At 41.6% G+C, this 72089-nt stretch overlaps 1 long non-coding RNA gene across 1 annotated transcript; it reads right to left on the bottom strand.

Annotated features, from left to right (window-relative positions):
* Positions 1-30455: 30455 nt before the first annotated feature.
* LOC125460682 (uncharacterized) lies at positions 30456-49544 on the bottom strand. The gene is made up of 4 exons (XR_007249315.2): positions 49411-49544; positions 43198-43301; positions 42348-42535; positions 30456-33167 (listed from the first exon to the last, which is right to left on the bottom strand). It is a non-coding gene; the product is annotated as an uncharacterized LOC125460682 (long non-coding RNA).
* Between the last annotated feature and the right edge of the window lie 22545 nt (positions 49545-72089).

Genomic DNA, 72089 nt, shown 5'->3' with positions numbered 1-72089 from the left:
AAATTGTTAAATTTAGTGTTGACTTTTGAAGGCTATAAGATGCTTGGGTCAAACAAATGTTGTTGCACTGAGTTTCGCTATAGTACTGCAGCAGGCCTGAGACAGAAATATTGGCATGGGAACACAGTGGTGTATTAAAGTGGCAGGCAACTGAAAGCTCAGAGTCATCTTATGAATGGAACACTGGGTTCTGTAGGTGGTCAGCCAGTTTGCGTTTTTTGTCCCAGTGTAGAGGGGACCACATTGTGAGCAGTGAATACAGTAGATTAGATTGAATGAAGTGCAGATAAACCACTGATTTGCCTGCAGCCTTTGATAGTGAGGAGGAAGGGTAACTAATTCAGAGCATCTTTGAATAAGATGTTTGCAAAAGCAGTCCATTCATGGTTATTGAACATTCTGCAGGATACACTTTTCCATATTTGAATCACTTACAGCAATCTCAGTGTAAACAAAACTCCCTGCTCTGTGTAAAAATGTGGTACTGCTTCAATTCAGAAGAGCACTCCATTGTATTATTGCAATATTTCTTTTTGCAATATTAGCTTTACATAGGTTCAACTTCAACTCACATCAGATCATAAGTTTAGTTCTGTGGCCTCATTTTTGTTAGAAATTAAAATGACAGTCCTTCAAACTCTTTTATAAACCAGTGTTATATTTTCAAAGGAATCTTTCAGAATTGATTTTGGAGTAAATGATCATTGTCATAACAGACCTATCCAGAAGTTTGTGCAGTTCACACCAAGTTCTTTATGGCTTAAAATAAAGTCCATAATTTACCAGTAATTTTGATTAAATTTAAAGTTCACAAAGAAGTTCTGCAAAACTACCATTTGTACAAAAGTAAAACGTCTAATTGATCAGATTACCACCTTAGATGGAAGCTAAAGCAGTGTAGTTTAATATTTCTTTAAAACACAATGTTTTAAAATGTCTGTAAGCTTCTCTTAAATAGAGAATTTACAGCATAAAATTGATTGGGTTTGGGGGTACTGAATGTATCTTTGTGATCATAGTAATATTGTAGGCAATGAACATTGATATTTCAGAGAATTTATTTGTCTATTGTGTGTCTAGTAAAAAATACAAAAATATTTAACATGTAATAAAGATATTCCCTGTTGGAGTTTTTATCAGGATTTGCTTCCATGTTATCCAAGACCTAAGGAATATGTGTTTTACATCCTTATATTAATGTGCAGTAATAGTCCTGAGTAGAGAAATTCATCAAAATATAATGCAGTGAATGCTAGTCATTTAAAATGCTCAGTCAAAAGTGGTTTTAGTTACAAATTTTCTCAAAAAATCTTGTATTTAACATTATTTTAACTATTTGTAGTTTTGTGAAGTTGCCTGTACCATGACGATTAAAACAAAAACTTTATCATGATTGATGTTGAATAAAAGACATCCCTTACTGGAAGGTGAGTAATAGCATTCATTTTACAATTTTTAAAGGCCTGTAAATGCTGAATACTGTTATGAACCTGATTTATAAATCTTGATTTCTACAAGGAAGCAGGCCTCTGTCAGAAAATTGCATGCCTGACCTCTTGGATCCAATTCTCCAACAGAACTCTGAAGCACATAATGAGATCACAACATTGGCATGCACAACATAATTTAAATACATAATTAGAGGGAATAAGAGCCCATGTGGAATGTTCTGAGTTTGAACAAGGCACTGGTTCTTGTATTACATTTTTATGTACCTCTTTCAGCATTTTTTCTCTATGCAAGTTTTGCTGGATCATCATTCATTTTTGTGTTTTCTTTGGGTTTCTCTGCCCTATTATATGATTTACTAGAGTTTAGAAGAATGAGGGGGGCATCTCATTGAAGCCTCTAAAATTCTAACAGGACTAGACAGGTTAAACCCATGAAGGATGTTCCTGATGACAGTGAAGTCCAGAGCAAGGGCCATTATCTAAGGAAATGCAATAGGCTATGTAGGACTGAACAGGAGAAATTCTTCACCAAAAACATTTCTTGATAACTGCTGTTTACTGCAGATCCTCTGCACGCGTTAATGAATGTCAGGTTGCAACTTTTGTTTTGGAGATTATTTGGACTTTTGAGTTCGTCCAAGCTTAGGTAAAGAAAAAGAGTTTCCCAGCCCAACTGTTCTTTTTCTACAAAAACCTCTTGTTGGTCCAGCCTGAACATCGATTGTCCTCCTAAAAGTACGTCCAGAAGATTCCTCAATACTGTGTTTCCTGACAAACTGTATTGTCAAAGATCCAGGTACACATGCTGAGATAATGGGAACTGCAGATGCTGGAGAATTCCAAGATAATAAAATGTGAGGCTGGATGAACACAGCAGGCCAAGCAGCATCTCAGGAGCACAAAAGCTGACGTTTCGGGCCTGGACCCTTCATCAGAGAGGGGGATGGGGAGAGGGAACTGGAATAAATAGGGAGAGAGGGGGAGGCGGACCGAAGATGGAGAGTAAAGAAGATAGGTGGAGAGAGTATAGGTGGGGAGGTAGGGAGGGGATAGGTCAGTCCAGGGAAGACGGACAGGTCAAGGAGGTGGGATGAGGTTAGTAGGTAGATGGGGGTGCGGCTTGGGGTGGGAGGAAGGGATGGGTGAGAGGAAGAACCGGTTAGGGAGGCAGAGACAGGTTGGACTGGTTTTGGGATGCAGTGGGTGGGGGGGAAGAGCTGGGCTGGTTGTGTGGTGCAGTGGGGGGAGGGGACGAACTGGGCTGGTTTAGGGATGCAGTAGGGGAAGGGGAGATTTTGAAACTGGTGAAGTCCACATTGATACCATATGGCTGCAGGGTTCCCAGGTGGAATATGAGTTGCTGTTCCTGCAACCTTCGGGTGGCATCATTGTGGCAGTGCAGGAGGCCCATGATGGACATGTCATCTAGAGAATGGGAGGGGGAGTGGAAATGGTTTGCGACTGGGAGGTGCAGTTGTTTGTTGCGAACTGAGCGGAGGTGTTCTGCAAAGCGGTCTCCAAGCCTCCGCTTGGTTTCCCCAATGTAGAGGAAGCCACACCGGGTACAGTGGATGCAGTATACCACATTGGCAGATGTGCAGGTGAACCTCTGCTTAATGTGGAATGTCATCTTGGGGCCTGGGATAGGGGTGAGGGAGGAGGTGTGGGGGCAAGTGTAGCATTTCCTGCGGTTGCAGGGGAAGGTGCCGGGTGTGGTGGGGTTGGAGGGCAGTGTGGAGCGAACAAGGGAGTCACGGAGAGAGTGGTCTCTCCGGAAAGCAGACGGGGGTGGGGATGGAAAAATGTCTTGGGTGGTGGGGTCGGATTGTAAATGGCGAAAGTGTCGGAGGATGATGCGTTGTATACGGAGGTTGGTAGGGTGGTGTGTGAGAACGAGGGGGATCCTCTTAGGGCGGTTGTGGCGGGGGCGGGGTGTGAGGGATGTGTTGCGGGAAATACGGGAGACGCGGTCAAGGGCGTTCTCGATCACTGCGGGGGGTAAGTTGCGGTCCTTGAAGAACTTGGACATCTGGGATGTGCGGGAGTGGAATGTCTTATCGTGGGAGCAGATGCGGCAGAGGCGGAGGAATTGGGAATAGGGAATGGAATTTTTGCAGGAGGGTGGGTGGGAGGAGGTGTATTCTAGGTAGCTGTGGGAGTCGGTGGGCTTGAAATGGACATCAGTTACAAGCTGGTTGCCTGAGATGGAGACTGAGAGGTCCAGGAAGGTGAGGGATGTGCTGGAGATGGCCCAGGTAAACTGAAGGTTGGGGTGGAAGGTGTTGGTGAAGTGGATGAACTGTTCGTGCTCCTCTGGGGAGCAAGAGGCGGCGCTGATACAGTCATCAATGTACCGGAGGAAGAGGTGGGGTTTGGGGCCTGTGTAGGTGCGGAAGAGGGACTGTTCCACGTAACCTACAAAGAGGCAGGCATAGCTGGGGCCCATGCAGGTGCCCATGGCCACCCCCTTAGTCTGTAGGAAGTGGGACTGCAACTTTCCCCCCACAGTGATCGAGAATGCCCTTGACCGCGTCTCCCGTATTTCCCGCAACACATCCCTCACACCCCGCCCCCGCCACAACCGCCCTAAGAGGATCCCCCTCGTTCTCACACACCACCCTACCAACCTCCAGATACAACGCATCATCCTCCGACACTTTCGCCATTTACAATCCGACCCCACCACCCAAGACATTTTTCCATCCCCACCCCCGTCTGCTTTCCGGAGAGACCACTCTCTCCGTGACTCCCTTGTTCGCTCCACACTGCCCTCCAACCCCACCACACCCGGCACCTTCCCCTGCAACCGCAGGAAATGCTACACTTGCCCCCACACCTCCTCCCTCACCCCTATCCCAGGCCCCAAGATGACATTCCACATTAAGCAGAGGTTCACCTGCACATCTGCCAATGTGGTATACTGCATCCACTGTACCCGGTGTGGCTTCCTCTACATTGGGGAAACCAAGCGGAGGCTTGGAGACCGCTTTGCAGAACACCTCCGCTCAGTTCGCAACAAACAACTGCACCTCCCAGTCGCAAACCATTTCCACTCCCCCTCCCATTCTCTAGATGACATGTCCATCATGGGCCTCCTGCACTGCCACAATGATGCCACCCGAAGGTTGCAGGAACAGCAACTCATATTCCACCTGGGAACCCTGCAGCCATATGGTATCAATGTGGACTTCACCAGTTTCAAAATCTCCCCTTCCCCTACTGCAACCCTAAACCAGCCCAGTTCGTCCCCTCCCCCCACTGCACCACACAACCAGCCCAGCTCTTCCCCCCCACCCACTGCATCCCAAAACCAGTCCAACCTGTCTCTGCCTCCCTAACCGGTTCTTCCTCTCACCCATCCCTTCCTCCCACCCCAAGCCGCACCCCCATCTACCTGCTAACCTCATCCCACCTCCTTGACCTGTCCGTCTTCCCTGGACTGACCTATCCCCTCCCTACCTCCCCACCTATACTCTCTCCACCTATCTTCTTTACTCTCCATCTTCGGTCCGCCTCCCCCTCTCTCCCTATTTATTCCAGTTCCCTCTCCCCATCCCCCTCTCTGATGAAGGGTCCAGGCCCGAAACGTCAGCTTTTGTGCTCCTGAGATGCTGCTTGGCCTGCTGTGTTCATCCAGCCTCACATTTTATTATCCAGATACACATGCTTTTGTTTGCAGACATCCATCTTTATGTGTCAGAGTGCTAAACCGATGGCCACTTGAGCATTTCACACTTTAAGTTTGCTTTCAAGAACTAAGTCTTGTTGGCCAAAACTGTTTTTTATCCACAAATTGAGTCTCTGCAGAGAGCAATCAATTTTTTTCCCTTTACGCAGTGTGTGAGAGAGATTAAAGCTTGATAGTAAGAAACTGAAATCTAATTTTTCAGAGGAATTAAAAGTTACACTATCAGAGTTTCAATCATTTAGCGGTGCTGTCTGAATCCGCAACATGTGTTGTTCAAAATACTCATCATCCTATGTTGTTATGGTCGGCCAGTTTGAGTATAGACTAAATTTTTTCAATTATTTTTGGTAGCTTTATGCTTTATTAGTATGTATTAGTAGTTTATTCTCATGATTGTAATTGAAGAAAAATCTGAATTGATGGCTTCCTCCTCACTCCTGTATTTTAGTGGCAAAGGCTCTTCCTATTGTATAAAACAGATTAACAGTTAATGCACTCTACTTTATGGTTAATTGTGGCATTTACTTCAAGCACATCGCTTGTTAAATTGATGATGAAGATGAAGGACATGATGTCTCAGGCAGAATGCACAGATATTAATCTAAGGTCACTGTAACGAGAAATAAAAATGCAACATCACAATTGTTTCACACATAAACTTACTAAAATTAGTAATACAGCGGGCCAAGCAGCATCAGAGGAGTAGGAAGGCTGACATTTCGGGCCTAGACCCTTCTTCAGAAGGATACTTTCTGAAGGACCCCTTCTGAAGAAGGGTCTAGGCCCAAAACGTCAGCCTTCCTGCTCCTCTGATGCTGCTTGACCTGCTGCGTTCATCCAGCTCTACACCTTGTTATCACAGATTCTCCAGCATCTGCAGTTCCTACTATCTCTAAAATTAGTAATACTTTAGATTTTGTCCTTCATAACTCTAGTCATTATAACTGTCTTAGACTAATATTACAGAGAGTTCAGAATTATCTATGGTTGTCCAGGAATTTCTGTTAGGATCCCACACGTAGTTATTCTCAAACTCCCTGTTCAAGGCTGTTGTTCATAGATGTTATTGTGCTTCTTATCCAGTCTGTTATTTACAGAAGCATACTGCTTGTTCAGTGTCCCCACTTAATCTCAATAGGTATATATCTTCAAAATAAATGGCATTTTCCTTAACTAAATCATTTTTAGTAAACCTCTAATTAGAACACATGAGCTGAATTTTGTTGTGAATACCTTCCTGTTGTTACTGCAGTTGTATGCTATTATCTAATATAAGATGTCAGAGCACCTTCTGCTTTTAAGCTCAAAGCACATCCTGCAGAAACACAGCTCAGGTTGTGGCTCCTGCTCAGGTCTGCAGCCATTAAAGTTTGCTGTCAGATTTTATACCAAGCTTCATGTTGCACAGTTGGAAAGGATTAGAATAAATGAAGTAAGAGCCACGTTTTCAATAATGGACTGGAACCAGCTATCCAAGGTAAATTCAACTTTGTTGAGCAGAAGAGCTGAATAGTGTTTTGTAGACCATGTGTTTGTAAATGCAGAGAATCAGCCTAAAATGAGAATTGTGTGGGGAACAAAATTTGCACAGGATCATTGCTTGGGTTTTACGTGATGCAGACCAGAGGATCTGTCAACACTAGGCAATATTAGAAAATCAACTTCAAATTAAACTCAAATATCAGAGCACATTGCCTAAAACTTTGTTAACTAACACTTAGAATCCACCTTCAGTGGTACTGAACTCTCAGAACAAATTGTGGGGTTGGACATCACCTCCACTTCCATTGAAACATTCCAAAAAGACCACTCATAAAAGCTAATGGAAATTGAGAGCATACTACTGAATGGAAATAGACAATGCAGCCGTTGTGGATGGGAGACCACAGTTGCAGGCTTTAGGTTTTGGAACATCCGTTAGTGTAATATCCAAGCAAAATAAAGTGTGTAGTAACAGTCAACTCTTCCACAAACTGCATAGATACCCTGCATGTAACAGAAGCAAAATCAGCAGCTGGACTTCTGGGAGAAGTGAAAATGAACAGATTCAAAAACCAGTGAAGGGAGGTAAGGGATAACAGAGTGTGGAGCTGGAGGAACAGAGCAGGCAAGGCAGCATCGGAAGAGCAGGAAAGTTGATGTTTTGGTTTGGGACCCTTCTTCAGAAAAAAAAAGGGACTTCCATGGGCCCATCCACAAAACAGGAGAATGCCTGACTAAAATGGATAGCCTGATGACACTACACATGAACAGCTATTTCATCTCATAGCTTTGGTGAAATAGGTCCATTCTATTTACAAAATGGAAGCAAAACTGTAAATAGCTTGCCTCATGAAGGCTGTACGGCATTGACTTGAGTGAAGGTTGACACAGAGAAATTGCCAACAGGAAGTGCTTTCTGAGTTCTCAAAAGCATATATCACAAAGCATAGAGGTCTGTGGTCTAACACATAAGACTAAAGCTAATGACATACAATAGCATGGCAATACAGTACTTAGGTTTTCTAGTCCTGCAGTACAAACATAAGGAATCAACATGGTCAACTCTGATGTTTTACACTGGGGAAACTCAAGTTAAGCTGTCATAACATTCCTGGTGTACAATAGAATTAACATGGCCACCATCTGTCGTTTGACCCAGGCAGAATGCCGCAGCACTCAAAACAGGTGCACATCCATTTGATTGGCACAAGATGTCTAGAAGCTGAACCTAGAGGGGTTTGGTATGGTTGGGAATTTTTCCATAGGAATGTTGTCCAATATCACCAGCAAGTTGCAATGCTGTCAATCAATCCCCTCTAATAGTATGGTGTGCACTTGCACGAAAAGGTGTGGATGGAGATGGATGGAATGGAAGATTGAGGAATCATTTGACAAGTGTAACATCACAAGGAATGGTGCAGTTCCATTACTGTCATAATGAATCAGGATGGTTCAATTTGACTATGTTTGGATCCAAGGAGGCTAAACAAAGCCTTAAAAGAGTCCTCTTAATGTTAAGAGGATGTTAAAACGAGCTAACTTATTTCAGTGTTGTCTGGTGCAAAGCACTTTTTGAAATTATGCACAAGAAACAGATGTTGTTTCATACATTGATAAACAGAATTGTAAAAGTGAGCAACATTCATAACCTCCTTTGGAAGGTCTCTCTGTCAGCCAGGGTATGTTTCAATGGGCTAAGGTTTTGGTGGCTTGATGAGTGAGAACGACACTACTGATCTATGATCTCAGTAGGTTATTTTTGGTTGTAGACCAGTTACTTAAGAAAGGTGATAAGTGAAAGATGAATATAATGTGTACATTGATGAGGAATTGCTGCCACTAAATGTTGGCCAGAAAAGAAATGAGAATCTTACATCTGCAAAATCAACCATGGGCCTTCATTGATGTATCCAAGGATACTACAAAATACTACATTCATATACATGACAATACTAAATGAAGGAATCAGTCACGCCTCAGGGCTGACTCTGTTAGCCCTGCACAAGGTGACAACATTTTTGAAAAGTGTTAACAAGCAACACACGGATGACTATGGACAATCTTCCCCAACCCAATTTTCAGGAGGACAGGTTGGGTGTGAGAACATACCATGTGTCATCGCCACGAGCCAATGAACAATTAAGTGGCATAGACAACACCTTGAAGACGAATGGTCCAGATATTTTTGTTATCATTGAATGTTAAGTGTAACTAGTGTTATAGTTGCCACATACACGTTAATTTTATTCTGTAAAGTGTTGCTATGGTGTATTTTCTGTATGTTAAATATAGCAATTTAAATGTTTAGCTCATACAAATGTCATTGCAGGAAGTGTTGCAATCTCACTTGTATGGCCAGTTAACATCTGTAAAATGAAGTAATAAATCTTCATTAATACTCAACAAAATAACAAGGAAAGGCAGATGCTGTAAGTCAATGAAGCCCATATCCCACGAGTGAATAAAAAAAGTTTCCTGGTGTTACTTTGATGATGGCATCATCGTAAGGATACCACTCCAGAAAAGATTTGACATTTTTGGTTTCAGAATCATTCTTCCACAGAGAATCATCCTCCTACCATCCATTGAAATCGATTTTACACATTTTTTGAAGAATTAATAGCATCCCAAGATTTGATGACAAATCCACATAAAACATTGACTAGGGTAGCAAGAATATTTGTGAATTTTTTCATCAACTACTAATTCTGTGTAAGTCCACATCCCAAAGATTGGAATTATGGACAATTGATTTTCTATTATTGCTCCACATTGGGTGGTTATCTCTTTTTAGGTATCTTTTAATCTCACTGGTTATGTAAGATATGAGTATAAGCACACTAAGTCCTCATTCTTTGTTTTGACCACCGAATGTCTATTCCAAAATAGTATTGATCTGCGACGTCACTTCATCTTCATCCATCCAACCAATTTCATGAACATGCACAAAAAAAACATGAAGGGTACTTGATTTTGTGCATTGTTTCACTTTTGAGAACTTTTAAAGGCTTTAATTAATATATTTAGTCATGCACACTAGTACATCCATGAATCTTGTCTTCTCATGTCCTGTAATTTTCTCTAGAGCTGCTTTCAAATCTTTCCACTTCACAGTTTGGCTACTGAGCATATCGATATTCATCGGCATATCGTCTACATTGTTGATGTGACATAATGGGCACTCCTATATTTGCTGTCTGATGATGAACATTTCCAATAATAGATGTGTTCAACTCCATTGCACACTAGGTGGAATGGCCTCTAACAGATGCAGGGTCTTGAAATGATGGGTTAATTCAGTTCCATTTCTGTAGATCAACTAAATAACTGTTTTTTGTTGTTTCCTGTCATTGATACATACAATGTAAACAAAATACATGATAAAATTGAATCTAATCAAAAATGGCTTTAAATGAGCTAATCATACTTCTTTGTGCATTTTCATCTTTAAAAATCGTTCCAGTTCCTGAAAAGCTGTACTGAAAATATTGTTGCTTGTTAGCACTGTGTGAAACAAGTGACTTTTGACCTTTGGATCCCAAAGTTTTTGCTAACAATTAATTATTTAACCTTCTTTTCCTGCATGAGTTACAGGCTAATTGATGAAGATTGATTGCCATAATCGGTCAACAATTTACTCGTTGTTGTAACATGCCAGACATGGGTTAGTGTTGTGTGGATTTATAGTCTGTCAGAACATTCAGCAGCAAGATAAAGAAGTCCCGTTCTTTTTCATACAGAGATATTAGAAACTGCTGATGCTGCAGTCTGAGATAACAAGCTGTAGAGCAGGATGAACACTGCAGGCCAGGCAGCATCAGAGGAGCAGGAAAGTTGATGTTACGGGTCTGGAGCCTTCTTCAGAAAAGGCCTTTTCTGAGGAGTCATTTCTGAAGGGTCCAGAACAGAAACATCAGCTTTCCTGCTCCTATGATGCTGCCTGGCCTGATGTGTTCATCCAGCTCTACACCTTGTTATGTCTTTTTGTTTTCATACATTGTGTTGTAGAAATCTAGAAATCACTTTGCCCACAGGTTCTAAATGCTGAGACAATTGGACTTCTTTGATTGAGAATATTTTGTTGAGTAAGGCTTTTGACATGTAGCAGAAAGGCAAGAAAGTGTGGTTAAAGAGCATATCAACAATCAAATATGAATGTATTAAACATATACTTCTGGTTTCGGGTTCACAAGGGAGAACACAAATAACATACCAGAAAGGTTGGGGAATATAGAGTTTTTAGTGAGCGGGAAATACTGAAGGAAATCAGTATTAGTGGGGAAGTGCATTAGGGATTTTGATGGGATTGAAGGCCATACATTCCCAAGGCCTGGATAATCCACATTACAGAGTAATCAAGGAAGTGGCCCTAGATATAGTGGATTCATTGGTGGTCGTCTTCCAAGATTCTGTAGACTCTGGAACAGTTCCTACAGATTAGAGTGTATTTAACCCCTTTGCTTAAGAAGGGAGGCAGACAAGAAAGCCAGAATTAAACACCAGCCAGCTTGATGTCAGTAGTGGGGAAGTGCTAGAAATACATTATAAAAGAATTAATAGCTGACCATTTCAAAAACAGTGGCAGGACACAGTCCATGTAAATGTACAAAAGGGAAATACCGCTTAATAGACCGACTGGAATTCTTCAAGGACATATCTAGAGTTGATGAAAGGAACCAATAGATGTGGTTTCTTTGGACTTCCAGAAGTCTTTCAACAAACAGTCTTACAAGAATGTGTAAAGCTAAAGTGTATTCAGTTGGGTATAGTGTATTGAGATGAATCAAAAACTCTTTGGCAGACAGGAAATAGAGAGCAAGAATAAATGGGTCTTTGTTTGGAAAGGTTGATGGCTAGGATCCCAGCTGTTCACAATATATATTAATGATTTGGATGAGGGAGCTCAAAATAATTTGCAAAATTTGGAGATAATGCAAAGCTGGGTGGTACAGTGTGAGTGGTGGGCAAATGCATTGCACATACAGTATGATGTAGATATATGTGAAGTCATCCACTTTGATAGCAAAAACAGGAAGGCAGATTATTTTTTGGCTACAAATCATGAGAGGGAAATGTGCAACAATACCTGAGTGACTTCATACACCAGTTGCTGAAAGTAAGCATGCAGGTGCAGCAGGCAGTGAAGATGGCACACGGTGTGATGGACTTCGTTGAGGGTCAATTTAAGTACAGGAGCAGGGGTATCTTGCTGCAATTATACAGAGCCTTAGTGAGACCAAGCTAGAATATTGTGTACAGTGTTGTTCTCCTTTAACAAGGAAGAACATTCTTGCTTTAGAGGGAATGTGGTGAAGGTTTACCAGACTGATTTCTGGGAGGGCAGGACTAACATATGAGGAGATTCCAAGATAATAAAATGTGAGGCTGGATGAACACAGCAGGCCAAGCAGCATCTCAGGAGCACAAAAGCTGACGTTTCGGGCCTGGACCCTTCATCAGAGAGGGGGATGGGGGGAGGGAACTGGAATAAATAGGGAGAGAGGGGGAGGCGGACCGAAGATGGAGAGTAAAGAAGATAGGTGGAGAGGGTGTAGGTGGGGAGGTAGGGAGGGGATAGGTCAGTCCAGGGAAGACGGACAGGTCAAGGAGGTGGGATGAGGTTAGTAGGTAGCTGGGGGTGCGGCTTGGGGTGGGAGGAAGGGATGGGTGAGAGGAAGAACCGGTTAGGGAGGCAGAACCAGGGCACAATCCAAGAAAATTAAGTAAACCATTTAGGATTGAAATGAGGTGAAATTTCTTCAGCCAGAGAGAGCGTGAGCCTGTGGAGCAGGCTCAAGGAGCTAAATAGCTTACTCCTGTTTCTGTTACTCCAGAACACAAAGTAAGTCTTCAAAAGAGAAAGTCACGTGCAAATACTATTATAAAAACATCAAATCACTTCAATATTGAGGCAGACAACCAGAACCATGTGTACATAATAGAAAACAATATTAAAGACAGAGGCCTGTGCCAGAAATGGAAACTGCACCATTTAACAGAGGACAGTTGCTAAGGATCTATACTTTGAAATTTAAAAAATGCTGAAGAAATTCAGCAGTTCTGATAGCATCTCATAGATCATAGAAACCCTACAGTGTGGAAACAAGCCAATTGGCCCAACACATCCACAATGCCAACCCCCACCCCCCGCAAGAGCACCCCACTCTGACTCATTTGCCTATTCCTGCATTTCTCTTGTCAAACCCACCTAACCTAAACATCGATAGACGCTATGGGCAATTTAGCATAGCCAATCCACCTACCCTGCACATCTTTGGACTGTGGAAGGAAACCTGAGCACCACGCAGACATGGGAGAATGTGCAAACTCCACACAGACAGTCGCCCAAGGCTAGAATCGAGCCTGGGTCCCTGGGCTGTGAACAAACCGAGTGAAGATTTCAAATTTAATGTGACTCTTCTTCACAACAGGCACTCTTTGGAAGAAAATTCACATCAGATTTGAAGCACGCATTCTGTTTCTTTCTCTATAGATATTTTCAAATTTTCAGAGTTTCTCCAGCAGTTTTGGATTTTGTTTCACATTTCCAGCATTTGCATTATTTTGTTTTTGACTGATCCAGACTTTGAATCCTCCTCTTCCACGTTCATTAATGCTATGGCCAGCTTTCATTTCGTTCCATCAAGTTGATATTTACAGTTTACTGTCATTTTATCAATATCTTACTGCCATTTAAAATAGTCTATTTCATATTGAAAATTTCAAGCTGCCTAACTTACATCCTGCCAGGTAACACATTCTCCATTCTCACCCACACATTCTCCATTCTCCACCCACACATCAAGAATACCAGTCACATTTGGACATCGAGCAGTTTTTCCGCCACCTTTGCCTCCACGCTTACTTCTTTAACCGGGAACCTAACCGTCCTTCCACTGACCCCTTCACCCACCTCCAACACAAGTCCTCTTCCTGGACACCACCCCCAGGCCTCCTACCCTCCCTCGACCTCTTCATCTCCAACTGCCGTCGAGACATTAACCGCCTCCACCCCTCTCACCCACTCCAACCTCTCCCCCGCAGAACGGGCAGCCCTGTGCTCCCTCCGCTCCAACCCCAACCTCACCATCAAACCCGCAGACAAGGGTGGCGCAGTGGTAGTATGGCGCACTGACCTCCACATCGCCGAGGCCAAACGCCAACTCTCCGACACCTCCTCCTACCGCCCCCTTGATCATGACCCCACCCCCGAGCACCAAACCATCATCTCCAACACCATCCATGACCCCATCACCTCAGGGGACCTCCCACCCACAGCCTCCAATCTCATTGTTCCCCAACCCTACACGGCCCATTTCTATCTCCTTCCCAAAATCCACAAACCTGCCTGCCCTGGTCGACCCATTGTCTCAGCCTGTTCCTGCCCCACCAAACTCATCTCCACCTATCTGGACTCCATTTTCTCCCCTTTGGTCCAGAAACTCCCTACCTACGTCTGTGACACCACCCACGCACTCCACCTCCTCCAGGACTTCCAATTCCCTGGTCCCCAACACGTCATTTTCACCATGGACGTCCAGTCCCTATACACCTGTATTCCTCATGCAGATGGCCTCAAGGCCCTCTGCTTCGTCCTGTCCCACAGGCCCGACCAATCCCTCTCCACCGACACTCTCATCCGCCTAGCTGAACTCGTCCTCACCCTTAACAACTCCTCTTTCGATTTCTCCCACTTCCTACAGACAGAGGGGGTAGCCAGGGGTACCCGCATGGGCCCCAGCTATGCCTGCTTCTTTGTAGGTTAGGTGGAACCGTCCCTCTTCCGCACCTACACAGGCCTCAAACCCCTCCTCTTCCTCTGTTACATTGATGACTGTATCGGTGCCACCTCTTGCTCCCCAGAGGAGCTCGAACAGTTCATCCACTTCACCAACACCTTCCACCCCAACCTCAAGTTCACCTGGGCCATCTCCAACACATCCCTCACCTTCCTGGACCTCTCAGTCTCCATCTCAGGTAACCAGCTAGAAACTGATGTCCATTTCAAGCCCACTGACTCCCACAGCTACTTAGAATACACCTCTTCCCACCCACCCACCTGCAAAAATTCCATCCCCTATTCCCAATTCCTCCGCCTCCGCTGCATCTGCTCCCAGGATGAGACATTCCACTCCCACACATTCCAGATGTGCACGTTCTTCCAGGACCGCAACTTACCTCCCGCAGTGGTCGAGAATGCCCTTGACCATGTCTCCCGCATTTCCCGCAACACATCACTCACACCAACCTCCGGATACAACGCATCATCCTCCGACACTTCCGCCATCTACAATCCGACCACACCACCCAAAACATTTTTCCATCCCCACCCCTGTCTGCCTTCCGGAGAGACCACTCTCTCTGCGACTCCCTTGTCCGCTCCACACTCCCCTCCAACCCCACCACACCCGGCACCTTCCCCTGCAACCGCAGGAAGTGCTACACTTGCCCCCACACCTCCTCCCTCACCCTTATCCCAGGCCCCAAGTTGATTTTCCATATCAAGCAGATGTTCACCTGCACATCTGCCAATGTGGTATATAGTATCCATTGTACCCGGTGTGGTTTCCTCTACATTGGGGAAACCAAGCGGTGGCTTGGGGATCGCTTTGCAGAACACCTCCGCTCGGTTTGCAACAAACAACTGCACCTCCCAGTCGCAAACCATTTTAACTCCCCCTCCCATTCCTCAGACAACATGTCCATCATGGGCCTCCTGCAGTGCCACAATGATGCCACCTGAAGGTTGCAGGAACAGCAACTCATATTCCGCTTGGGAACCCTGCAGCCCAAAGGTATCAATGTGGACCTCACAAGCTTCAAAATCTCCCCTTCCCCCACCACATCCCAAAACCAGCCCAGTTCTTCCCCTCCCTCCACTGCATCCCAAAACCAGCCCAGCCTGTCTCCGCTTCCCTGACCTGTTCTTCCTCTCACCCATCCCTTTCTCCCACCCCAAGTCGCACCTCTGTTTCCTACCTACCACCTCATCCCGCCTCCTTGACTTGTCCGTCTTTCCTAGACTGACCTATCCCCTCCCTACCTCCTCACCTATACTCTCCTCTCTACCTATCTTCTTTTCTCTCCATCTTCGGTCTACCTCCCCGCTCTCCCTATTTATTCCAGTTCCCTCTCCCCATCCCCCTCTCTAATGAAGGGTCTAGGCCCGAAACGTCAGCTTTTGTGCTCCTGAGATGCTGCTTGGCCTGCTCCAGCTCCTCATCCAGCTCCACACTTTGTTATCTCCATTCTCAAATAGCTTGTTTGACATTCAGGTAATGAGAAAGTCACCTCTTTAAAATCATATTCCAATTTTAGAATAGAATAGGAAGGAGTGTTTAGATTGGACCATGAAGTCAATTAATTGACAGGCCAATCATATAACACTCCAGATTGCATCAATATAAAGTTATATTGCTGAACAAACAACGCCATCCGAAATAGAGAGGAAAAATTTAGTAAAAGGTTAGGAGCTAACGCTTGCATGATCAATGCACTACTGTGTTAGCGTTCATTGTGATACAAATCTGCATTGATTACAAGCAACAAAAGGCTTGAGGCGTTGATACTGATTGAGTTAGAAGCTGCTAATTCTCTCTCCTGGCTTTGCAAATCAGAAAATAGGTTTTATTTTGTAATCAATTCTATGATTGTTGCCCAAATCCAAATTGCTTTTATTAAATAAAGAGATTAACTGATGGTCAGATAAATAATTTCTGCAAGGACAAGTGTGTGTAAATTTTCCATGAAATATATTTAGTCCCACTGCGGAAATCACACTGTCATTTATTAAACCGTTTCACAATCCTTAATTTTGCTGATTGCTTGTTTGTGATTCTTTGGATGTTTTCTGCTATTACCATAAATTATTTTGGTTCTTTGTATCTTTGAGTCACTTTCTTAGTAATTAATTTTAGTATTGTATACATTTGTGGAGATCAGTCCTTGATGTTAAATCTGGGTGAACTTTTGGTAACGTGCCTGGAAAAAAAACAATGTTTGCCTGAAGTTACTTCAAACTATCTGTTATATTCTACTCCTCCATGTAATCTTTAAACCAAAGTTAGATGCAGGTAGTTTAAGTTTAAACTTTTATTGAAGAAAAGTTGTTTATGTTCCTTGATTTTCTTACCATCATGAGAACCAAATTAAGGAGCTATCTTCTTTAAAAATTGAAACCGATTTTCAGGAGTTTCAAGTAGCTTCCTTTTATTGTCAGAACAGATTACTCCTTTTTATGTTCATAAGTAATTACTTGGAATTCCTGGTTTAATATTATACTGTTCAGGTTTAAAAATAAACAGTCAGTAATACAGCAATTGAACTAATCACAACGTTATTTAAAATTGAACTACATCTTTTTTCAAACTGTAACTAACAATACTTGCAGCAATTGATGTAAGCCTAGTATGGACATGCAAACTGTAGTTGAATTTTAAACTTTTTCCAGATTCTGAATGAATTTCAATGGATAACTACTAAAACAAGAGCTGGAGAAATATCTCGCTGTTAACATATTTATTATTTCTACCAGAAGCTTGTTCTGGAATAGTAAATGATTTCTGTGAGGAGAGTAATGACTGTTCACATGCCAATGTCAGATTCCATATCTTGTCTGAAAGTAGACAGACCAGCCTGTATTCAAGATATTAAAAGGACACAGTGTCATGACAAGACCCTAGGCTAATTTCCCTAATTTGTTATAATTCTGAACAAAATTGTTAAGCTTCCCAAAGAGGAATGAACTGGTTCTCCTTCTTTATTCACCCAACCCCTCAGTTGGTTGCAACAAGATTAGTTTAAAAAGGAATCCCTTCCCTGTGGATGCCTTTCTCAGATCAGACAAACTTGTACTTTAAAAAGGAACTAATTTAACCAGATTTTCTTAAATTAACAAAAAATGATCTTGTAGTTATATACCGCAGGGCAAAAGTTATAGCTGGGGGAAAGGCAATTATGAGGCGATAAGGCAAGATTTAAGATGCATAGGATGGAGAAGGAAACTGCAGGCTTTGGGCACAATTGAAAAGTGGAGCTTGTTCAAAGAAGAGGTAATGCGTGTCCTTGATAAGCATGTACCTTTCAGGCAGGGATGAAGTGGAGAAGCAAGGGAACCATGGTTTACTGAAGAAGTTGAATCTCTTGTCAAGAGGAAGAAGAAGGCAAATGTAAAGCTGAGGCATGAAGGCTCAGTTAGGGTGCTTGAGAATTACAAGTTAGCCAGGAAGGACCTAAAGAGAGAGCTGAGAAGAGCCAGGAGGGGATATGAGAAGTCTTTGGCAGGTAGGATCAAGGAAAACCCTAAAGCTTTCTATAGGTATGTCAGGAATAAAAGAATGACTACAGTAAGATTAGGGCCAGTCAAGGCCAGTAGTGGGAAGTTGTGTGTGGAGTCCGAAGAGCTAGGAGAGGTGCTAAATGAATATTTTTTGTCAGTATTCACACAGGAAAAAGACAATGTTGTTGAGGAGAATGCTGAGATACAGGCTATTAGACTAGACGGGATTGAGGTTCACAAGGAGGAGGTGTTAGCAATTCTGGAAGGTGTGAAAATAGATAAGTCCCTTGGGCCGGATGGGATGTATCCTAGGATTCTCTGGTAAGCTAGGGAGGAGATTGCAGAGCCTTTGGCTTTGATCTTTATGTCGTCATTATCTTCAGGAATAGTGCCAGAAGACTGGAGGCTAGCAAATGTTGTCCCCTTGTTCAAGAAGGGGAGGAGGGACCTCCTGGTAATTACAGACCAGTAAACCTTACTTCAGTTGTAGGTAAAGTGTTGGAAATGATTATAAGAGACAGGATTGATAATAATCTAGAAAAGAATAATTTGATTAGGGATAGTCAACACAGTTTTGTGAAGGGTAAGTCATGCCTCACAAACCTTATTGAGTTCTTTGAGAAGGTGTCTAAACAGGTGGATGAGGGTAAAGCAGTTGTTGTGGTGTAAATGGATTTCAGTAAAGAATTTGATAACGTTCCCCACGGTAGGCTATTGCATAACACATGGAGTGATCGGATTGGGGGTGATTTAGCAGTTTGAATCAAAAATTGGCTAGCTGGAAGAAGACGACGGTGGTGGTTGATGGGAAATGTTCATCCTGGAGTTCAGCTACTAGTGATGTACCGCAAGGATCTGTTTTGGGGCCATTGATGTTTGTCACTTTTACAAATGACCTGGATGAGGGTGTAGAAGGATGGGTTAGTAAATTTGCAGATGACACTAAAGTCGGTGGAGTTGTAGATAGTGCGGAAGGATGTTGCAGGTTACAGAGGGACATAGATAAACTGCAGAGCTGGGCTGAGAGGTGGCAAATGGAGTTTAATGCGGAAAAGTGTGAGGTGATTCACTTTGGAAGGAGTAACAGGAATACAGAGTACTGGGCTAATGGTAAGGTTCTTGGCAATGTGGATGAGCAGAGCGATCTCGGTGTCCATATGCATAGATCCCTGAAAGTTGCCATCCAGGTTGATGGGGTTGTTAAGAAGGTGTACGGTGTGTTAGGTTTTATTGGTAGAGGGATTGAGTTTCGGAGCCATGAGGTCATGTTGCAGCTGCACAAAACTCTGGTGCGGCCGCACTTGCAGTATTGCATACAGTTCTGGTCGCTGCATTATAGGAAGGATGTGGAAGCATTGGAAAGGGTATAGAGGAGATTTACCAGGATGTTGCCTGGTATGGAGGGAAGGCCTTATGAGGAAAGGCTGAGGGACTTGAGGCTGTTTTCGTTAGAGAAAAGAAGGTTAAGAGGTGATCTAATAGAGACATTCAAGATGATCAGAGGATTAGATAGGGTGGACAGTGAGAGCCTTTGTCCTCGGATGGAGATGGTTGGTATGAGGGGACGTTGCTTTAAGTTGAGGGGAGATAGATATAGGACAGTTGTCAGAGGTGAGTTCTTTACTCAGAGAGTAGTAAGGGCATGGAATGCCCTGCCTGCAACAGTAGTAGACTCACCAAGTTTAAGGGCATTTAAATGATCATTGGATAAACATATGATAATAATGGAATAGTGTAGGTTAGATGGGCTTCAGTTTGGTTTCATAGGTCGGCGCAACATCGAGGGCTGAACAGCCTGTGCTGCGCTGTAGTGTTCTGTGTTCTATGTTCTATGTTATCAATTTTTTGTGAGAAATAATAATGCAATACTTTGAAATTAGAAATAAAAGGGGAGTCCAAATAAGGTAAAGAAAGTTATATGGATCAGTCAATAAGCTGTTCATGAAAACCAAGTAGCTGAAAGTCGCATCTGATGTAGTAGGGCTTGCCGGTAGCATTGTTGCTGGTAGTTAAACAGTTTCACAATCCATAATTTTGCTGATTGGTTGAGATTCTGTAGTTGTATATTCTTTTCAACTATTACTGAATGTCAGCATTCAGGCTGAGAGCCCTTTTGTTGTCTTGAGAATACTACTTAAATAGAGAATGACCGCAGAATTCCAAGGTCCAGAATGTGTTCATGCTTTGTTACTCTTCCTGCTAAGGTGAACAAGCTTCATATTTCCTCACATTACATTACAGTACATGTGCTAGTTTTTTTTTGCCAACTCACTGACTTATTTATATTTGTCTATGACTTCTTTATGAATTCACAACATCCTTTCCTAACAAGCTTGGTATTGGCTGAGAATTTGGCTGTCATGTATTTGCTTCCCTTAAAGAAGTTGAAGCCAATCAGCCAGTCTTCTGTTTATTCAATACTAACATGTCTGTAAAATGGATGGTCAGTGTTAGATTACAACAGTGAGACCCAGGCCAAGTGAGTATAGTGACGATGCTGTTGGAAATTGGGTTCAAATTGGAAATTCTGTGCAAAGGGGGACAATGAGACCAGTGTCAGAATGTCATCGCAAATCACAGCATGACATGAGTACAGTAGAAGAAGCTGCTTGGTAATAAGGACTATTGAATATTTACAGTGCTTAAAATAAAAGTAAGATCTTCAGTTTGTGTTTAGGTCTTCAGTGTTTTTCTTCTCTTTTCTTTAAAAATAATTACTTAAGTATTAGATTGATACTTTGTTTTCATTAGAAAAACAGTATCAATCGAGTGAAATGTAAAGAGCAGGGATTCTCAAATAATTAATGTTGTACAAATACAACAGTGTTGTCAGGGTGGGTGATGTGTAGCTACTGCAACATATTGAAGTTGCTGGATACTGATATGAACCAAACACTTTGGTCCACACCACAGAAGGTCACACCAATCAGAGTATTGGTTTGTGCTCAGGGGACAGGAGGGTGTAACTGCAGGTGAAACGGGTATGAGGTGCCAATGAGTTAAAGTTGATGAACCTTGGCCCCTGCAATTGTCAAACAGTTATCAAGTTCTTGCAAACTTTGCAGATGAGAGTTGGGACTGCAGGGAGATTGAACAAACTGATCGTGACATCTTGGCACAGGGAACAGTTTCAACGGGGGAGGAAATAGGAATGTTGTGGTAGGAACCTTATTATTTAGGAGGAATGGATAGCAACCATGAGCATGAATCCTGCAGGTTGTGTTGCCTGCCCCATGCAAGGGTTAAAGATATCTCTTGGCTGGAGAAGAATTTGGAGAGGGAAGGACAGGATCTAGTTGTTGTCATCCATGTTGATGCCAGCAACATTGGCTGCACTAGAACAGAAGTTTTGCTGAAAGATTTTGAATAGTTAGGCGCTAAATTTAAAAAGCAGACCCTCTGAGTTAATAATCTCTGAGTTACTACCTGAGCCATTGACAAACTGGCATAGATTAAATAAAGTGAAGAAGTAAAATGCACAGCTGAAAGATTGGTGTGGGTGTAATGAGTTTCAGTCCATGGAGCAGTGGCACCAGTTCTGGGCTAGAAGGGAATTGTTCTGCTAGGATAGGCTTCACTTGAATCATACTGGGACCAGTTGCTGGCAAATCAAATAACTTCAACTGTAGAAACGGTTATTTTTATCACCTGTTGGGAGGGGTAGGGGTGTTTGAAGGAAGTGAAGTCTCAGCTGACAAAGCAAAAACATATGACAGCATTACAAAGCAGCTATTTGGAAAATGATTCTCAGATACAGGATACAGGAAAATGAAATGGGAAGGGACAAAGGGTTATTAGCACACAGTGGTAGTGTCCCTATCTCTGAGCTGGGAGATTCAAGTTCCACCTGTTCCACAGGTGTATAATAACATCTCTGGACATGTTGGTAAGAAAAATCTCGGGAAAAATCTCAGAAAGACACAGGAAAACAGCAGTAAAGATGGACAAAGAGTGAAAATATGGCAAGTGGTCAAAATTAATGGCTCTTTATTTGAATGCATATTGTATTCAAAACAAATAAAATATATTAACAGGAAAAATACATTATAAAGGATATGACCTTATAGCTATTGTGGAAACACAGTTACAATGAGATCAAAACTCAGAACTAAATATTCAGGGGTGTGTAATTTTTCAAATACTCGGGTGTAAGGAAAGTGTGTTGGGGTAGTTTTGTTGTGTCAGGATGGAATAAGTACAAGCAAGAAACAATTTTGGATCAGAAGTCATAGAATCTGTGTGGGTGGAGGTAAGAGACAAAAAGGGGAAGAGGAGTCCATAGGCCCCCTAACTGTAGCTGTATGGTGAGACAGAAAATAAATTTGAATATTGTGAGGGCATGTAACAAAGGCAGTGCAATAAACATGGATGGCTTTTACCTTCATGTCAATTGGGATAGTCAGATTGGTAAAGATAGCCATGAGGAAGAATTTATAAGGGTTTATTGGGACAGTTTTCTAGAACAACATCTTGTGCATCCTTCTAGGGATTAAGTTACTTTGGATCAGGTGATGTGTAATGAGGCAGGTTTAATAAATAATGTCAGAGCAAAAAACATGTGACTACAGTTTGATAGAAAATAGTTTATTTTCTTGGATTAAAGATATATCCTCATGATGAAGCAAGATTCTGGAAAGAGGATAAGCCAACCATGACTAGCCAGAGAAGTTGAGGATAACTTCAAATTAAAATGAAAAGCAAACAGCATGCAATCATTGGTGATAAGCCAGAAAATTATAAAGTAAAAGATAAAAAAAGAGTAAGACAAAGATAAAGATAAAAAAGTAACAAAAGATTGACCACAAAAAACATTTTAAGATAAAATCGCAAGTAATATCAAGTAACATCAAAACAGACAGCAAGATTGTCTTTAAATATATAAAAAGGAAGAAGGAGACTAAAGGGAACATAAGCTTCTTAGAGAACAAGGCTGGGGAGGTACTAATAGGAAACCAGGAAATGTCAGAGGAGCCAAATAAATACTTTGCATCAGTCTCTACAGTAGAAGACACTAACATTAATTCAAATTCTTAAATAATCAAGGGGCAAAAGGAGCAGAGCAAATAAATATAATAAATACCACAAGAAGAAAAAGTGCTGGGAAAATGAATGGGGCAAAAGTCTGATAAATTCCCTTGAAGGGTCTGATGGGTGCATCCTAGAATATTAAAGGAAGTAGCTACAGAGATAGTGGGTGCATTGGTGGTAATCTTCCAAAATTCTTTAGATTTTTCTAAAGGTGAACAGTATTGGAAAACTGACAATGTATCATCTTTATTTAAAAAGGGAATAAGTCAAAAAATAGTAACTATAGGCTAGTTAGTTCAACATCTGTTATTGGGAAAATATTAGAGTCTGTTATAAGGGGTGTAATAGCAGAGCGTTTAGAAATCCTCTGAAACGTCTGCCACAGTATCTGCATTGACCTATCCCTACGCTAACATGCTAGTTCACTTCATCTAGCTCATCTTTCGTACCAACATTGTTGCCCTTATTTATAATTAAAGTATTAGCTATCTGCTGCATATTTTCCTTTTCTAGTGGATGTAAAATTCAATCATTTTGTGGTCACTTCTATTAAAGGGTGCATTAACTCAGAGGTCATTGATTAATCCTTTCACACTATGCAATATTAAATCAATTATAACCTACTTCCTGGTCAGTTCCAAAACATGCCACTCTAAGAAGCTTTCATGTAAGCATTCCATGAATCCATCATTCAGGCTACTACAGCGAATCTGAATTTTTCCCCTATCGTATGTACATTCACATGACTGATGATTATTGCCATCCCCTAAACACAAGCATTCAATGTTTCTTTTCTTGTATACTTCGTCCCACATTGTTGTTACCCTTAGGGAGCCTATAGACCTATTGGTGACTCTTTTCCCCCTGCTATTCTGCGTCCCCACCCAATTGTGATCTCTCAAACCATAGTCATCTTCAATATTAGCTCAAATGTCACCGCTTATGTAGCTAGGAGATAGTAAGAACTACCGATGCTGTAGTCAGAGATAACACAGCGTTGAGCACAGCAGACCAGGCAGCATCAGAGGAGCAGGAAAGTTGACATTTTGGATCAGGACCCTTCTTCAGAAATGAGGTGTAGCCTTATCTAGCTACTAATTTCTTTTGAATGTCATATACCCTTCTATTCAGAATTCAATCCTTGTCATCCCGATACCATGTCTCTGTAAATTGCTATCAGATCGTATTTATTTACTTCGTTGCACTATCAATTTGATACTTTGTTATGAATGCAATGTTCATTAAAATACAGAGAGCATTTCATTTTGTCTTTGTTGACTTTGTCACATTCAGCCTTGATTGTTGGCTTATTCTTAGGATTTTTTTCTCTTTTACTTCCTGCCATCCTCTGACCCTCATTTTCCATAATACTGTTTTTCTGCCTTACCTTGTCTGTTTTGTTTGATTTACTACAACTTTCCACATTTGATCCAAGCCACACTATTTTGTATGAAACTGTAGCCACCTCCCTCGTTGTTCAGTATGCAAGAATACTGGCCCCGAATGGTTAAGGTGGAGGCAAACTGTCCCAACAGTACAATACCCATTTTCTAAGTACAGGTGCCAGTGGTCCACAGTCCAAATCCAGCTCTTGGAGCCACATATTCATCTAATTTTACGTATCCGATAAAAATCAAGAGATTATCACCTTGAGATTTCCTTTTCAAATTAATGGCTAACTCCTCATGTTTTGTTGTGATGATACTATGCCTTTAAGAGAAGTGTTCTGTCTTGTTTCTCTTGCAGAGGGGTGTTGTCACAATGGTGCTGAAATATCTCCTTCAGACAGGCAGGCAGTTGGTAAACAGCTTTGAATTCTTGTTGGATGGCTTTTCAATGTTAGATAAAAGAATCATGAGTGGGTGGGGTCAGGCTCACACAGATCCAGAATACATTTTTGTACTGTGTTTAGTTAATTGAGTAGATTTTCGATGGTTACTGGAGATGAAAGCTTGAGTTCTCTGCCGCTAGAGTGCAGTCTTAGACAGCGAAGTCTCTTAAATATCAGAAGGAGCAGATTATTTCTTTCTACTGGACTGGCCATGAGAATAATAACTGCGTTGCTGAATTGCCATTGCCAAGGGTGGGGTGTGTTTTTGCGATGTCGCCTGTATTGGAACAGTTGGTGACTAATAGTTAGACAATACATTATCTGTTAAGTAGTTTAACAAAGTTGTGCCAATTCTTTTTGCTGTGTTTTAACTATGTTATCCTAGAGTCATAGAGATGTACAGCATGGAAACAGACCCTTTGGTCCAACTCATCCGTGCCAATTGGATATCCTAAATAAATCTAGTCCCATTTGCCGTCATTTGGTCCATATCCCTTTAAACCCTTCCTGTTCATATATACATCCAGAAGCCTTTTAAATGTTGTAATTGTACCAGCCTCCACCACTCCCTCTGGCTGCTCATTACACACACATACCGGCCTCTGCATAAAAATGTTGCCCCTTATGTCCCTTTTAAATCTTTCCCCACCCACCTTAAAGCTATGCCCTCTAGTTAGGGACTGTTGTAAGAATAAAATATGTTTTGCTTAAAGCTTAGTGATGGACTAAATGAATCGTATTTGGAACACAGTGCCTTATACTTGCCTTTTCAAAAAATATAAAAGTTAGGATCTGGGCTATCTCCACAATGTACTTGGGGGCCCTGGTCTGGTCCATAACACTGTACAGTACCTATTTCCTAGTTCTACATGTGTTGTCAATACATAAATGGACTATGACCACTAGATCCTCTCCCTCACAATACAGTTTACTTGATAGTTTTGACTAAAGGTCCTGAACCCTGAAATCAAGTGGGTAACATTGTCATATGGATTCTTGTTCTTTGCTGCACAGAATGGTGTCAATCTCTATCATGATACTATTATCTAGTGCTACTACATTTCTTGTTTCTTCCCCGAACTTTATTGGCATTCTGTACTATGGCCAGTTTGCACAGGTTTCTACTCAAACCTATTGGACAGTTGCAGAAGTTGACATTCCTGCCCTTTTAAGTCCCCTTATCTGTCTAACTTGCGCTCATACTCACCTATCACTGTTCATTGACAAAATTAGATGACCTTATTCCTAGATAGTGCGGCTGCTTCCAGGTATAAATAATCCAGGTAACTTTCTGTCTCACTGCCACAGTGTTTGTAGCTCAGGTTCCACCTCAAACTGAGCTGAGCCTGTTCGAACCTCAAACACTTACTACATACATATTTGCCCTGGATCACAATGATATCCAGCATCTCTCACATGCTGCAACCTTGAAGTATCACTTGAACTGCAATTCATAATGAGTTTTAATTACTTATTTATATTGTTCACTTAATTGTGTTGCCTTTAATATATTTTATTAACTTTATGTCAAAAATTTAAAATTTAAGAATAGAAATGTTATTAACTACTTACCAGAGACTTACCAAGCACCTAGCCCCCTTTCTATGTACTGCAGCAAGAATCAAATCCAAAGAGTTTCGCTGTTTTTACAGCAAGATTATCAATTAACCTTTTTTTAATGCATAATACTAAATCCAAAATAACCCAATCTCTTGCTCACTCCAGAAACCTACTTTATATGCAGTCCATAAATTCCTGTGCACAGCATTGGCGCTGATTGATTAACCCACAATGTATTTATAACTTGAAGTTACCAATTAGTTACTATTATACACATTGCATTCATCTAATTTCCTGATTTTTACAGTTTCTACCATTATTACTACTGTTTGGTGGCCCTATTCCAACCAACGTCTGCTGCCATTCACTATTTCTTAGCTCCACTGAAATTGTTTCTACATTTTTATTCCTCGATCTATGATCTTCTCTTATTAAAGCACTGATCTCATATCTTATAAATCCTACTTCACATGTATTTTCTTTTTGACATCCTGCTTAAATGCCAAATATCCTTGGATAATCAGCTCACAATCTTGGTCTGTTGCCTCGTGTTTCCATGACAATTAAATAATATCCACTTACTTCAACATGTGCATTTAAATTGACCCGTTTACAAATGTTGTGTACATTCAGATTTGGTGCCTTTAATTCTCTTTTTCCACATTATTCTCCATTTTTGATTCTATTTAATGCCTGCCAGTGCTTTGCCTGTTTTCTTGTTTTATTTTTCTGTTTCCTTTTACCAACTTTCCCTCCCTCAAATCTGAGTTTACTCTTAAAGGTCCTATTCCCCTGCCAACCTAGTTTAAAGTGTCCCCAGTGTGACTAACAAATCTCTCTGTGAGGATGTTATTCCTGGTCCAACTATTTTGCAGTGCATCATTATGCATAGTTCCCACCTGCCCCAGAAATAGGCCAAATGCCTCAGAAATCTGACCTTCCTCTTACATTCATTCTCTAGCCACCTCTTAAATGTGCATTTTTAATGTTCATTCCCAAGTACAACTGGAAGTAATCTTGAGATTTATTGCTTCAGAGGTCCCACTTTTCAATTTCCTTCCTAGCTCCCTGACATCACTTGCTACCCACTTGGTACCTAAATGAGCCATGACATCTGGCTGTTCACCGTCTTCCAGAAGAATATCCTGCAGCTGTTCCATGACATCCCTGACTCTAGTGCCAGGGAGGTAATATATTAATCTGGTGTATGTCTACAGCCACAAAAATGCCTGTCTGTTGCCTTAAGTTAAGAATCTTCTATCACTGCTTCTCCCTCTTCTCCCTTCTTCTGAAATACCTGTGGTGTTACAAACTTAGCTGTGACTGAGTTTCAAGGAACCAATATCCTCAATGATGTCCAAAACACAAAACTGATTAGCACATAGGACATTCGGTGGGGGGGGGGGGGGGCGGAAACTGATTAGCACATAGGACATTCGGTGTGGGGGGGGGGCGTTGGTGGCGTGGGGAAGCTACACTACCTGAGATAGTAAGAACTGCCATTGCTGGATTCAGAGATAACACAGTGTGGAGCTGGGGGCCCACAGCAGGCCAAGCAGCATCAGAGGAGCAGGAAAATTGACGTTTTTGGTCAGGAACCTTCTACGCTGTGTTATCTCCTACACTACCCGCGTGGTTTCCTTAGGCTGCCTGGCAGTCCACTCTTTCCTTTTCTCTCTCCATCCCTGCAGTGCGGCCATCTCTCTGAACAAGCTGAAGTTTCTGCAGTTGGTGACATTCTTGCATAAGTGGCAGTCTAGGTCACTGATAGAGTCCGCGATTTCTCACACAACAGGACATATGCATTCCATGTAACAGAGCTGCCCTGCTATGTCTTAAATTTATTTTGCTTTGTCTTAACTTTATTTTGTTTGGCCATAACTGAATAAAACTTAGTGAACATTGGAGGCTGGGGTTAAGGAAATTTAAATCTTTATGTATCAACATAATTTAGTTTGTGGTTTGCATTTGACTGAGATCTACAATTGAAATTCTCAATCTCCCAGCCATCAGCATGGTTTTAATAAGGTCTGCTTTGCAAGCATATTTGGGCTTTACAAATCAAAGCAGTGGCTCATAATGGGTCCTTTAGAAATGGACCAGCTGGGTCATTGGTATTTTTTTTAAAAAACTGCTCACAGCATGTGTTGTTGCTAGCTCGGTCAGAAATAATTGATCATCTCTAATTTCCAGGATGCCCAGAAGTATATAAACTAGACAGTGCAATGCGACTTACAATAGAGTGCTGGAGTTGGGTAATGAAGAGCATTAGGGCAGGAAAGGAAAGAGATGTTCCAGTGCTTTTATATTTTCTAACATTTTCCATGCCCAGAAATTGATTCTTCCTCTGTACAGGACACAAAGCTCATTATTTAATGAGGATCTGGTAAGTGACTTGGGTTTATTCTGTTCCGGAGGTTCTACATAGTGTGGCAGCTGGTGGTAGGGTTACAAAACATATTAAAATAAGACTGTATTATTGTTTAAAATAATTTAATTGATTCAAACACATTAAGGATGGTAGGACAGGTGTTGTGTCATGACTGCAGTCTCTAGGAATTTCTGGATGGCGCTTTGGTCCATGGTAAATGCATCTGCATTGTGTTTGAAGTTTTAGCTGGAAGCGTATCTACAATCATTGCCTTACCTCATGGAAGAGAAATGTACATGGATTTTTTTTGTACAAGGAGGCAGTCACACCTCCTAGGATTGGGTCATTGGATTCAGTTAATATTCAAGCACAGGAGGGTTTTACATCGAGTGAGGCAGGCAGGAGCCTAAGCCTTTATAATTGTCCTTCAAGTTTGGGGTTTTCTTTTAACATGACTGAATGAAAATGGGAATTTTAGGTTGGATGAGATAACCATGGCTCCATAGTGCAGAAAGCTTTTTCACTTGGGGAAGGAAAACTAGTGGTAGTAGGGGACAGTATGGTCAGAGGGATTCATCCTGTTCCCTGCAAAGAGCATGAGTCCAAGTGGCTGTTTCGTTTTCCCAGTGCCACAGTTCAGGACATTTGTTCAGGGCTGGAAAGGGAATTTCGGTGAGAAGGGGAGAATCATTTGTCACAGCCCATATAAATATCAACAACATAGGCAGGACAAGAGGTTGTGCTTAGACAATATGAAGGATTAGGCACCAAATTAAAAAGTGAAATCTCAAAAGTTCAGAATTGCTGGATTATTGCCTGAGTACATGCAGATTAGTATTGGGTGAATTAGGTTAGAAAGATGAATGAGCGACTGAAAGACTGGTGTTGGAAATGAAGATTTCAGTTTGTGGGGCATTGACATCAGTACTGGGCAAAGTGAGATCTCTACTGATGGGACAGGGTTGGGGATAACCTTCTTGCCAGCTGCATACCTAAGGTAGTAAAGCGTATTTTTAAACTAAATATAGCAGAGGTGAGGGATTACATTTCAGGACATGTGGTGAATCAAAGAGTAGCACTAAGACAAGAGAGGGAATTATTAATATGGGAAATGATAGACAGGAACAGGAAGGAATGGAGAGCACAGAGAATAGACCAACAGAAGAATAAAATTAAAGGCTCTGTATCTAAATGTAAGTGGAATTTAAAACAAAACAGATGAATTAAGAATAAAGAAGAAAACAGAAATAAAGAAGTATGACCTGGTAGCCATTACAGGGACATGGTGGCAGCATGACATGGTTTGCTACCTGAATCTTGAAGCCTACAGCACATTCTGGAGAGATGGAAATCTAGGAAAAGGTGGAGGGGTTGCTTGGTCAATTTAAGTTTCTGTAGATATTTCAAAAAAGAGAAAAGTTAACAAAGTAGACCTAGGTCATATAGAAAGTGAGTGTGAGTATGGAAAATAAGGAGATGACAGATGAATTGAACAGGTATTGAGCATCAGTTTTCACCATAAAGAATTCAAGTAACATCCCAACAGCAACTGTAAATCAAGAAATGAAGGAAAGGATGAACTTAGAAAATTGTAATGACCAGAGAAGCGATACTGAGTAAAATATTAGAGCTGCAAGCTGGAAAGTGCTAGTATTCTAATGAACTTCACCATATGGTCTGAAAGTACTCAGTGAGGTGGATGATGCATTGTTTTTTAATTTTCCAAAATTCCTTTTATTTGGAAAAAGGTTCAGTTAGATTGAAGGTAATTGTAACTGTTTTATTCAAAAAAGGATGTAGAATGCAAAAAACTACAAGTCAGTTAGCTTAAAATTTACTGTGGGGAAATATTATAAGTCATTATTAAAGAAAATATGGCTGCAGAATTGGATAACCTCAAGGTGATCACCCAGAATTTATATAGTTATGTGAAAAGTAAGCTATGTTTAACCAATCTATTGGAGGTCTTTGAATAAGCAACATGTGGACAAATGTCCATGGTCGGTAAAATCAACTGGGGTCAGACAAATAAATTAAAGCTGACACAAGTTTCGAAGACAGCAGAGAGATTAAAGAAGGAAAGTCAAAACATTCCAGATTGTGATCAGTGGAGAATGTGGAGCCAGTGCCGAAGATCAGGTAGAGTGTTGTTCTTGACCGGGCAGGGATTCCCAGGTGATTCAGTACCATTGTAGACTTTTCAGGTGAGCCTTAAGTGCTCAGCATAGTTCCTGTGCTAATGGAGTCCAGAAGATCAGACATGGACAGAGAAAACACACAACCATTCTGGCACCTGCATATTCCCAAAGACTTTTGATCACTATAAGACTATGTTAGGCTATAAAGGAGAGATTTGTATATCTTGTCCACACTTTTAAATAAGGTTGAATTTTTGAAACAAAAATAGAAAATATTAATAAATAAACATTATTTCTCCAGATGTAATAATTCAGAACAAAGATTTGCACTGGAATTATTAATCTGTATGTAACAGATGTGAAAGGATCTCCTATGTATTTTTAGAAATTTTAGTTTTGGCGCTTTACTTCTAATCTCAAAAGAGTTTGACTTTTTGCACTATTGTGGCTACTGTATTTCCATATCCCACAGCAATGTCCAGCCTTGTTTCTGACTGTGAAACTGCAGGTTTAGAACTAAATTATTCATGGTTTTGTGTTTTGTTTTTGCTTGCATTTGGAGCTTGAAAGGCTGAAAAGGTTTTCACTTTAGACCATTTCATTACTTGACAGAAATGGCTTTACCACATAAATCTGTGCTGGCTTTAGATGAGGCTCCAATAACGACCTAACCAATTGCAACAGCCAGCCAGGCTGCACTAACTTTTTTTTCTTTACTCCGGAAAACATATGATTTTATTTTTACAAAATTGGTGCAGTTTGCTTGGACACAACTCATGCTGTATGTTGTTTATCTCATGTTTGTGTAATGTAAAGTTGAAACCTTTGGGACTGCTGTAAAGCAGACACTGTATTTGCTGATATACAGTTGTTAAGAACACTCTATATACAAAGGCAAATAAAGAAAAAAGAATTCAACATAAATAATTGTACAAAACAGGAAATATGCAGACTTTTTAAAGAAGGCATTACGTTCTTGAACCTAAGAAATTACAACCATAGTTTGAATTTTGGATAAAACTCAAAAAGATAATGTATCAGTTAACTCTAGGAAGTCTCAATATCTTGATCCTCAGTATCATAGTTTAATTTAAATTACCGATTAGGATAATCGTGTTTTGTGTAATGGTCTTTAAATATTGTCACCATTCTGTGCTAGTAGCTGACTTTTACTGGTTCAGTGCCTGCCTATGTAGCAAAACCATTCCATTTAAGAAAATTGTTTTCCCTTGTCTCCTGATGGAAATTAATATAAATGGGAGCCATGTCTTTGTTGTGGAATGGTGGTGATATTAGCCATAAGCTAGGAGGGGTGAATAAATTTCTCTCCTTTCACTCATGAGGTTGAAATTTTAAAAATGTGGGCTTGCTTTCAATTCAACATGTACCTGATCATGTGTAAATGATATGATCATACGTAAAACAAGAAAATCAGATATTTTGATTTAGCAAATGAGGAGTTTGTTATGAAAATGAAACTCACATATTTAAAAATAATTTCAAAAAGTAAAACCAGTCCTGAATCCCTGAGCATATTTTCAGACATACAAGTATAAGAGAGATAGAAAAGTGATGGGTTTTATATTACAGAAAAATGTGGGAAGGAGCAAGCGGAACCAAAGGGAAGGTCATGGGAAGGTTAGAAGAGGTGTTAAATCCAAGTTCATTGTGCCCTCTTATGGATGTAAAAGATTATTGGATTGTTTTCCTGTCACCAAGGGCATCAAGTAGGGCTATATTCTGGCTGCAGACTTGTTTATCATATATTTCTTGGCCATGCTCCAAACACTCATAGAGATAATGGCACAGGAGTAGTATTTAGATTAGAGAAGGAGCATGACTCTTCAATTTAAAGTCTCAAGACTTGCACAAAGTTTACTGAACCGTTACTGAGTGAAGTCTGGTTTGCAGATGATGATGCTGTAATACTTGGGAGAATGTTAAGCATCCTGTTCATCGCTTTGCCATAGCCTCGAAACATTTACTTTAGTCTAGTAATAAGTCTGAACAAGGCAGAGATCTTGTATCAGCCTGCCCTGACCATATATTCCAAGACCTCAGAGTCACTATCAAGACACAGTACCATTCAGCACAGATGTTCTGATATTAGCAGAGTATTCTCTCCAATAAAACTGTATCGATGACGTAATTAGCTATTCGCGAACAAATGCAAGCTCAACATTTGACAGACTCGCTCACTTAAAAGACCATGGAGGTTGTCTCAAAGCAAATATAAAAGTCATCCAGGCAAAGATTCTAATATCACTTCTTCATAGAGAAATTTGAGCAATCTACTGGAAAACATAAAGAACTGAAGGAGCTTAGGAGGTCTGGCAGCACCTGTGGAGAAAAAAAACAGAAGTAATGTTTTGAGTACGATATAACTTCTTTTGAATGTTCAGGCTGTATTAGTAAGATTTATTCATAACTATAACGTGCATTGGTAACTAATAGCAGTGGCAAGGTTAACTGAAACAAAAAAGTTTGCAGATCTTTTTCAACCTCAAGTTTACATGTCCTTTGTAATGTGAGAACTCAGGACACTTTCCATTTCTTGGATAACCACTTGTGCAGGAAGTGTTGTCAGTTACAGCATCTTGAGTTTTGGATTTCGGAACTTCAGCAGGAGTTAACGTTGCTGCAGTGCAACCATGAGGTTGACAACTTCGTGGACAGCAAACTTGTTGATGTGGGCACCCCACAGCTTCAGTGTATGTAAAGAAAGAAGGGATGAATGCTCACACAGTAGGCAAAACAAGAACAGCCATGTTGTACTGAAGACCACAGTATGTATCCACCTGAAGTTTTCTTGATGTTATATTAGTTCTTGTAATGTAAACATTGAAACAGAGTTCTTATTAGAATGAGGATCAGAATATATATTCATAAGAACAACTAAATACAATTGTATCAGACATTATGAGGTGTGTTTTATCACTTGACTTTACTGATGGATTCCAGTATAGATTGGCAGCGTTTCAAGGTGGATCTGATAATTTTATAAAGAACTTCAAATGTCGTGATGTCACAATGTCACGTGTGATGTGACACTTCTGTCTCTAATAACTACATGCTCGCCTGATTGTAGATTCATGCAATATTACCATACTGGTCCCCAACTAGTAATCAGTCCTGAATACTGATTATAGAGTCACTGAGTATGGAAACAAACCTTCTGTCCAATTTGTCCATGCCAACTAAGTTTCCTAAACTGAACTTGTCCCGTCTGTCTGAATTTGGCCCATATCCCTCTTTTCTACTCATATACCTGTCCAAATGTCTTTTACATGTTTTAACTGTACCTGAATCTACCACTTTCTGTGGCAGTTCATTCCACATACAACCCGTCCTCTGTGACAAAGCAACCCCTCCGGTCCCTTTCAAATCTTTCTCCTCTCACTTTAAAAAAATATGCCATCTAGTTTTGAATTCCCCTAGCCAAGGGACAACACCTTTGCTATTCACCCTATCTATGCCACTCCTGATTTTATAAACCTCTGTAACGTAACCCCTCAACCTCCCATGCTCCAGTAAAAAACAGTCCCAGGCTATCCAGCCTGTCCCCTCAATTTAAACCCTCCATCCCCAGCAACTTCCCTGTAGATCTCCTCTGCAGCTTCCCCAATTTAATCACATCTTTTCTCTAGTAGGGTGAACAGAACTAGACATAGTACTCCAAAAGTGGCCTCACCAAATTCCTGTGTAAGAGAGGGGAGGTTATTGCCGGAACTGTATGTAATGTTGGGTAGGCAACAGCTAGAGTGCCACTGTGGAATCCATATCAGACGAGATAGTAAGAATTGCCGATGCTGGACTCAGAGATAACACCATGTGGAGCTGGAGGAACACAGCAAGCCAAGCAGCATCAGAGGAGCAGAGAAGTTGATGTTTCAGTTGATCTTTCTTCCTTGTTCCTCCAGCTCCACATTGTGTTACAACATCACTGGAGAGGGTGCAGAGCAGATCCACCAGAATGCCACCTGGGACAGACAACTCCAGTCATGAAGAAAGATTGAACAGGCTGGGACTGTCCTCCTTAAAGCAGAGGAGGTTTGAGACCCCACACCCGAGCACCAAACCATCATCTCCAACACCATTCACGACCTCATCACCTCAGGGGACCTCCCACCCACAGCCTCCAACCTCATTGTTCCCCAACCCCGCACGGCCCGTTTCTATCTCCTTCCCAAAATCCACAAACCTGCCTGCCCTGGTCGACCCATCGTCTCGGCCTGCTCCTGCCCCACCGAACTCATCTCCACCTATCTGGACTCCATTTTCTCCCCTTTGGTCCAGGAACTCCCCACCTACGTCCGTGACACCACCCACGCCCTCCACCTCCTCCAGGACTTCCAATTCCCTGGCCCCCAACACCTCATATTCACCATGGACGTCCAGTCCCTGTACACCTGCATTCCGCATGGAGATGGCCTCAAGGCCCTCTGCTTCTTCCTGTCCCGCAGGCCCGACCAGTCCCCCTCCACCGACACTCTCATCCGCCTAGCTGAACTCGTCCTCACACTCAACAACTTCTCTTTTGACTCCTCCCACTTCCTACAGACTATGGGGGTGGCCATGGGCACCCGCATGGGCCCCAGCTATGCCTGCCTCTTTGTAGGTTACGTGGAACAGTCCCTCTTCCGCACCTACACAGGCCCCAAACCCCACCTCTTTTTCCGGTACATTGATGACTGTATCGGCGCCGCCTCTTGCTCCCCAGAGGAGCTTGAACAGTTCATCCACTTCACCAACACCTTCCACCCCAACCTTCAGTTCACCTGGGCCATCTCCAGCACATCCCTCACCTTCCTGGACCTCTCAGTCTCCATCTCAGGCAACCAGCTTGTAACTGATGTCCATTTCAAGCCCACCGACTCCCACAGCTACCTAGAATACACCTCCTCCCACCCACCCTCCTGCAAAAATTCCATCCCCTATTCCCAATTCCTCCGCCTCCGCCGCATCTGCTCCCACGATAAGACATTCCACTCCCGCACATCCCAGATGTCCAAGTTCTTTAAGGACCACAACTTTCCCCCCACAGTGATCGAGAACGCCCTTGACCACGTCTCCCGCATTTCCCGCAACACATCCCTCACACCCCGCCCCCGCCACAACCGCCCTAAGAGGATCCCCCTCGTTCTCACACACAACCCTACCAACCTCCGTATACAACGCATCATCCTCCGACACTTCTGCCATTTACAATCCGACCCCACCACCCAAGACATTTTTCCATCCCCACCCCTATCTGCTTTCCGGAGAGACCACTCTCTCCGTGACTCCCTTGTTCGCTCCACACTGCCCTCCAACCCCACCACACCCGGCACCTTCCCCTGCAACCGCAGGAAATGCTACACTTGCCCCCACACCTCCTCCCTCACCCCTATCCCAGGCCCCAAGATGACATTCCACATTAAGCAGAGGTTCACCTGCACATCTGCCAATGTGGTATACTGCATCCACTGTACCCGGTGCGGCTGCCTCTACATTGGGGAAACCAAGAGGAGGCTTGGGGACCGCTTTGCAGAACACCTCCGCTCAGTTCGCAACAAACAACTGCACCTCCCAGTCGCAAACCATTTCCACTCCCCCTCTCATTCTCTAGATGACATGTCCATCATGGGCCTCCTGCACTGCCACAATGATGCCACCCGAAGGTTGCAGGAACAGCAACTCATATTCCGCCTGGGAACCCTGCTGCCATATGGTATCAATGTGGACTTCACCAGTTTCAAAATCTCCCCTTCCCCAACTGCATCCCTAAACCAGCCCAGTTCGTCCCCTCCCCCCACTGCACCACACAACCAGCTCAGCTCTTCCCCCCCACCCACTGCATCCCAAAACCAGTCCTACCTGTCTCTGCCTCCCTAACCGGTTCTTCCTCTCACCCATCCCTTCCTCCCACCCCAAGCCGCACCCCCATCTACCTACTAACCTCATCCCACCTCCTTGACCTGTCCATCTTCCCTGGACTGACCTAACCCCTCCCTACCTCCGCACCTATACTCTCCTCTCCACCTATCTTCTTTTCTCTCCATCTTCGGTCCGCCTCCCCCTCTTTCCCTATTTATTCCAGAACCCTCTCCCCATCCCCCTCTCTGATGAAGGGTCTAGGCCCGAAACGTCAGCTTTTGTGCTCCTGAGATGCTGCTTGACCTGCTGTGTTCATTCAGCCTCACATTTTATTATCTTGGATTCTCCAGCATCTGCAGTTCCCATTATCTCTGAGGTTTGAGAATAGATGTGATTGCGATGCACAAAGTTATGATGGGCAAAAATAGGGAAGACAGGAAGGAACCTTTGGCCTTTGATGGAGAGACCAATGACGAGGGGTAGAATGTCCAGAGAGTATGTGAGGAAACAATTTTTTTTTACCTAGAGGGTAGTGGGAACTTGGAACTCACTGCCTGCAGAGACAGAAATCCTTATAACATTCAAGAAGTATTCAGAAGTGCAGCTGTCACGAACTTCATCTAAACCTGAGATGTCACCGCGACGGCCTCCCAGCTCATAGTTTCCAAACTCCGCACAGCCCACTTCTATCTCCGTCCCAGTATCCACAAACAGGATTGCCTTGGTGAACACATTGTTTCTTCGTGCTCCTGTGCAACAAAACTTATTCCTTCCCAACTTGCCTCTGCTTTCACTCCCCTTGTCCAGCTGCTTCCTACTTCTACCTGTCATTCTTCCGATGCTTTATGTCAGTTTCAAAATTCCCAGTTTGTAGGCTCCAGCACCTCCTATTTACCATGGACATGCAATCCCTTTACACATCCATCCCCTATCAGGAGGGTCTCAGGGCTCTCCACTTCTTCCTGGAAAAAAGGCCTGAACCATCCCTATCTATTGCCACCCTACTCCTCCTGGCTGAACTCCTCCTCACTTTGAACAACTTCTCTTTTAATTCCTCTCACTTTGTTCAGGTCAAAGGGGGTGCCCCAGTCATACCCGACTCTTAGTTGGGCAATCCTTGTTTCAATCCTACTTAAGCCCACACCCACAAATTGTTCTCCAGTACATTGATGTTATCATTGGTGCTGCTTGTTGCTTGTTCTGAACTGGAAAAAATGATTAATTTCACTTCCATTATTCACCCTTCCCTCACCTTTACCTGATCTATGTCTGACTCTTCCCTTCCCTTCCTCAACATCTGTTTCCATTTCTGGGGACAGCCTAGCCACTAAAATCCATGATAAACCTATCAACTTCCACAGTTATCTTAACTATACATCCCCACAACCTGCCTTCTGTAAGAACTCTCACCCATTTTCACAGTTTCTTCATTTCCATCACATCTGTTCTGTTGATGCAGGGGGCCGCAGAAATGTCCACCTTTTACCTCAATTGAAAATTTTCCACCACCTTGGTTGACAAGGCCCTTATATGTGTTTGACCCATCTCCTGCAATTCTGCTCTCGCCCCTTCTTTCCCACAACAATGATAGGGTCCAAGATAATAAAGTGTGACGCTGGATGAACACAACAGGCCAAGCAGCATCTCAGGAGCACAAAAGCTGACGTTTCGGGCCTAGACCCTTCATCAGAGAGGCTGCTTGGCCTGCTGTGTTCATCCAGCGTCACACTTTATTATCTTGGATTCTCCAGCATCTGCAGTTCCCATTATCCCTTATCAACGATAGGGTCTCCTTGTCCTCATTTTCTACCCCACCAACATCCACATTCAAAGGATTGTAAGCCACCATTTCCATCATCTCCAATGGGATACCATAACCAGACACAAGTTCTGCTCCCCTCCCTTGTCAGCCTTCCACAAAAGCAGTTCACACTGGCACCCCTTGGTCCACTCACCCGTTCCCAGCACCTCTACGTACCCCCATGGCATCTTGCCATGCAATCGCAGAAAATGTAAAACCTGCCATTTATTTCCTTCCTCCTCACTATCTTAGATTGCAGGTGAAAAAACGATATAGGTGCACTTCATTCAGTCTACTCTACTGTTTTGCTGCTCACACTATGGTGTCCTCTACATTGGGAAACTGAAACACAGACAGGCATTTTGTAGAACACATACATTTTGACCTCAAAAATGACCCTGAGCTTCCAGTTGCCTGCCATTTCAACACACCACCATGTTCCCTCGCCAACATTTCTGTCTTGGGCCTGCTGCACTGTTCCAGTGAGCCTCAGCACAAGCTCGAACCAGAGGCACATCCCTGGCATCACAAGTACATCAACCGCACAGGTGGGCACAAGGAATTCTGGAAGATCATAGTGATAGATAATTTGACAGTTATGGAAATATGTGGTTAAGATGGTGGCAGAGTAAGATGCTGCAGCCTGAGCTCCTGTGCTCTCCAGGTCCTTTTCCTCTTCCTTTCCTTTCCTCTTGCTGCAGTTTTTCTTCCACTCCCCTCCACCAGTTTTTAACTTCTCAAAGTATCCTACCTGGAGGGACTGGAGAAAAGAGTCCAAGACCAGCCCAGTGTGGGAAATGAGTAACGGCCAGAAGGGTCAAGTCCTGGAAGCGTGTCATAGCCAGAAAGGCAACATAGCAAGTGTGAGCCAATTCTCAGAAGCAAGTAGTGGCCAGAGCCCAGGGAGGGGAGTAGAGCGCCTGTGAGCCAAACTGACTTGTGACCAGAGCTGGAGCAGAGCAAGTGCAGGCCGAGTCCCAGAAGTGAGTAGTGGCTGGAGCTCGGAGCAGGGATTAGAGCACACCGGGGCTGAGTGAGAACTGAGTCACGGCTGGAGCGGGAGCAAAGTGAGTGTGGGCTGGCTGGGCGTGCGACTCTGGAACAGAGGACAGAGCGTGAAGGCAGCAAGGCCTTGGTTCTGAAGCCCAGTGAGGAATCTAGAAATTATTAGTTTTAAGGTCCTGCATGTTACTATCCTAATTCTATTATCTTTATATGCTGTAACAAACTTGTGGTGATTATAATGTCGATGTTACCAATGTAGGTGGGGAATTGAAAAACTTTTCAATATTTCAAAAGAAATAAAGAACACAGTTGCCCTACCCACGTCCGCAACGCCACCCATGCCCTCCACCTCCTCCAGAACTTCAAATTCCCCGGTCCCCAACACCTCATTTTCACCATGGATGTCCAGTCCCTATACACCTGCATTCCCCATGCAGATAGCCTAAAGGCCCTCCGCTTCTTTCTGTACCGCAGACCCGACCAGTCCCCCTCCACCGACACCCTCATCCACCTAGCCGAACTCGTCCTCACCCTCAACAACTTCTCTTTCAATTCCTCCCACTTCCTACAGACAAAGGGGGTGGCCATGGGTACCCGCTTGGGCCCAAGCTATGCCTGCCTCTTTGAAGGTTACGAGGAACAGTCCCTCTTCCGCACCTACACAGGCCCCAAACCCCACCTCTTCCTCCGGTACATTGATGACTGTATCAGCGCCGCCTCTTGCTCCCCAGAGGAGCTCGAACAGTTCATCCACCACCAACACCTTCCACCCCAACCTCAAGTTTGCCTGGACCATCTCCAACACATCCCTCACCTTCCTGGACCTCTCAGTCTCCATCTCAGGTAACCACCTAGAAACCAATGTCCATTTCAAGCCCACCCACTCCTACAGCTCTGCCTTCCAGAGAGACCATTCTCTCCACACTCCCCTCCAATCCCACCACACCTGACATTTTCCCCTGCAACCATAGGAAGTGCTACACTTACCCCCACACCTCTTCCCTCATCCCCATCCCAGGCCAAGATGACTTTCCACATCAAGCAGATGTTCACCTGCACATCTGCCAATGTGGTATACCTCAACCGCTGTACCCGTTGTGGCTTCCTCTACATTGGGGAAACCAAGTGAAGGCTTGGGGACTGCTTTGCAGAATACCTACGCTCGGTTCACAATAAACAACTGCACCTCCCAGTCGCGAACCATTTCAACTCCTCCTCCCATTCCTCAGACGACATGTCCATCCTGGGCCTCCTGCAGTGCCATAATGATGCCACCCGTACGTTGCAGGAACAGCAACTCATATTCCGCTTGGGAACACTGCAGCCCAATGGTATCAATGTGGATTTCACCAGCTTCAAAATCTCCCCTTCCCCCACTGCATCCCAAAACCAGCCCAGCTCATCCCCACCTGCCTAATCTATTCTTACTCTCACCTATCCCCTCCTCCCACATCAAGCCGCACCCCCATTTCCTACTACTAACCCCATCTTGCCCCCTTGACGTGTCCGTCCTCCCCGGACTGACCTATCCCCTCCCTACCTCCCTACCTATACTCTCCTCTCCACCTACCTTCTCCTCTATCCATCTTCGGTCCGCCTTCCCCTCTCTCCCTATTTATTTCAAAATCCTTTCCCCATCCCCCTTTTCTGATGAAGGGTCTAGGCCCAAAACGTCAGTGTTTGTGCTCCTAAGATGCTGCTTGGCCTGTTGTGTTCATCCAGCTCCACACTTTGTTATCTCGGATTCTCCAGATCTGCAGTTCCCATTATCTCTGATCACAGTTGCCAAGCCATCATTTTGCAAAAAGAATTCCCTTGAAGGGATGACCTGTAGCTGCAGTTTGGTCCTCGCACAATTATGGAGAGTTTTATAAAATTCAAATGAGGGTTGTCCTTTATTAGAACAAAAACAACTGGAAGCAGTTCATAGATACCAAGAACTGCAGATGCTGCAGATTTTCCGAAGAAGAGTCCTGACCCGAAACGTTGACTTTACTACTCCTCTGATGCTGCCTGACCTGCTGTGTTCCTCCCGCTCCACACTGTATTGACAAATGGAAGCAAGATCTATGATAATGTATAGTACAACATTTTTCGTTTATAATGGAAACTGAATAAAAAGTCTTTTCTGGGAGATTGACCAGAATTGTATTTTCTTAAAATTTTAAGAAGGCAAAATTATCTAACCTATAGTGACCACAGAATTTACTGCTAATTGCAACTGTTTCTCATTAAACTTGTAGTAATAAAACATAAATCACTAATCCTTCAGTGCAAACATCATTAGATATTCATGCCTACTTGTAAATTTACTTCCAACATCTGTTATTGGGTGCCATGGGATTCAACTCAATCATTGGTTCCTGATTTCTTTAGTTAAGCAGTCAGGTACTGGATCTAAGTTCAAATCAAGTCTCTGTTTCAAATTCCAAATTTCAATTTGTCCACATAAGTTGAATTCTCGCATTCACTGACTAGAAATTAGATGTCGAGAGTTCTTTTATGTCGAAACAGAACAAAATAGGTTCCTGGCGACTCCCAGGACTTCTATCTTGAATACCAATCATTGATATCATAGGGCATGCTCCATGGGCAGCAGCCACATGTAAATCATGGCTAAAGATGTTGGCATCTGATACGTACCAGCATCTTCACACCATCATGATACACCTCTGATCCACTTGCAGAACGTTTTTGCACTTTAATCTGCATTTTTGAGTACCCTGGCACCTTTTCACTTGAATACTGCTGCAAGGGCATTTTGCATGCAGAGACAGGTGCCCAGCTCAAAGGACTAGCCTGCATCTTTGGGCTGGGGTCACTTGCTTTCTTTATACTCATTCAGTGCGTTGCCTTACCTTTTAGTGTTTCAGCCCTCAGCCGGAGTTTAAAGGCTTCCAGTATTTCTGCCTTGCCTTGCAGATTAGTGCAGAAACAAGCCAGGCAGCTTGTCACGTTAGTCAGCAGGCATCTTAGAAGGGAGTGACCATGTTGCTGAATGACACAGTGCTACGTCAATCTCTCACTTACAGCATGTTCTGGCAGTCTGTGTGACAAACAGATTGCAAATACGTCAACTAATGTCTATGTCTCAAAGTCAAAGTAATCCTGAGTCAAGTCAAGGGGGGCTGTCGCTAGCAGTCAGGGGGCCCTGGTGCAGTCAATCAAAGGCAGCATCCCTGAGCAAAACAGTGGCTTGGTCATGGTCAGGGTGAGGGGACAATCTGACTACAGACCAAGGATTGGGCCACAGTTAGTCTTGCAGAGACAAATGCATCCTTTCAGGTCTGGTCAGTAACTCTGACTTTTTCTTCACAGATGCTGCCAGACCTGCTGTGTTTTTCCAGCAACTTCTGTTTTTGTTCCTGATTTACAGCATCCACAGTTCTTTCAGTTTTTTTGTTTTACAGATCTGGATCAGTAGATCATCAGTTTGAAAGATTTGCAAGAGATTGGCCAAGGTTCTGACCAGTCATCAATGTAGGGGAGGCGATGGCCTCATGGGATTATTGCCATACTGTTAATCCAGAGACCCATATAATGTTCTGGGGACCCAGGTTTGAATCCTGCCTTGGCAGATGAATGAACTTAAATTCAATAAATATCTGGAATTAAAAATCTAACGATGACTGTGAATCCATTGTTGATTGTTGGAAAAACCTGTCTGGTTCACTAATGTCCTTTAGGAAATGAAACTGCCATCCTTACCTGATCTGGCCTACATGTGACTCCAGACCACAGCAAGGTGGCTGACTCTTAACTGCATTGGTTGAATTGGTAATAAATGCTGCTTGGCCAGAGACTCCCTCATCCTGCGAATGTATAAAGAAAACATTTTTACAAATAGGGAGGTCCATGGAGTGGAGTACAATCAGCTTAAGTACCAGAAATTGGTGCCATGTGTGCTTATTTGGGGACATCGCTACAGTAAAAACTTCTGGAGTGGGGAAGGGGACAAAAAGTTGGGAACAAGAAGCAATAACTTGGGATGTAGAGGGTACAAGAATGCTAAAGAGGGAAACTCGTTATTTAAGGCGTAGGTTGCTTTGCACAGGAGGATATGGGATGCTGCAGGAGGGGGTGACAGGCGATCACCAGCACCATGGCTTTAACAGGGGAGACTGTGCAGCACAATGATGGGCATGATCAAACTGCAGTAACAGAGCTTGGAGTAAAAATGAGAATTGGAATTGTACTTCATTTTCCCATCCACCAACTTGTAGGGTTCAGTAGAAGTAGGCTGTCCTGGAAGTGTTAGGTAGAATGAGTTTCAGCAGGGATATCAAGTAGGACCTCAGCCATTTTATGTGTTCTTTCGATGAAACCTATGAATGCAAAATGGTTGCAACTGTGCCGTTTATTGAGTGGTGCCAGTGTCTGTTGACCAGAAAGACAGGCTGCACTTCTAGTTGAGGGGAGGCCCTGAATGAAACAATTGCATTTATCAGGTGTTTCACACTACCATTGAAGTCATCTTTAAGCGTAACATCTTGCATGTGAAATATGTGTTGTCTAAGCGTTTGGGGTGTAAACGCTGGTCGCAAGCAAACTTGACCATGTCATCATTTTTGCAAATGTATGATAGATAACTCTGTTAAACAGAAATAATCACAGGCAAGACAGCACACACAGCTTTCTGGGATGCACTAGGATACAGAACTGATTCTCTCTCAATCTGAACTGTAAGTATAATACAAGATTATCTTCTATGCAGTAATACTTCCTGCAGGTGACATGGGGCTGAGAGGAGAAGGGTTCAATACTCTTTCAATGCTCTTTCTTACAATCTTTTGCTGAACTGTTCGTCAAGGAATTGAAAGAATTTCCAATGCTTCTTTGAATAGAGTTTTTTTTATTCATCTGTTTTGGTAGATTTTTAAAATAAGCCTCCTGCAATTGTGCAGCAATTGGGGTGTAATGTTTTTGTTTCATCATCACATAGATAAACTGAAAACTTAAGAAGCATCTGTCTCATTAAGTTTTTTCCTCAGATTTTTTGGCACTTAAAACTCGGCAGTATGAATAACTATTACTTGCATTTTTTGCATGTTTGCTAAAATAGAAATTGTACGGAATATACCTTTATTCGTTTTTGTTTTTAACGTTACATTTTTAGTAAAATGTCTTTCAAATGTAATCAGCCAGAAATTGTATACTGTACTTTTGTTGGAGAACATTGAAATGGGTGACAGCTATAGTAGAATAAAATGCTGCAAGGAAGTTTAGATAATGTCATAAATCATGAGTGATGATTGAATGGAAATTTCATGCCTTTCTGAGATGGAATAGTTTCCTCTGTAATTTCTGTCATCCTTCTAATTGTTTAGTTAGCAATTATCTCAATATCTCAGGATTCAATACCAAACATCTTCAGATGAAGTTAGGCACAAGCAGTAACACAGCAGACTTCAATGAGACAAACAGTTCGACATCCAGTTTTTTCATGTCTTCTCAAGTTTTTGCCTTTGGTCACATGACTTTATAATATCCAAATTTTAAAATCAAAAGTCCAATACCACACTTTTAATTCAAATGATTAGTTTTGATAAGTTTTGAGAGTTGTAATTTTGATTGGATAAACATTGTTTAACATGAAACAATGTTTGTTCATTTTTATTCCCTTTGTACATAATTTCACAGCACACTTGGACGGTCCTTACAGCACACCAGTTGAAAAACACTGGTTTAGTGGCCAAGGGATAATTGGACCAGGGCGCATAGCTAATTCAGTGTCCATTTTAAAGTCTTACTTTGTCTTTCACGACTTCTATTAAAAATATCTTACTATTATTGTAAATGTGTTATATTGTAATAACATCTTCCTACCAGTGGTGATACTATATTAGGGAAGGGAAGGTATATTGGTTGTCTTACAAATTTAACTGAAGATTTTACAAGAAGCATTCACAGATGTATGTCTTTGTAACATGTATTAGAATTTCACAGTGGTATTGCTTTAATAGAAAATTTAGGTTTATGTTACCATCGCACGCTGATATCTGAAAGGGATTGTTTTTGTCTTCTTTGTCATGATGCCATGATAGGCAGCTGCTGTGAAAATCTACATTTGGCTGCTTGATAATGTGTCACTGAAGCAATAAAAATAGGATATAAACCTGGATTTGAATTTGCATCAGATTATTGAAAAATAACATGAATGTTTAATCACTGCCGCACAGTTTATGTACACCATTGAAATAGTTCGGGCTTTTATTTAAATGAAAGCGATTACTTTTGGAAAATCTTGTGTAAATCTTTAAATGTTGCCTTCTCTGACAACTCTGATTCTAAGAGAAGAAACTAAGTATTAATTTCCGTAAAATGTTGTTTCTGTTAATAGAAGAAATTCAACATAAACTTCTAAGTGCTTATGCTTTTGCTTTTCAATCCTAGTATTGTGCTACTAACTAACAAGTAATTGTTTGTATATACACATTACACTGTTCATCCTAGCAACCTTTTACATAGCACTTGCTATTCTAATGGATGCTTAAAATAGCAAAGACCCATTGGTGAAGTTTCAATATGTTTCTTCTAAACAGAATTATTTAGTACAATTAACCTGGGAGGGGGTAGGTGGTAGTGGATAAGGAACGTTTCAAATAAACTAATTTGTCTAAGTGTAGTTGCCCATAAATCCTAGCAGTTAATGTTTCATGTTATTGTTAAGAAATACTTCAAGTAACTGACAGTCACTTTTAAAACAATTTGGCATGTGTTGAGACCTTGATGAAAAGATTCAATGAGATTCTTCTATACCTTCAATTCCATTAAAAACCTTACAATACAACTCATTTGCATGTGGACGAGACTGCTGTTTTGTGCTTATCTTAAATTGAAGTTCTTTTGTTTTCAGCCAAGAATGGCAGATATTTACGTAAAACAAGGAATCCTTTGTATTCTGTTGTGTTGTAGAAATATTTAACAAGTCAGTCTGCATTTTTATTGATGATCTACAGACCAAAATGGCTACCTGCAGCTTAATTTCCCAAAAAGAAGCAACATCATTTGAGGCATGAGAGCAGTGAATATGTTTTCTGCGTAAAAAATGTTAAATTACACTGTGTAAGAAGGATAGAATTTTAAATGATTATCTGAGTTTTCCTTCAGTTTTTGGTTTGGCAAGTTTGGGTACAAGGTCAAATTTTCCAAGTATCCAGCCGACTGTGTCTGGATTAAAACCATTGCTAAACAATGAAGTTATTTGTAATTGCCTGCCTCTGTCACTGTAAATTATTGGTACTTTAATTATATATTTAAGCGTCATTATGACCATAATTCCTAAAACACTGTTCAAATAGAACTGCTGTAGTGTTCATGTCAATTTCAGCATATGAAGTAACCACAGGTAAGCATCTTAATCTCTTTGTGTGCTGCCAGCCCTCTTTCTATTGAAAGATATCCTGGACAACCGCTTAGCAATGCGAGAACAAAATCAAAAGTAAGCACCGAGTCAACATATGTTGTTGATACTTCCAAACACATAGAAACAGAGATATGCTGTATATTTAATCCAGATCTGGGAAACAATGGGAAAAAGAAAATGTTTTAAATGTATTTAGCATCTTGTGTGCTGTTTATCATTAATGAGCTAACACAACATAAAATCCAGTCTTATTGTGAGTGTTGTCAACCAGCTGAATATTATGCTTCACTTGTTCTTGAAGCCTAATTTCAAGCTGCAAGCTGTTCACTGTAGAAGGACAAAACTGTAGGGTTATCTGCCTACATTTAGGAGCTTATTTGGTGATAGCTTGTCATTTTGTATATACATAAATATATGAAAAACGACTTTAATAAAATTGGAGAAAATATCCCAGAGAAAAAGATCAATATATTGTCATGAAAAATTAATCTGGAAAATTTGTGCCCAAAATTAATTCACAATTCTGTTAATAACAACCATTTTCTTTTCAACGCACAAGTAATATTGACTCAAGAAAGTAAATGATGCATTAAAGGAGAGTAGTTAGCAGCATTCCACCCGCACAGGAATAACAAAAAGATCCTTCAATTTTGCAGATGGTCAGGCAGAGAAAGATGGTCATGTGCCATCATAGTTGTTTTGATTGGTGGCTAGTTCATCCAAAAATTAGACTTATTTGATTGCGTGATGTTGCATATGTATCCAATTTGTTAGGAAGGTAGGCAAAATACAGTTTTGAGGTTTATGCAAATTTATATTCTGGGCCATTTTTGAATCAAATGTTTCGTGGTAATTACAGGATTTAGCCTAAGTCTAAAGCAAATCATTAGAAATTACAGACACCAGGGTTGGACTACAGTAGTATTTGTTACAGTTATTTGTAAGTAGAGAAGAGCGTAGCAGCAGTGTGATTTCTATAAGAAACCTTTCAGCTAGTCTATAGATTGCAACTGTTACAAAATCCCTGATCAACTGGAGGGTGATATATCAACAGGAAGAGAAGGACATTCTTCTTGTTAACAGATTTAATTCTATTTCTTTGCTTGTCCATTTGAGACAAAACAAACCCATGCTGTAAAAAGTTGCAAATATTAAAGAGGAGTTGCATTCATGAGTAAGTATTTGGACATATCCCATGAGAGACTGTTAATTCCTAATCAGAAACATTATACATAAAATTCTTAGGGCTACTGTTATGACATACTCAACTGGTCAGGATTCACCTAAGATATTAAATGAGAGTATCATCAAAAACTAGCTGTTCCATCTAAAGAAAAGAAAGTTCTCTGGCCTAGCATGATTAGTTGCAATCCCTGATGACAGGTGATTAAACTGAATTGATTTGGATCACACTGAAGTCCATAGCTTTTGAGAAAACATACAGGGGCAAAAAGGGTGATAGTTAAATTTAGAAGAAAACACTTGGAACTTTATCTGAGAATGGCAAGCATGAATAAAAACCATCAAACTAATGCATTGGTAAGAAATAATATAAGAATGCTGGGATATTTAGGGATGGATTAAAAGATTAATTCCTGAGGGATAGTTTTCATGTTTAGGATTGGTGAGAACATCGTACAAATTAATTACCATATGTTTTCTGCTGCCATAATTTTGGAAAATTATAACTCGTGCTGGGAAATTGTTTTGAGATTTAAATTCAATTTTTTTTCTGAATAAAACCACGTTAAAATTTTAATTAATAATATGTGTAAAAATCTTACTACACCTTTTAAGATGTAAATTTCTTACAGTCAAATTATGTCATGGGTTAATTCATCCCAGGGTCCTGGCTTGAAGAAAATACCATTTGTATTAATTAAATTATATTGGAAATTGAATACAAGTTGAGACGATAAAGATTATAAAAAGCATTTGAGGGGCAACTTTTTTTTACACAACATGGTTCATGTGTGGAATGAACTGCCAGAGGAAGTGATGGATGCAGGTACAGTTACAATGTTTAAAAGACATTTGGATAGATTCATGTTTTGGAAAGGCTTGGAGGGATATGGGTCAAGCGTAGGCAGATGGGATTCATTTAGCTTGGGAACATGGTTGGTGTGCACTGGTTGGACCAAAGGATTTGTTTCCATGCTGTATGACTCTGACTCTACACTAAAATTTGTAGTTCTGAAGCTCCTTGATTCTTAACAGCTAGCAACTGGTACATTTTACCACGGTAGCTATAATTTTTAATCATACTATAATTTGTGAGAAGTCAGAATCATTAGCCTCACATTTCAAAAGCAAGAAAGTGGTGTGTTTAAATTTGTAAGACTTGTATGTGAAGAATGTTCTTGACCTTATTGTACTCAGAATGTGGGTGTATGGGCATGTTGTTTTATATTGCTTGTTTAAGGTAGGACATTTAAAGTGGCACTCATATAAAAGTCATACCAGAATCCCTTCCCTAACACCTTGGTAGTTTTGTCACTTGTGACAACAACTTTTCAACTGGAACTTTAATAGTTTATTTCTAAGCAACTACATACCTGAGTTTTGCTGTACTCAACTTAAACAACCACTTTTGGGTTTTTAATCCCAATCCTTCTGGTCTGAATCTAACAGTGACTCTTGACTCCAAGGGAGGGAGCTCTCAATTTTCTATCATTCCCATCTCAGGAACATGCTCTATGCAGTCATCTTGTTCCAAGGTCTTCACAGGACCAAACCTAGTCAAAATCAAAAACCAAACTAAAAATCTGTCAGTTTCAGCGACAGGCATTTTCCTTAAGCTTAAAAAAATTGCAGAACACACTAACAAACCTTTGAGGCCCATTATTTACCATACAGTGTTGTAAATAGTCTAAAATGAACTCAGTCTGTTAGTATGCTCACATATTCAGTCTCCAACCAAGCTTCAAACACTGTTTTTAAAAGAAATGCTGTGGTTACAGAAATACTTAAAAGTCAATTATTAACTTCAGTTACACAGAAAAACCCGCAAGTTACTGACTCAAAACCAGAAATCCAGGCTTACAGTAACTAATATTGAAAAAATAAACATAAATCCCACAGTTTACATCATACTCGGCAATAGAAATTTCTGGAAACACAACACATTTGTCAATATCTAAAACAAGAAAAGTTTATATTTCAGATGAAGTACTTCACCTGAAATCTTCCTTGAAAAGAAGTGTAAAACTGACACCACTGATTAGGTCTTATGTATTGATCTGTCAATGTGGATGACATTAGATATTAGTAAGACCTGGTGTTTTCCATCAACATATACTGTTAGTACAAACAACTGCAACACAAAACCTTCATATATTCACAGTATGTACAGCCAGATAGGACTGCAGCGATTTCAAGGTTTTCAATGAATTTCAATGAAATTCTAGGACTGCTAAACTGTGACTAACAGCACCAGAAGTTTATTACATCATCAAAATTCTTCAGTCTATTTGCTGACATGTAATTATTGCTTCATCTCCAATTGCTATTTCTTGAGCAGCTAAGTAGCTAAATCATTGGGCAGTAGAACATTTTTCTGTTCTTGATAACTGACATTTAGTTTATTAATATGTGCAGTATTTGAGGATTCATAAATGATGAGCCCTGATATTTAGAGATGTGTAAATAATATACTCACGGCTGACAGCTAATTCATCACTTGCCCAGTTGAGATATTTAGATCATCCCAGAAAGAAGAATGACCCTAAAATATTTTGGAATTATTGTTTGAAGTTAATATTTAAAATTCAATTTTTACTCCAACTAACTATGACATTATTTATAATTTCCAAATAACAGGGTTTTTTCTGTCACTGACATTCACTTACAGTTGATGAAGCAATGGTAGAATTACTTCCAGTTACATTACTACAAAATGGGAGCAGAAGTAGGCCATATGGCCCCTTGGACCTGCCATTCAACAAGATCAAGGCTGAAGTATATGTGTTTTGAATTCAACATTCCATTCTACCCCTAATAACTTTTGATTCCATTCATAGCAAGAAGTTGTCTGCCTTTGAACTAGAAGTATTCAATGATTACATCTCAACTGTGTTCTGAGGCAGAGTTCCAAAGTTGCACTGTTGTTGGAAATAAAACTCCGAATCTCTGTCCTAAAAGGAACCCCTAATTTTGTACTCACCCACAAGATGAAGCATCTTTCCTAGTTCACTTTGTCAAAACGATTCCGGATCTTATTTACTTCAATCAAGTTACGTAATCTTCTAAACCTCAGCAGAAAGTAGCCCAGACTATCCAAAATATCCTAATAAAACAACCCACTTATTCCATTTATTAATGTAGAAAGCCTCTTCTGATCACTACCACTGCATTTCCATATTTCCTTAAATGAGGAGACCACAGCTATACACAGTATTCAAGATATGATCTCATCAGTGTGTTTTATAACTAAAGCTAAGCTACTGTCATATTGAATTCTTCTCATAATGAAGGATAACATTGTATTAGTCATCTTCGTTATGTGCTGTGCCCTATATACTAACTTTTTGTAGACTCATGCACGAGAAGATCTAAATCCCTCTGCAGCTTGTATTTCCACATTTGTTCCCCATTTAAGCCAACAATTCATTAACTTTTGTGGATAGGTTTAAGAGTCAGAACACTAAGTTATTTGATTGTGTGTGTGTGTGTGTGTGTGTGTGTGTGTGTGTGTGTGTGTGTGTGTGTGTGTGTGTTGTTTTATAGATTTAGTTTTTTTCACCTTTTCTGCTGAAATCAGAATGAATCTCATTACTTCTGTGTTGTGGGGGAAATGACATGACTGTGAATCAGAACCCCAAAGTATGATGGACATTGTTCACTTGTAATTTCGAAATGTGTTCATTTAAAAATGGGCTGATGTTATCAGAAGTGGCTGAGGATATGAATGAAGGGGCTGTCTGAAGAGAACAATTTACAGAATTTCATCGACTGTTAAGGGAACTTCATGGAACAACTTTCAGAAATGGAAGAAGAAACAAGTTGAAACAAACTGGACTGTGAGCCCTTATGACTACAAAGTTAATGAGGTACTGCTGATCTCCTCCTCAACATGACATGTCCATCCTGGGCCTGCAGTGACACAATGATGCCACTCGAAGGTTGCAGGAACAGCAACTCATATTCTGCTTGGGAACCCTGCAGCCCAATGGTATCAATGTAGATTTCACAAGCTTCAAAATCTTCCCTCCTCCTATTGCATGCCAAAACCAGCCCAGCTCGGTCCTGCCTCCCTAACCTCTTCTTTTTCTCACCTATCCCCTTCTCTCACCTCCAGCCGCACCTCCATTTCTTACCTATTAACCTCATCCCGCCCCCTTGACCAGTCCGTCCTCCCCGGACTGACCTATCCCCTCCCTACCTCCTCACCTACACTCACTTCCACGGGCTCCATCCCTACCCCTTTAACTTGTCTGTCTCCTCTCCACCTATCTTCTCCTCTATCCATCTTCGATCCTCCTCCCCCTCTCTCTCCCTATTTATTTCAGAACCCTCTCCTCCTCCCCTTTTCTGATGAAGGGTCTCGGCCCGAAACATCAGCTTTTGTGCTCCTCTGATGCTGCTTGGCCTGCTGTGTTCATCCAACTCCACACCTTGTTATCCTTCATTCAAGAAAGTATGGTTAAATTTGCTCCTTTTAAAACATAAGTTGATTCATGCCTCAGAGACACCTATAAATGAGAGAAGGGATCCATTCTAAATTAACTTTGCTGCAGTCAACCAAGGGGTAGGTGAACAAAAAAGGGAAACCAGTTTATCCATCCTTACCTAGGACCTTAGCAGTATGGGATATCCCGTACAGAACTATAACAATTTGGAGAACCTCACATGGATCAGGTCATAACACTCCCACCTCATAGACTCTATGCAGAATATCTTTTCTAGCTCTACCTACGTCATTGGTATCTGCATAGACCATGATGAATGAACGTTCTTCTTCCCATTGCAAGTTCCTTTTCACCCCTAAGCAGATGTCACAAATCTTGGCACCAACTGGCCAACATTGCTGACTGGACTCCTTGCTCATTGTTTCAACAGTATCAATCCCCCATTTGATACTATGCCTTATTACTACTTTAATGTTCATTGCTGCTTTTGAAGAGCTTCCTGTACTATGAATCTCAGTCTGTTGGACAAATTACAGAGGCTGACATCCCTTACTCCTCCTGCCTTCTGGATCCCTTACCAGCCTTATTTGCAGACACATCGTCCTGAACCTGACCAACAAATCAGAAGACCCTAAGATGAGTGGTGGGACTGCCTCCTGATTACATTCCCCCTCCCTGATGAGCTGCAGTGGCTGTTATTCAGCCACCAGCTCAATACCTGTGAACCTGGACTTGCTTGAATGTCAGAGATAATGGGAACTGCAGATGCTGGAGAATTCCAAGATAATAAAATGTGAGGCTGGATGAACACAGCAGGCCAAGCAGCATCCCAGGAGCACAAAAGCTGACGTTTCGGGCCTAGCTCTCTGAGGAAGGGTCTAGGCCCAAAACGTCAGCTTTTGTGCTCCTGGGATGCTGCTTGGCCTGCTGTGTTCATCCAGCCTCACATTTTATTGCTTGAATGTCAGATGTTTACTGGTAATGTATTTTCTATGGACACAATGGTATTAAGAGCACCCACATCCTGCAGTCTTGACACATCATGTGTCCTGCCAGCCTTTAATTAATTTAATTTTAAGCATTAATTAATTTTGTTATTCATGAATTTATGTAGTTTTTTGTGTACCTTTATTGCCAATTTGTATACGATGAGTTTTAATATAGTATACAAATTGGCAATAAAGGTAGGCATTTTCTAGGTACTAAACAACTAGCCCCTTTCCCGGTATTCAAGTAAGAACCAGTTGCTTTGGAGTGAGAAATGCACCCTCCCCCCACCAACTCTGCTCGAGCCTGTCCCCGCCACTACCACCACCACCACACCCATGACTTCACTGAACTCCCAATAGATTTCTTCAGCATTACCAATCATTGGTAATTAATTGAAAAATTTTGTACTTCATAACCAAACTCGTACTGTATGGTACATAATTCACCCACAGTTAATTTCAGTGTTATGTGTGGTTCACAGATGCCCAGGTGGAACATTCTATGTAATTTGTTGCCAATGCATTTACAATGTTTCGTTTTATAATATTTACAAGATGAACGACTTCTGTTCAGTGTGACAGATTCTATTAAAGCCACATTGAAAGTAGCATATGATGCTGCATTTTACTGTCCCTACTCTTGGACCGGGAGGCCTGGGTTCCAGTCTCACCTGCTCCAGAAGAATGTAATAACATCTCTGATTAAGAAAGTAAAACTCAAGATGGCACATAATATAAGATTAATTTGGTGATTTACAGAACCATTGTTTTCTACGGAAGTTTTTTTTAAAATTTGCCATTCTCCTTTTTGTATTATTTTGCACATGCTCTGCCATACTTGGATTGAGGAAATATTATTTTTGAATGCGAGAAGAGGTTTCCCAATTGATATACAACCTGCTGTTTGCTTCAGGTAGCACATATGGTGAATGCAGTGCAACATGGCAGATGTCAATGATGTCATACAATAATGTAAGAGGATTATTGAGACAATGAAAAGGGAGTAGAAGCTTTTTGGACACAGTCCTAACTGTTAGGTGAGACCAGGATAGGGGAGTGGTGAATGAAACATGATGTGTCATTTCAATACTGACAGAGATAGTCAGAAACAATTAGGTGTTATTACAACCTATCAGTATTGAAAGTACAATGGGTTGGAGCTTGGCAGCATATCTAATGAATCAAAGATAAAATACCTAAGATCTAATTAATACTCCGCGAATTACTAAAGTATTGCAATTAGTGATTATTAGAAATATCAGTGTTGTGATTGCAACAAGGTCAGCTAACTCATTGAATAGGAGTCCCCTGATTGAGGCTGTTAACCTGGTCCAATCATGGAGCCCTGGCTGATAGATATCAATGGAAGTATCAGAGGCTGTGCTCACTCTGAGAGCTAGCTTGGAGAATACCAGATCAGTGTCCCCAAGTATAATGCACTTGTAAATAAAGAGTGACTTAGTGATGGGATATTGGCCTCTTTGGTGTGATTTCAGCTAGTTTTAAACAACATTGAGATATTCAAGAACTTCAAGGACCGCAAATACTTTTCTGACACACTACACCACTGAAAGATATTTAAATATAAATATAATCACACAAGTGTTGCCATCACCATCTTAAGGAGCAATTCTGTGCCCAGTAGTTGATACTATGCAAACCTATTTCAAATCAGAATACTTTAGTTATGGATAATTGTTAATTTAAGAATTAATTTCTTTTTTAAAAAGTTTAGTGATGCACACAGCATTCGTGTTGTGTCAAAAAACAATGTCATACACATTCCCTCATGATGAGTTTGTGCTTAAACTGTACTGTGGTATTGAGATGTGAGGCAAGTTACACATGAATGTATGTCCATTCATGTGCCCTTTTTTCAGATGTCAATTGATGCCTAAATTTTCTGCCATAGCTTAAGTAATATAAAGAGCAGCATAACGTTGTGTGGAAATACTTAGGACCCAAGATAACTATGAAACTCATATTATATATTCCCTCTTTAAACATGAAAAATTAAATTTCAAGACTTTTGACCATTAGTGATACCTACTCTGCAAGAGATTGACCCCAAAGCACAATCTTGAAATGTTCTTCTCCTATAAACACCCAAGTTTATGCTGAAACTCATTTTCTGATCACTGAATGGAATGTCTGCTATGCAGTAGTGCATTCAGCCAGTTTTTAAAACAATTTTTTTTGTTTTTGTCCCTAATTTACAGCATCCGTGGTTTTTATTCAATTTTTATTTAAAACAATCCTGTTTCTTAAAATGGTATCAGTGATAATGGGAACTGCAGATGCTGGAGAATCCAAGATAATAAAATGTGAGGCTGGATGAACACAGCAGGCCCAGCAGCATCTCAGGAGCACAAAAGCTGACGTTTCGGGCTTAGACCCTTCATCAGAGAGGGGGATGGGGAGAGGGAACTGGAATAAATAGGGAGAGAGGGGGAGGCGGACCGAAGATGGAGAGAAAAGAAGATAGGTGGAGAGGAGAGTATAGGTGGGGAGGTAGGGAGGGGATAGGTCAGTCCAGGGAAGACGGACAGGTCAAGGAGGTTGGATGAGGTTAGTAGGTAGGAGATGGAGGTGCGGCTTGGGGTGGGAGGAAGGGATGGGTGAGAGGAAGAACAGGTTAGGGAGGCAGAGACAGGCTGGACTGGTTTTGGGATGCAGTGGGTGGAGGGGAAGAGCTGGGCTGGTTGTGTGGTGCAGTGGGGGGAGGGGACGAACTGGGCTGGTTCGTCCCCTCCCCCCACTGCACCACACAACCAGCCCAGCTCTTCCCCTCCACCCACTGCATCCCAAAACCAGTCCAGCCTGTCTCTGCCTCCCTAACCTGTTCTTCCTCTCACCCATCCCTTCCTCCCACCCCAAGCCGCACCTCCATCTCCTGCCTACTAACCTCATCCCACCTCCTTGACCTGTCCATCTTCCCTGGACTGACCTATCCCCTCCCTACCTCCCCACCTATACTCTCCTCTCCACCTATCTTCTTTTCTCTCCATCTTCGGTCCGCCTCCCCCTCTCTCCCTATTTATTCCAGTACCCTCACCCCATCCCCCTCTCTGATGAAGGGTCTAGGCCCAAAACGTCAGCTTTTGTGCTCCTGAGATGCTGCTGGGCCTGCTGTGTTCATCCAGCCTCACATTTTATTATCTCTGTTTCTTAAAATGATTTTTTTTCAAAATTCATTCTTGTATGCAGTAACTTGGTGAAGTTTGATTAAAACAACTAAAAATAATCTTATGACAATACGTCTTTTTAAAATTGGTATCAATCCACCACGTCTTAGCTCAATTTTAAAATATGGAATTATTTTAAAAGTTAGAACTTGTTATAGTGGGATACATTTTTTTAAAGAAATTAAAACAGAAATCTTTCTCTTTCCTTGTACTTCAAAGAAGCTGTTCCTTTTTAAAGCATCAGTGAAAGCCTGTAAATGAGCACAACTAGCAAAAATACCTAAGAATGATTAATTCACCATGGAAGCATAGCCAATTTTGTGAATGGTGCCTGCTTCCAGTGTGAAATTTTTAAAGCTAGCACAAAAGATCATGGAAATTTGAGATGTGTTGAATCTAAATAGTGGTTAAGACTCCACAACCTTTTGTTGATTTTGCTCAGCTGATTTTAGTTTGAATTTAGCTGAATAAATCAGCATCTTGAAGGAAGGAAAAAGAGGAACTTAGTTGTACATGAAGTTTTGCTATCAGAACTATTGAGCAAATAGTGCACATTCCTTGATAACTCTGATGCAAAATAAACCATCTCTTACCAGCTCAATTGTTTTTTTTAATTCTTTTCGTGGAATATTTCTTGGCATAATTTGACCAAAGAGCAACTCAAGAGTGGGCAACTATGAGGTGCCATGGGCCACTGTCAGCAGTATATTATATTGCAGTATAATTTGCAACCTTTAGGCTCAACATATCCTCCTTTCCACCATTTCCCATCAATGCAGGGGAGCAAACCTTGTGCCAGGAGCCACACCAAGCATACCTAAAAAAAAATACATCAACTTGGTGAAGCTGCAATACAGAGCTGCTTGCATGATGAACAACGTAAGCAGCAAGTGATAGAGAAAGCTAAGTGATTCCAAAACCAACAGATTGTCTGTAAATTATGTGCCCTTGCTCAATCCAGTTGTGAATAGTGGTGACCGATAAACATATCACTTGGGGAAGAAACTCCACAATTATCCACACTCTCAATTATGGGGAAGCTGAACACATCAGTGCAGGAGATAAGGCTGAAGCATTAAAGACAATCTTCAAGTGAAAATGCTAAATGGATGTTCTATCTCAACTTCCTCCACAGCATCACAGATGCCAGTCTTCAGCCAATTCAATTCACTCTACGTGATATCAAAAAGTGGCTGGAGGTATTGTATACTGCAAAGGCTATGGGAACTGATAAAGTTCCAGCATTAATACTGAAGAACTAGTCACACCCCTAGTGAAGTGTTTCATTACAGCTACAACATTGGAACCTATCCAACAATGTGGAAAACTGCCCAGGTATTTCCTGTACAAAAAAAGTAGGATAAATCCAATACAGCTAATTTCTGAGATAACCAAGTGTGGGGCTGGATGAACACAGCAGGCCAAGCAGCATCTTAGGAGCACAAAAGCTGACATTTCGGGCCTAGACCCTTCATCAGAAAAAGGTCTTTTGCTGATGAAGGGTCTAGGCCTGAAACATCAGCTTTTGTGCTCCTAAGATGCTGCTTGGCCTGCTGTGTTCATTCAGCTCCACACTTCGTTATCTTGGATTCTCCAGCATCTGCAGTTCCCATTATCTCTGGTCACAGCTAATTTCTGCGCCTGTCAGTCTACATTTGATCATCAGTAAAGTCATAGAAGATGTCATCAACAGCGCTATCATGCAGCACTTGCTCAATAATAGCCTGCTTACTGAAATCCAGTTTGTATTCTTCCAGGGCCACTCAGCTCCTGACCTCATTGCATCCTAAGTTTAAATTTGGAAAACAGCTGAATTCCAGAGGTGAGTTGAGAGCGACTGCCGTGACATCAAGGTTGTATTTGTCAGTGTAAAATTGTGGAATCCTAGAAAAACTGGAGTCCCTGGGAATCAGGGAAAACTCTCCATTGGTTGGAGTCCTACCAGGCAAACAGTAACATAGTTGTCATTTTTGAAGGCTAGTCATCCCCTTCCAGGATGTATCTCATGAGCTCCTTAGGGTGCTAACCGCAGCCTAACCTTCTTCAGTTGCTTCATTAATGACTTTTTCAACATCTTGTAGCCAGAGGTAGAGACGTTCATTGACTTTGCAATATTCGGCACCATTTGTGATTTTTCAGTTATTGATGTAATCTGTGTCCATATGGCTGTAACCCAGAGTTAGGCTGAGAAGTGACATGCCGTGCCTTTAAGAGCCACTCAGAGGTTAGGAATACTGCAGCAGGTATCAACTCACTACTGATTCCCTAAAGCCTGTGTACCATCTACAAAGCACATGATAGGATTGCAATGGAATAATTTTTACTTACCCTGATCAATGGAGCTCCAACAACACTCATAAAGCTTGAACATCCAGGATCAAGCAAGCCGCTTGATTGGCATCACATCCACTTCCTCCAACACTGATACTCAGTAAGCAAAGCACTGTGGGCCATCTACAGGATGTACAGCAGAAATTCACGAAGACTCCTTATATAGCACCTTCCAAACCCATGAACAGAAGGAAAAGGGATACATTGAAATTGAACTATCATCATGTTCTTTTCCAAGCCACTCATTTTCCTGACTTGGAGCTATATTAACATTCCTTCAGTGTCACTGAGTCAAAACCCAAGAACTCCTTCCCTAACAGCATTGTGGTTTTACCTCCAGCAAATGGGCTGCAGCAGTTCAGGAAGTCAGCTCACTGCCACTTTCTCAAGGGCAATTAGTGATGGGAACAAATGCTTGCCCAATCACTGACGTTCACATGCCATAAAAGAAATATACGCGCAGTGGTGAAACTTCAAAAGGATTCTATAGTTGGGAAAATCAAAAATATGAAAAGACACTTTAAGAATATAAATTATTTCTTAACACATCACACTTTGGATGTGATGATCAAAAAACCTTCAATATTATTGCTTTCTCTAACTTTGTAAGAGATGTTGCTTCGGTTCCAGACAGTAATAATCTCTGACCACAATGGTGGTACTTTTCTTAAGTGTGAGAGGGATTATTGCTGACTGGGCATCCAAAATGATTAGTCTATAGAGTTATTCAAGAAATCAAGTTATTACGGTTGAAAATGATCAACTACACATGCTAGTGCTTCTGAAATTTAGAGTCTGGTGGCATGTGTACCCAGCATGCTGAACAGTTAAAAAATTGAGCAGAACAGTGGGAAGGTGAATAAGATCAGCCAATTCAATGACAGCACAAAACCTCTTTTGATATGAGGCACAGGGATAATATGTGAGACTTTTGTTAATGGTTAATGGGAGCAAATCACTTTTTGAACAGTCATCAGGTCTAAAAGTAGTGAAGCTCTTAACAGTCATTAACAATCAGATTTCATCTTTAAAGGCAATCGTTATTGGTGAGAAAATGATCGGGCTTAATATTGCCCAAAGTTCCTCTGAAAGATAAAAACTGAAAGAACTGCAGATGCTGTAAATCAGGAACAAGAACAAAGTTGCTGGAGAAGCTCAGCAGGTCTGGCAGCATCTGTGAAGGGAAAAACCAAGTTAACGTTTCGAGTCCAGTGACCCTTTCTCAGAGCTTGATTCACAGCAAACGTTGCTGATTGATAGTACAATTATCTATGTATGACAATGAACTGTGTGCCAGGTTAGTCATCTCAGTTTAGTGGTTAGCCAGATCTCTTGAAAGTGCAAAGAGAATCATCACCTTCATTACAAAGGAGGAACAGGCACTTGTGGCGTAGCGACAGTATCCCAACCTCTGAACTGGATGGTCTCCGTTCAAGTCCCATCTGTTCAACAGATGTCTTACAGCATGTTTGAAAAGGCCAATTTAAAAACATCTAGAAAGAAGGTAGCTCTGTGTTGTTGACCAGCTGCTGGTGGGCTGCTTCTATTTTATAGACCGTTGTATAGAATAAAAAGCTGCTATTAGTTGATAGAGATAATGGGAACTGCAGACGGAGAATCCGAGATAACAAAGTGTGGAACTGGATGAACACAGCAGGCCACGCAGCAAAAGCTGATGCTTCAGGCCTAGATCCTTCATCAGAAAAGGGGTTTGGGGAGAGGGTTCTGAAATAAATAGGGAGAGAGGGGGAGGCGGATCGAAGATGGATAGAGGAGAAGATAGGTGGAAAGGAGACAGATAAGTTAAAGAGACGGGGATGGAGCCTGTAGAGGTGAGTATAGGTGGGGAGGTAGGGAGGGGATAGGTCAGTCTGGGGAGGACGGACAGGTCAAGGGAGCGGGATGAGGTTAGTAGGTAGGAAATAGGGGTGCGGCTTGAGGTGGGAGGAAGGGATGGGTGAGAGGAAGAACAGGTTAGGGAGGCAGAGACAGGCTGGGCTGGTTTTGGGATGCAGTAGGGGGAGGGGAGATTTTGAAGCTGGTGAAGTCCACATTGATACCATTGGGCTGCAGGGTTCCCAAGCGGAATATGAGTTGCTGTTCCTGCAACCTTCGGGTGGCATCATTGTGGCACTGCAGGAGGCCCAGGATGAACATGTCGTCTAAGGAATGAGAGGGGGATTTGAAATGGTTCGCGACTGGGAGGTGCAGTTGTTTATTGCGAACCGAGTGTAGGTGTTCTGCAAAGCAGTCCCCAAGCCTCCGCTTGGTTTCCCCAATGTAGAGGAGGCCACAGCAGGTGCAGTATACCACATTGGCAAATGTGCAGATGAACATCTGCTTCACGTGGAAAGTCTTCTTGATGGGACAATATTATCTGTTTTGTTGACAATTCAAAGGGAAAAGTCAAAGGGCTGAATCCGACTTTTCTGAAGAAGTGCCAATTAAATTTTTTCAAAGGGGTTTTCACTGCATTGTATGGCAAGACTAAATACCTAACTAAACTCATCTCATTTAACCATCCACTTTACTCCTCTTGTGTCGTACTCACTTGATTCTATCTCCATCTTAATAAGTGCTGTTCTTGAAACAACTTGCCACTCAGTAGACATCTGTCAAGAGATTGCATCCCTTGTGCCCACACCATATTTAAAAAGGCCTTGTACACCTCTGCCATGACTGACAACTTAATGGCAACCACAAAGCCACAGTGCTCATAGCACACATTGCTGACACACTCTGGCACAAACAACCCTATTCTCTCTCTTTAGTTGCTAGCCCACATATTTTACCTCTCCTTAACTACATCCCTTTAAAATACCCTCTGTTATTCACTGCTACTGTTTCCCAATATTCATGGGAGACCAAAAGGGGAACACTACATACAGGCAAGTAATTGGACAATTCCAAACATGAACTTTTATTTACAGCCAACAAAAGTGAAGAACATCAGAATAACCAGAGGCTGAAGTTCATTCCAAAATGCAAACCAAATGCCAACATCATGATCGACAACTATTCTACAATCCACAATAGTCTCTCATCTAGGTATCAGTCAGGTCCTCTCCAACTTGTAACAGCCTACGCAGTTGAGCTTTGTCATATACAAGCAGAATTTCCTCCTCTCAGTCTCCTTGTTGACCTCCTTCTGAAGACTGCTCCCTTTCCTCCTGTTCTTCAGCATTGCCCTGTTGTCTTCTCCAATTGTGCAGGATGATACAGCACACACTGTCTGAATTACATTGAAGGGGCTCTTAGGCCGCAATAAGTAGCAGAGCCACATATTCAGCAGCTGCACCAGCTAAGTGACCAACATGTTACATCAAAAACTAAGTGCCTGTTGTCTCTGAACCCCTTCCCTTCTCAGACCCATACCATCATTGCATTCAGTAGAATTCATCATCATACTTATATGGCATTTAACAAAATGATCTTCCCTTCATCTCACAGCAATCTTGGAAAATCACAAGTGATGGGATGCTTTTAGCCAGCATTAGCCTCTTTTAAAGTCAGTTTGCTGCCAACTTCTGCATCACTGAGATGCCAACGTTAAATTTGCAAGGACCAAATGCATGGTGCAATTTGCCTGTCAAAATTTGAAGCCTAAGTATGTTCACTTAGCATGCATTACAAATGGTCAAAGAAATGATTGCAAATGTATTTCATGTATGCTTCCTATAGCCTACTGTGCCCTTGATGCTGTTCCATCAATATCCTGTTAACCTTCAGTTGCCTCCCATCACCATTCTTGTCCCCACCTTTACACATGGCTCTGCTTTTTCCCAAACCTTGACTCCATCACCCCTCTGGACAGTAATACCACAGCGGATCCTACAGGCCCCCCTCAGTGATCAATGCAAGGACTTTGGAACTGTATTCATCATAGAATTTGAGTTATTTGAAAATGCCCTAGACATGACTGACGGACCCCTGAGTGTTGCGTTTGCAACTCCCTGACTGATGGTATATGATTCCTCTGACTGCTATTCAAGGCATGGCAATATTGACCATTACCCACTTCCTGGATTGTAATCAGACATCTCCCCTACTGTACCCAGTTTAAGCAGATGAATCACTATGGGCTAAGCCCCTGGAATGTATGTACCAGGACCGCCTGACCGACAGCAGCCATTGCCTTGGCTCGACTGAGGAGTAGCCTGCACCAATTTTTGAAGGTTCTAGTTGTTCACGTAAAGGTGCATTGTGATTCTTATACAGGTAGCAGGCACGTGCTGCAAGTGGCAGATTGATGTCTCATTGAGCCATACAGCAAGGTGATCCCTTCTCTCCCTGGGACAGATCCCTACTGACAAGCAGCCTGTATCTGTGCAAAAGAGCACAGCAATACTACTGTGCTGATAGCCTTTAGATTTTCACTGAAGTACTAACAGGCACAACCACTGCATGGATGCTGCAAACATACAGGTAAGCGCTAAGAGATCAAGCCACTCGCCCTGAGATATAGCCTGGTTCTGTCTGAGATGGGTGCCTGTCCTGTACACAAAGTACCCAGACAATAGCCTTTCAGTGCTAGTCACAGGTGTTCCCTGCTTACTTCCTGAATAATTTGCCAGTGTATCAAAGTGGTTTCATGAGGTTCATGAGAGGGTGGCAAAAGTCAGATGCTAATGACCCTGCACGAGGGATGCATGAAGCTGGTTCCCATGGATTGCATCCTGAAAGCTGTTTGAAGACTGAAGTTGCCACTCTGTCTTTAATGTCATGAATTCTTAACTGGTGCATTTGGTAAGATAGAAGGCTGAATATTAATGAAGAGAGTTGTGCTGTTATTAAGGCATATAACATGTAATAATCCCCTTTAACTGGTAAGTTGCTGATGCCTAGCTAGAAAGTGACCTCTCAGTCCAGCAAATGCACAAAAGATGTAATGGGCTGCCCCTGACATCAAGGTAGGTGCAATGGACTTCTAGTGCAATTCTGCCATAATACTAGCAGAGCTCATATCATTCAGGCCCCTGTAAGATTCCACCCGTGTAGGTGAAACTAATTGTAGTTTTCAGTTAAAGAGCGGAAAGCCAGACAAAAAAAACAGAATCAGGCTCCATCAACATACAAGTCCCATTCTAAAAGAATGAAGAAAAAAACTAACACTTGTTACTAATGAGGTGAACTTTCCATGTTGTGAGATTAAAAGCTTTGGAGAGAATTCATTCCTTACACCTTTTGGCTGCATTTGTGCTGGCAGAAAGGGAGTCAACATTGTGTACTTTTTGTCTTTTCATGGTTCCAGGTAGAGTCAGTGCACCAGTTGTTTTTCTTGGCAGCTGTCCCTTGGGTTCACTGTCCTACAATTAAATTACTGGGGTGTGTAGTTTAACAGGCTTTACCAGAACTGAAATATAAAAGTAAAGACAGAATGTTTGACTTTAGAAAGAGAATGTATCATGTTAACAGACCCTGGTTCTACTTAACCCTGGCCTTCCCCTCTTTATCTGAAAGCTATAACTTGTCTGGACTTCATGTGTGTAATTCTTTTGAAGATTTATTCCATATTTATAGAGCAAAGCCTGCCCTGCCCTTAAATAAGATTGTAGTTGAGCTGCCCCAGGGCCAATTCCTCTTTTATGCCAGCTCCTCATAACCTTCAAAAAAATTATCCATGTCCTCTTTTTAAATACTTTCAGTGATCTGGTGTCCACAACTCTCCAAGGTAGATAATTCCAGATATTCAATACCTTCTGGGAGAAGAATTTCTTTGCATTTCAGTTTTAAATGAGTGCCCCCTTATTCTGTAATTACATCCCAAAAATTGAGACTTTTCACTAGTCAAAATATCTTCTCTATATTAACCCTGTCAAGCCCCCTTCAGAATCTTCCATGTCAATGTCTGCCCATTCTTTATAGCCCTTGTGCCAACTTAATTCCAAATCGTGTCCTACTAACTGCCATTCGCTCTAACATCTATTGTGCTAACTCACTTAATATCCAACATGTGCAGACCTCAAGATCTTTGCAGAAGTAAGATCAAATAAACTTCTAAATGTCAATTACAGATCAAACAGTATTAAAAACAAAACACTTACATAGATAGAAAATAATTTTTACATTTACTTTCCTTCAACTATATAAAGCCTTCTAACAACCCGATATTTCACTTCCAGTCAAAGATCGCTTATTACAACAAGCACTGGAATTCATGGCTGCACTTCAAAGAATCGACATAACCACTTGCAACTATCAATCAAACTGTGAACTGGCTGGTACCCTACTATGATAATGACTGTGTGAAATCAGTCATGCAACAGTAATCCAGTAATGGAAGCCTTCAGGTTTATGGTAACAGACACAAGTGAACTAACAAGTAATGACTCTTTTCTGCTGAAGATTTAAAAGGCATGACTTGCAAATGACAGGCTACCTTGACAAGTCCATTTGAGATTGTTTTTGACAGTTTTTTAATGTTGATTTTGACAGCTCACAGTTCCAGTAAGTTTGACAGTTAATGGGTTTATCCACTTTTTAATGCAATTCATGCTCACTTTTAACAATTCCAAAGAGCACCTGACCTCCCCCTACTCACTTAATAATATAAATGATTTGGATGAGTTGAATAATGGCAAATGGAATTTAATCCTGAAAAATGGGATGATACATTTTGGGTGGACTAACAAGGCAAGGGATGAAACATTGAATGATAGAACTCTTAGAAGTACAGAGGATCACAGGGAATTTGGTGTATGTGTCCATAGATCCTTGAAGGCTGCAAAGCAGGTAGATAAGGTTGGTAAGAAGGCATTCGGAATATTTGAATTTATTAGTCAAGGCAATGAATACTGGAATGAGAAGATTATGATAGATATAATGTTGGTTAGGCCACAACTGGAGAACTGGTTGCCACACTAGAGGAATGATATGATTGCAATAGGATGCAGAAGAAATTCACCAGAATGTTGCCTGGCCTGAATGATTCAGCAATGAAGGGAGAATGGTAAGCTAGGAATATTTTCCTTGAGCAGAGAAGACTGTGGGGGAATCTAATTGAGGTGTACAAAGTTCTGAGGGTCATGTACAGGATGGATAGGGAAAATATTTTCCCCTTAGTAGTTTGGTCAATAATCAGAGGGCACCATCGTAAGGTAATGAGCAGGAGATTTAGGTGGGATTTGAGAAAAATGTTTCTCAGTGTCTCTGAAAGAATGGTAGAGATGGGAATTCTCAAGGCATTTAAGAACCATTTAGATGAGCGCCTGAAATGCCATAGCAAACAAAGCTACAGGCAAATGCTGGTAAACAGAGTTAGAATGGATCAGTGTTTGATGACAGGACAAGACATGATGAGTCAAGAACCTCTCTCCATGCTCTGTGACTCTGTGAGCCCAAAAGTATCCGATGACCATGTTGAAAGAGTTACCTTATATCTTTGCAGGGATATTCTGGCTATTAAAAGAAATACATGCCATTCAGGTTTTATCTTACCAGGTCAATACTGTTTTCTTTAGGTATCACTCCCGGTCTACCATAATCTGACTTGAGTGGAGGCAGATCATGATGTAAATGGTAACCTATCCCTGTGAACCATGCATGGAGAGAAGCAAATGAAGTGAGGAGCCAGAGTCAGGCAGTCACCATCTCCAAGAAGAGCATATAAGGTGAGCACCTGAGATAGTAATCAGTCAACATCTGGGAAATATTAGGTAAAGCAAGGACCCCAAGACATATAGTCAGAGACAGAAATGAAAATAGAAATTGCTGGAAAACTTAGCAGGTTTAGCAGCATCTGTGGAGAGAAATAAGATTTAATGTTTCATGTCCAATGCCCCTTCTTCAGAACTGTTCCAATTGTTTCTGATTTCCAGCAACCACAGTTCCTTCAGTTTTTTGTTTTGTCAGCGACAGAGCTAGATTCATTGAAGCTGATTGGAATTGGTTCTTGCTCTGCTGCAGAGAAAGGAAATAACTGTTCGCTGTTTTCTAATGTGAAAGTTTAACGCTGGAAACAAGTTGGTGGTTAAGCTAATGAAATATATAAAAGGTAAATAACAAAGTGAACAATACCTAAAATTCATGATGAGTAGCAGTTCAGGTGATGCATCAAGGTTGCAGGATGTGGGAGCTCCTGGATAGCATTGTAATCCAAGGCAACCCTGTCTGCAGTAAATGGAGTTTGAATAGCTTAAGCTCAGAGTTTGAGCTGGACGTTGAACCATAGGCTCTGACAGGTCTTTAAGGAGGAAGGTTGTCTGGATTCTTTATACTATGAGGCAATCACACCACTTAGGATAGGTGTTCTGATTTGAGTGTGCTGTGAGTGAGGCAGAATGGGGGATAGACTGCAATTGTCCAATAAATTTGGGGTTCTATTAGTCTGTTTAGATGAGAGTAGAGGCTGCAGGGCGGATTCATATGACCATAAGGTGTAGAAGTAGAATTAGGTCATTCGACCCGTCGAATCTGTTCTGCCATTTAATCATGGCTGATATATTTTTCAAACTCATTCTCCTGCCTTCTCCCTGTAACCTTTGATTCCCTTACTAATCAAGAACATATCTATCCGTGTCTTAAATACACTGAATTTTTTGATCCCCACAACCTGCGACAGTGAGATCCACAGTTTCATCATCCTCTGATTGAAGAAATTCCTCCTCATCTTAGTGTTAAATGATCAACCCTTCACTCTGAGGCTGTATCCTTGGATCCTAGTTTCTTCTACTAGTAGAAACATCTTCTCCATATTTACTCTATTCAGGTCTCTCAGCTTCTGTAAGTTTCTAAACGCCATCAAATAGAGACACTGAGTCCTCAATGCCTCTTCATATGACAAGACTTTCATCCTCAAAATCATTCTTTGTAAAACTCTTCTGGACTCCGTCCAAGGCCAGCACATTAGTTACAAGGCCCAAAACTGTTCTCAGTATTCCAAACACAGTCTGACCGGAGCATTATACAGCCTCAGCAGGACATCCCAGCTCTTGTACTATAGCCCGCTTGAAATAAATGCTAACATTGCATTTGTCTTCCTGTTGCCAACTGAACCTGCATGTTAACCTTAAGAGAGTTGTGAACGAGGACTCCCAAGTCACTTTGTGCTTTAAATTTCTGAAGGCTTTCTCCATTTAGAAATTAGTCTACTCCTCTACTCTTACTTCTGAAATATGTAACCTCTCATTTTCCTACATCGTATTTCCATCTGTCACTTCTTTGCCAACTCTTCTAGCCTTACAAGTCCTTCTGCAGCCTCCCTGCTTCCTCAACACTACCTGTTCCTCTTCCATCTTTGTGTCATTTGTAAACTTAGCAACATTGTCCTCAGTTCCTTTGTCCAGATTGTTAATGTGTAACATGACTAGTTGTGTTTTCAAATACTGACCCCTGCAGATTTCCACTAGTCACCGGCTACCATTCTAAAAAAGACGCTTTATCACTACTTTTTGCCTTCTGCCAGTAAGCTAATCCCCTGTCCATGCCAGTACCTTGCCCATAACACCATGTGCCCTTAGTTAGCAGCCTCCTGTGCAGTACCTTGTCAAAGGCTTTACAGAAATCCAAATAGTTTCCATTCATTGGCTCTCCTTTGTCTAACTTGCTCATTACCTCCTCAAAGAATTCTAACAGTTTTGTCAGGTATCATGTTCCCTTGACAAAGCCATACTGAGTCAGCCCTATTTTACCATACGCTTCCATATACTCCACAATACCATCCTTAATGGTAGATTCTAAAATCTTACCAACAGCTGACTTCAGGCTAATGGGCCTATAATTTCCCATCTTCTGCCTCCCTCTGTTCTTAATCAGGGTTTTACATTCGTCATTTTCCAGTCCTCTGGAACCATCCCTAACTCACAATTCCTGAAAAAAATCACCGTCCTTGGTTATCGAGTTCCCAACCCAGCTATCTCCTTTGGAACCCTGGGGTGTAGTCCATCGGGTCTGGGTGATTTATCCACCTTCAGACTTTACAGCTGCCTCGCACCTTCTTCTTAATGAAAGCTACTACACTCACTCCTCCTTCATCCCAACATTGTTGAAGTCCTCATACGCTGCTGGTGTTTTCTGCTGTGAAAACTGATGAAAGGTACATGTTCAATTCCTTTGTTATTTCTTTGCTCCCCATTACTACTTTTCCAGCCTTATTTTCCAGTGGTCTAATGTCCACTTTTGCTTCTCTCTTACTTCTTAGATATTTAAAAGAAACTGATGCAACCTTGTTTTATATTGCTAGCTACCTTACTCTCATATTTCTTCTTCTCCCACGACCCCTTACTGCCTCTTTAGTTGTCCACTTCTGCTTTTTAAAGACTCCCCAATCCTTTGGCTTGCTGCTCATCATTTTCACATTGTATGCTTTTTCTTTTGATTTAATGCTGTCCCTGACTTCCCCTGTTAAACCTAACCCTAACCCTAACCGCATCTCATGGTTGTCTTGTCCTTCCTTAGTGCATTTCTTCTTTCTTGGAATGAATTTCTGCTATGTCTTCCAAAACACCCCCAGACATTGCTGCTTCAGCTTTTTCCCTGTAAGGCTCCCCTTCCAAACGACTCTGTCTAGCTCCTCCCTCATGTCTCTGTAGTTACTTTTATTCAATTATAATATTGTTACCTATGATTCAGGCTTCTCCCTCTCAAATTGCAGGGTGTATTCTGTCATATATGGTCACTGACCAGGAGGGTTTCCTTTAGCGCAAACTGCCTAATCAAGTCTGCATCATTATACATCACCAAATCCAGAATTGCCTGTCCCTAGTGGGCTCTACCATATGCTGCTTCCTTTCCTTGGGTTACTACCAACCTGATTTTTCTAGTCCACCTGCTTAATGAAGTCCCCATGATTATTATAATAGTGCCTTTCATACATGCCTTTTCTATCCCCTGATTTATTTTCTGCCTCACATCCTGACTACGGCTAGGAAGTCTGTACATAACTCCCATTAGGGTCCTTTTTTACCTTGGTGGTTCCTCAACTCTACCCATACAGATCCTCTGCCTTCTGACCCTATATTCCTTCTTGATATTGATTTAATTTCATTTCATACTAACAAAGCAACCCTGCCTCATTTGGCCATCTGTCAATTCTTTCAATAGGATGTATCCTTGGTTATCTAGTTCCCAACCCCGATCCCTGGCAGCCATGTCCCTGTGATACCCACAACATTGCATCTGCGAATTTCAATCTGTCTACAAGCTCTTTTGCCTTATTTTGTATATTGTGTGCATTTAAGTACAGCACCCTCAGTTCTGTGTTGACCGCCTCTCTTCTCATGGTTGTCCCTTTATCTGCTGTACCTAAAATTTTATTCCTAGCTCCTTCCACAATCTGTGTCCTATTACTTGTTCTGGAAACATTAATAACCTCCCGTCAGCCCTTCCCCCTTTAACTTTTTCCACAGTTTTCCATTCAACTGGAACCACCTTCCACTATTTAGTTTAAAGACTTGCCTACGGTCCTACTCATATAATTTACCAGCAGCGTGGTCCCAGCGTGATTCAGGTAGAGCTTGTACCATGCCATCCTTCCTTCCCCAGTTCTGGTGTCAATATCCCATGAATTCAAACCCATTTCTCCATTACAAATCTTGGAGCCATACATTTTCCTCTTTTATCTCGTTGACACTGTGCCCTGATGGCTCAGGTAGTAATCTAGAGATTATGACATTTTTGGTTCGCTTTTTCATTTAACCCCAAGATGCTCACATTCCATCAGCATTCCTCTTTCTATCTATATTGTTGATACCCTTGTGGACCATAGTAACTGGATCTTTTCCTTCCTCTGAAGCCCATATGAGATATCCTGAACCCAGGCACCAAGCAGACAACACAGCCTTTGGGACTTTCAATCCTGGCTGTAGAACAGTGTCTAATCCCCCTGACTATACTGTCTCTAATTACAACCACACTTATGTTTTCTCCCCACACTTGAATGATTTCCCATACGACAGTGCTATGGTCAGTTTCTTCATCCTCCAATCAGCTCCTGCTCTCATCCACATAGGCAGCAAGAATCTCAAATCTGTTAGATAAGCTTGGGTTCAGCACTAACTGCCTCAACCTGCCTTGTTTTTAGTTGCGATCTGCTGTCCCTGACCACTGATAAAATTTGAGGTAGTTAATCTCCATGGATTTGAAAACTGAAAATGGCATTTCTGGAACAGGAAGCCATTCAAGTGCATTGAACATCAAAGAATGTAGAAGTTGTAGCAGATAGTATAATGAGGCAGATTGACACAATTCTCTGTAAAAAGTGAGAATTCAGGAGACTGCCTATTACCAGAGTTTGGAACTTTTGCTCGACTCTAGAAAGAAACTTGCAGTGGGGGAGTGGGATTCAGTTGCTGTGTCCTATCTAGGTACAACAGACATTGGTAGAACCAGGAGAGAAGTTCTGCATAGTGAGCATGGAGAGCTAGGCGTTAAATAGAAGAGCAGAGCCTCTGAAATTATAATCTTTGGGCTATTACCTTAATAGCATGTAAATGTTCATGGGGTATATAAAATTAGAGAGGTGAATATGTAGCTCAAAAACTGATCTGGGAGAAGTGGGTTCTAGTTTGTAGGCTATTGGCACCAGTACTGGGCAAAATAGGGCTTGAACCATTGGGAAGGTCTACACCTGAGCTTATATTGATGACCGTGTTCTTTCAAATTGCATAACTGAGTAGACAGGGTGGGTTCTGAACTAAATAGAGAGGTCAAGGGGTCAAATGTGGAAAGATGTGGTAAAGGAAAAAGCAGAAATAACAATGTGAGAAACAATGGTCAGAGAATGAAAGGAAGAGGCAGAGAGAAAAAGCCTAGGAAGACGGCAACAATTATGACTAACAGTTGCAAAGATAATAGAAAGTCAAAACAGAACATTCTATATCTGAACGCACATTGCATTCATGACAGACTAAGTGAACTGATGCCACACATTAAAGTTGGTAAATACAATCTGACAGCCAATGTGGAGATAGCTTCAGGCTGACATAGATGGCACTGTTAATCAGGGTTGACTTTTAGAGCTGACCTTGGTTCAGGAGATAAGATTGTAGAGTCTTTTTGGTGGAAATAGTAGGTGAAAGAAGTCACTAATGGGGGTGGTCTAAATGCCTCCTAAATATCCAAATGTGAGACAAAATATTCAAGAAAAAATACTGTGTGCATGAAA

The sequence above is a fragment of the Stegostoma tigrinum genome, chromosome 18 (assembly GCF_030684315.1).
Source record: "Stegostoma tigrinum isolate sSteTig4 chromosome 18, sSteTig4.hap1, whole genome shotgun sequence".
Classification (NCBI taxonomy): Eukaryota; Metazoa; Chordata; class Chondrichthyes; order Orectolobiformes; family Stegostomatidae; genus Stegostoma; species Stegostoma tigrinum.
This window is presented reverse-complemented; position numbering and strand designations above follow the sequence as displayed.